Raw genomic sequence first — 70072 nt, forward strand, 5'->3', positions numbered from 1 at the left:
CATTAATTTTCCTTATAATGAGAACTTTAACGAAAAGCACATGGTACTGTTCACTTTAACGAAAAACCACATTTTTACACTAAAAAGTCAATCCTGGTACTATTCACTTTACCATTTATTTTTTCCTTATCATTAAAACTCAAAGTTTCCAAACTCTTTTCATTAATTTTCCTTAAAAAATATCGGTCAAAACAGTAAATTTATTAACCGTAGAGAAAAAGGAGACCCACGTACAGGCAATTTATTTCAGGATAAAAATGTAAGGTATTTACGTGCGTAATAAATAGATGTCATAAAATTGAGACAGTGAAAGTGAGTGCAAAACAAAGGAAAACAGAGGAGGTTAAAAACAAAACTAAAAAGTTAATAAATATTTGTGTGGGGTTTTCTCAGGTGTGGTGTGCAATGGCAGCCGTCCCGTCACGACTTTGACAGAATATTTTCCGCGACAATCATCATCGTCGTCAACAACCACACCCCCACACCAGCTAATTTTACACAGAAAAAAAGATAAAATAGTACCCAATAAGGCAATAAAGAAAAACAGAGCTTTTTTTGGTCGGGTTTTGAACTTTTTATTGTAGCTGGAGCTTCATTGGCCACTCCAACCGCCTCATCTGGGTCCCCTTAAACCTTGATCCAAAAGGGTGTGCAGAAGTTTAATTTATCTGGGGTTTGATAGATTTTTTCTGGGTTTTGGTTTTTTTTTTTTAGAAGGGGTGGGTGTTCTGAGTGCTGGTTGAGGGCCATTTTTGTTGGTTTGGGGCAATTGCTTTTGTGTTTTTGTGAAAGTGCTTTTGGGGATTGGAATGTGGAGGGACGCCGGAATTCCTGCTGATTCTTTCTATGAAGTCCGCCCTGAGTGTACAGATGTGCCCAAAACCCGCTTCAAGATCAAGGTTTCTCCTTCTGTTCTTTGTTTGATTGTTGGAATTGGATATAAAGATTGATTTTTTGGGTATCCATTATCTTAATTTTGATCTGTTTCCCATTTGAAAACTAAGATATTGCCTAATGCATCAGATTTGATAATTGGTGGTGATTAATTTTGGTTAAGATCATGAATTGTGTTCATATGGATCACAAAATGTTGTGCATTTTCCAATTTTATAGAATTTTTGGAAGGAAGAATGTTGGGGACTGCGTTAATGTTAACATTAATTGGTCAGCTTGTTGAATTTTGTAAGGAGAATGTAGGATAGATATAGGGATTATTCGGGCGATAAAAATCTGAGTTATCAGGATCTTGTTGGTTCTCAATATGGATCCGAGAGTCAATATGCTCCTACTCGGTAACGCCCACCCAATATGTTGGGAATGGTCTGGTGGTGGTTATGCACAACTTTAAATAAATTCTGAATGCATAAACGCTTACGTACACGAACATGAAAAAGATAAATTGTGAGCATTTAAGGGAAATATACCTATATCTGCACAAAATTTTTCCTCAAACTCCATCATGTCAGGATCTTTTATTTGAAAGTTTTCTGAAGTTTGGACATTTTATCTCTTTCTCCTTCTCCATTTATCAAGATATGTTTGTAATGCCAATTTTTGCTGGATACCAAAGTACTATGGATCTGAACATTGATCTAGATTATGGTTCATAGGGGTTAGCTCTTATAAGAATATGATTTGATTATATTAAGGCTTGGAAACATTGAGAAACTGATAAAGACTCATTGTGTATTCTATAAAATGTGTTTGCAATTATCTTATTACTTCATAATGATTTCAATGTCTCATTACCATGATGTGCTTCTTCCAATTTCAACGCCTTATTTCTATTTGCTCATGCAGGCAGGTAAAACTCTTAGTGTAAGGAAATGGCAGGCTGCATTTAGTCCTGAAGGCCAACTGGATATAGGCAAGACTTTAAGTCGAATTTATCGCGGGGTGAGTGAATCTTCATAATTCATAGCTGCGCCCCTTAGTATGCTAGAATTTTCGTTATATTTATAAAAATCAGTTTTTCATCCTGTGTAGCTATCAGAGTGTCTCAACAATGAATTTTCGTTATATTTATAAAAATCAGTTTTTCATCCTGTGTAGCTATCAGAGTGTCTCAACAATCCTATCAATACTCGTCTTTATGGAATCACTTTTTTCTGTTTTTGTTGTTTTTTTAATTCTAAAATCAAATGAAAAGCCTACCCTTAGCCTGCTTACATGATGGGAAATATTTATGAAATCAGAGCCATCGGTTTAGTGAAAAAATCAGATTAACTATTACTTAATTTTATTTAAGTAGTATTTGCCCATGAAATAACATAGATGCTTCATTGTTTGACCTTCCAGCTGTTGTTAGCCTGGTACTAGTTCTTCATTTTGTGGATATCTTTAACTTATTCTTTTAAATAGTTTTCCTCATGAAATAATCAATTTACAAGGCTAGTAGTCAGCTTCAATCCATAATTATATTATATTTGGCAATCAGGGAATTCATCCATCAATTAGAGGAGAAGTTTGGGAATTTCTACTAGGTTGTTATGATCCTAAGAGCACATTTGACGAAAGAGAGCAGATTCGGCAAAGTCGAAGGTATATCTTGTTTCCTGCCTTACTTGGGTTACTTGAAATTTATTTATTCACTTGCCTTTTTTCTTTCTCTTTATCTAATGAAGTTTCGTAATGGTAGTACACTTGCAAATGATGATAACAGTCTAAGGAGAAATTTATTTCTGGTTCATGTATCTTTTAGTACTGCAGTCCAATATGTTTTGTAATTCAAAGATGATCTTTTGGGAAATGAATGGTCAATACCATGAGTTGAGTTTTATAACTTGCAATGTACCCGAGTAAATAAATTTAGTTGACAGCAATGTTGAAACTTGCTAGCAAAAGACTAAGGGTTTCCTCTTCATACGATAGTGATCCAGACTCCAGCATCTCTATTTTGTGTGGGCTGTGTATATTCCCAAACTTACAGGCTCTACATAATGTTATCTTGTCAGATTCCAACATGTTATGCTTCACCTGTCCCGTTATTCGGTTTTATTTATGAAGTATCATGTTTTGCCATTTTCAGAGTGCAATATGCTAGGTGGAAGGAAGATTGCCGCCAAATGTTTCCTGTTGTTGGGAGTGGTAGGTTTATCACTGCCCCCGTAATCACTGAAAATGGTCAACCCATTCAGGATCCCATAGTACTTTCACAAATAAATCCAGACAAGGGTTCTCAGGATAATGGTTCAAGCACAAACCGTAATAATGCTATGGAACCAGTAATGGACAAAAAAGTAATCCAGTGGATGCTTACTCTACACCAAATAGGTTTGTGATATATTTATGTGTTCATATTTTAATATGCATCCTATGGTTATTTTGGAGGAACATGTTTTTCTTATGGTCCGGCATTTTTTCTTTTTGTTGTTGGATGTACAACTTAGACTTTTTTATTGTTCAATTCTCTGTTTTCGTCACATCTTTACATAACCTACCTACAAGATGTGAAAAGTACTGAACATGATGGATTGCAGAATTTTTCATGTTTTATCCTGATAGGGTAGATAACTTTTCTGTTTGTCTTTATTTGTATGCCAGGTCTTGACGTGATTCGTACTGACAGGACACTGGTATTTTATGAGAAGCAAGAGAACTTATCAAAACTTTGGGATATTCTAGCTGTTTATGCCTGGATAGATACAGATGTTGGCTATTGTCAAGGTTGGTAACATAAGAATGATCATTTTAGTACTGATTGCATCCCTTTCCTACACTTTGGGAAGGGACAATATTTTCATATTTGATTTTTTCAAACGAAAAAGAAAATTATGTTTCTAAACTCCGCAATTCATGACGTGATGATCAGGAATGAGTGATCTTTGCTCCCCCATGATTATCCTTCTAGATGATGAAGCAGATGCATTTTGGTGCTTTGAACGATTGATGCGCAGACTGGTAAAACTTTGAGCTAAATCTTCGACTTTGTTTTTCATTCTGGTGTTGCATCAAATCAATGCCTATCGTGTGTGTCTAAAAACTAGGGTTGCTAAGCTCTTCTTTCCAGAAATTAACAGAGGAGATGTGCAATCTTAAATCCATGTATTAATGAGATTCTTTAGAAGTTTTTGTTGATATCCTTCTGTTTTTGAAAAAATGCTACAATATTTTTTTTTTCATTTGAAGTTACATGCTGTTTCTTTAAAGCTACAAAGTTATTTGGTGACGGTTAATTTGGATTCCAGTTTCTTATGACTTGTTCTTATTTGAAATTTAAAGCGAGGAAATTTCAGATGTACCGATAGCTCTGTTGGGGTGGAGGTGCAACTAAGTAATCTGGCTTCAATTACTCAAGTCATTGATCCAAAACTTCATGAGCACTTAGGTATTGTCTTTTTAATTTGTTGTTTACAATTTATGTCCATTTACTTGTCAAACATAGAGAAAATATATGTTTCTTTATCAAAAAATTTGGAGACATCATATGCGATTTTCATCATATTTAATTATTCATAATCTTCTTCTCAGAAATGATCATGAAAATACATGTTCGCCAACCGTTTGGAAGATATTTGATACATTTATTTAAGGAAAAAAAATGTACCGTTTATTAGGATTTGAATATCAAATTGGCTATGTTTGTGTCATGTTTCTCTTACATCGCTCAACATATTGCTCAAAAATGAGGGAGATAGTAACAGATATGCTTAATTCGGAGTGCAGAGACACTAGGTGGAGGTGACTATTTATTTGCTTTCCGGATGCTTATGGTTTTGTTCCGTCGAGAATTCTCTTTTTGTGATTCTTTATACCTTTGGGAGGTGAGAATAAGTTACTGTTAGTAACTTTTTGATATTTTTCTATTCTCCCTTTTGGATTTTTTTTATTATATCTAATTATTGCATGTATAAATACTTTTACAGAATCCTTGAAACTATTTCTGGGAACCCACTTCATTCTTTCCTAAGTAATCAAAATTTTCTCCATAATTCCACTTATATATAGTTCCTTGAATTTTAATACATGCAGAAATTTTTGTATTAGACCTTATTTCTTCCGACTAAAAGTTGGCAAGCTAATACTTACTTGACAAGTACTTTTTGAACATAGGTTTTAAGAACTATTGCACGCATTTGATATTAAAGACCAATACCCCAGAGCATTTGTTTGTGTGATTGGGATATATGTGTTCCTGATTGAATAGTATCTATGCACTTCTGCTCTATAATGAAGAAAGGGCGTCGTGCGCAGTAAATTTCTGTAGCTATATAGATATTGCTTTTTCTTTTTTCGTTTTTTGCCCAAATATATCCTTGTTATTTGTGTGTAAGTATATATGGTTATGTATATTTTTATAATAACTATTGCACATTTCTTATGGTGCATCCCGAACTTAAAAGAACTTATTTATATTGGTAAGAATTGATCTCATTTAAACTTTGACAGATGATGTGGGCCCTTGAATACGACCCTGACTTGTTCAATGTGTACAAAGAATCTGATCCTGATACTGAGAAGGCTGAGGGGCCTAAAGGGAAACCAAAGTCAACACGTCAGTGTGGGAAGTATGAGAGGGAAAACATGAAAAGTGGAGCAAAGAATTCAGAAGCACCGCTCCCAATTTCAGTTTTCCTTGTTGCCAGTGTCCTGAAAGATAAGAGCTCAAAGCTACTTACAGAAGCTCGGGGTCTCGATGATGTTGTTAAGGTTAGCATTATCAGTTGACAATTTGCAATTCTTAGAACCGATTGACTTTCGGATTATATTGAGAATGATATTACATGACTTAAGCAGAAAACATGTCCATGTGGGGACAGCCTAGTGATAAATTCATCTAAAACAATAAACAAGAATTACTCATAGTAAGAATCCGCTGGCCTTGGCCAAACTAGGGTCCAGGATGTTGCGTGGATTTGGGATATATAGTAATTTACTCTGAAATGTGAAATGAAGTATGAAAAAAATAGGAATAGGAGACTGGAGCGGCGACATTTATCAGCCAACCCTATTAAATCTTTCCTTGAAAAAGTGGATTCAGCTATGGTAGTCAAACATGGTTCGGAGAAGAATATGTTGCTATCGTTTTGTTCTTTCACAAATGATTACATATAAATTCTAAAAGCCAAATGAAACTGTTCCAATGTTATTATCTTGGGTTTCCAATTTTTTCTGTGTAGTTTTACAGCTTACATTAGGTTGCAATCAAGATCAAAACCCTAAAAAATGATCACATCTTCATGTTGTTTTGTAAGGGATTGGACCATGAATTTGACATGGTTTTACCTCAACGGTTCTTAAAAATTTCAAATGCGTTGTCTAATCCCTAAAAGAAAACATTAAAAGTGATCATTTTAAGGATTTTTGGCTTGATTGCAACCTAATGTTAACTACGAGGATGTAGTTAGGAGTTTTTCAGGACGAAATTGGAAGCCCTAGCAAACTGCATGGACTAAAATTGTCTTTAGGCCATTTCTAACGCCCTAAGGGAGAAGTTCAAAATAATTCTCTAGAGTCGTTAGGGACTGGTGAAGAATCTTTGATCCGTTTGATAAACAAATACTCGAGCTATCAATTTTTCATTTAAATGAGTTGGATCTTAATTTTTGTACAACTTTTACCCGTTTACCTCACTCATTCTCTCTGCCAGATATTGAATGACATAACTGGAAATTTAGATGCCAAAAAAGCTTGCACTGGGGCATTGAAACTCCACAAGAAATATCTGAAAAAGGTACTTCAATTTATTTTTTAGCAGTGTAGAATGTTGCTATTCAATTTTCATGTCTATATTTGTGCATTTCTTGTGCGTGTGCGTGCGCTCATTTCAAATGTTCTTATATTAATCACTCAAAGTTGCAACATCATTCGTTGATTTGTTACTGCAGGCGCCCAAGAAGACATAGCATCACTTTACACACGATTTTTTAGCCACCCGAAAAAAGTAAGACGATGTTGCTTACATTGTTTTTTACCTGATTTGGCAAGAGATTATAATTTACTTGCACATGATCTTGGCTTAGAGTTGAGAGAGCTGCACAGTTGGTCCACTGTGCAAAATATTCCCAATAGAAATTGTTGTTTGTGAGATTAGTCCAAATTAATTGTACATTACAAACATTCTTTATAGGCCTATATTTTGTACAACCATAACCGAACCGAGGCCTATATTTTGTATAACGATACGTTGTTCGTAATGATATTATGAGGGCTGGAAAATGCTGAAGGAAAATGCTGAAGCTTATGCAGTGCTCCAACCCTAAGACATGAAATTAACTTGCAGTTTTCTTTCTGAAAATGTCTTCTTGTATTTCCTTCCTCTCATAACCATATGCAGTTAGTGCAGGCACTTAATTTTTTTCATTCAGTAATTATATGGGAACTTTAACGAAAAGCACCCGGTACTGTTCACTTTAACGAAAAACCATATTTTTACACTAAAAAGTCAATCCTGGTACTATTCACTTTACCCTTTATTTTGTCCTTATCATTAAAACTCAAAATTTTCAAGTTCTTTTCATTAGTTTTCCTTAATTATATTGGGAAAAGATGTGGGTAGTTCTCCTAGTGTGTCTGTGTTTAGAAAGAAGTGAAAATGCAATAGGTATAACCTACACAAAAGTTCATTGCAACATAAACACAACAAAAGAATTAGAAATGAAAAGATTGGCCACAAGTTGGCAAATTTAGGGCTCGTTTATAAGAAATAATTATGTTTGTAAGTGCTTTTGTTCGAAATACTTTTATTATAAATATGCAGAAGTTTTCTTTTTGTTGAAAATCCAAGTGCTTTCTGGAAGCATGTCTACAATCAAGAAAAGCACGTTTAAGTTTTTCGGCCAAAGATGGTTAAAATCATTTTTTATTGTCATAACGTATTCTAGTCTTTTTAGAAGCAATCCTAATACATGCCTTTTCAAGAGTGCAAGATATGACTTTTATTTTTTAATTTTTTATAATAAGTGAGCATTTAACAAGTTAAATAATAGGCCAGGTACTTATTCAAACTGAGTCTTGTCACTTATCTTCTATCGTTGTATAAAGAGTCATTCATTACATAACCATGTAATATTATTTTATTATTCCAAAATTATATAAAAATCATTTCTAAAAAACTTTTTAACTTGGAAATTGTTTAGCCATGATGAATGAATTGATGATTCGTTGTATAAAGAGTCATTCATTACATAATCACGTTATATATAAATGACCAAACGGTCTCCAAGCTTAATGAATTCTCTAGATATAAGATTTAAATGATAAAGAAAATGAAAATTTTAAATTATAATGCTTGTACTCTAAAATGTTGTCATATAAGAAATAGATCTCTTTCACCAAGACCACCGGATTAAGTGATCTGGATCCTTAAAATTTAATCTAACGGCTAAAGTTATTATAACTTTTAAAGGAAACTTTTGTTTTTAGCCGTTGAATCAAATTTCAAAGATAACAATCACTTAATCCAATGATCTTAGTAAAAGAGATCAGGTGAGAATCTCTTTCCTCTTGCATGAATGATCCACACTGACTGAACCTTAGGGGTGGGTTCGGTACGGTTACCGTACCAAAACCCTCGTACCAATTACCATACCAAATTTTCGGTTTGATAAAATTTATTACCATTACCATACCAAACTTTCGGTATACCGAAGTTCGGTATTGCCAAATGTTCGGTTGGCATGGTATGGCAATGGTAATTGCCACTTTATTTTGAGACAAAATCTGTTTTTGCTTTGTTCAACATTTCATATTTTGTGCCTCTGTAATAAGACAAAGATATATAAACCAAATGTATAGACGGAAGAAAATTCTCATAACAAGTGCCCAAATGAATTTTGGATTTCCACCTTCAAATGGATTTACAGCCACATGAAATGTTGATGAATTACTTGAAAATTATAAGCCTAAAACAAAGAATGGAAACATAAAGCAGTAATTTAAATTGTAGCCTAAATTCATCTATTATTCATCATTCATAATTCACACACACAATAATTCAAATTATGCATCAAAATGAAAATTAAGCTTACAATCCAAATAGAAGTTACAAACCAAAACAAATAGAAGTTAACAATCCAAATAGAAGTTAAAGTTTCAAACCAAAGGAAAATTGAAACTAAACTTCAAAAGGTAAAATTCATTGATCAATTCTTTAAGTTTAAGATGTCGAAGCTTTTGGAGGAGGCATTGAACTTGTAGAAGATTGAGTTTGTGTCAAGCCTATATTACAAACGAAGAAAACATATTAGTAGCAAGAAGAATTAAAGTTGAAAACCATTTAACAAACAAAGAAAATATATTATAATTTATAAATATGTGTTATATTATAATTATATATTATATAATTTATATAAATTATATATTATATTATATTTTCGGTACGGTATGGTAATACCGTGGTAATGGTATCCATTACCAATACCGTACCACGAACTTTCGGTACGGTACAATACCGTACCATTACCGTTGGCACAAAAAATTTGACACAAAATCGGTATGGCACGGTTGGCAATTCGGTTGGTATGGCAATTTGGCAAAAAAATCCACCCCTACTGAACCTACTCTAGTGTAGGCAATATGAACCATGCTGACTAAACCTATTTTCAAAAGTCAGGATAGTTTGTGTCGGTAAAGGTTGTGTTCTTTCTTTTTCATTTCTTATCCTCTCACTCATCATCCTTCTTCATCCCTCATTTCCTGAATATACGTTTTTCATTTTACAAGCATAAAAAAAAAAAAAAAAGGAATGTAATAGTTATCAAACAGACTCTTAGATTGTTGTATATTGAGAGGAGTCATGGATAAATGTCAGTTATGGTATAGTCCCATATTAACTTATCATAAACAAGGAAAGAAGGACCACTGGAGAATTTGACGTTAGCTTAAATGTGTAGTATAGTCTTCACTAGTACTGCTGTTTAGTGTAAAGTTTTATGTACAACTCCAAGGAATGACAAGTTCGATATTTATTTATGGTTGACCCGTTATTTGACTAGCCCACATCTCTTCCTCCAATATAGTTGTGTTAAAAAAGAAAGTAAAAAAATGGTATATAGTTATTTCTAGTTATACACAACATTCAATAAGGAATTCTAGGAGGAGCTCCTCACCCCAGGTAACAACATCATAATAGTTTAGAGAATGTTTTGCTTATGTATGGGCCACATTATTACAACTTCTAAGAAATTATAAATTGAAATCTTACGAAACAGATCCATGCACCCCTTAATTAACTTCCTCAAAGAGGTTACCATCAGAGGCAGGATCTTTCTGCTCTTACAGATAGAGCATCTGGTTAGGAAAAACCAGCATCTAAGGACAGTTTCAATTCGAAGTAAAATGCTCGAAATCTGCATGTTTCGGGGAAGTGGTATTGCAGAGGGAAACTTGCTGCCACCAATATCGAGTTTGAAAATGCCACGATGAGGGGGAGACCAACCCGAAAGAACTCCTCAAACAAGCTGCCATCTTAATTTCTCTACCAGGACATTAACAAGTATTTTCATGAACTAATTAGATTAGTGCCAAATCCTTAAAAGTGGATTTGTACTATACTAATTAATGACCATAGTCCTATGATACAAATTTAGGTTCATCATCCTTTCCACAGACCAGCTAATAGAGATGATCATTTAGCGATTGAATTATTATTATGATTATTTCAGTGTTCATTGGAAATTAACACACATGTTCATCTATATGTGTGCGTATGTATCAATCTGGCTTGTCTTAAAAATCGATGTTTGTATTGTAATATGTTATCTTGAATTTTCTAGTTACCCTGTTCCAACATTTGGAACTGCTACAAACATTAGAGACTGCATCGATCCTAGATACACACAAAAAAATGCTAGGAAAACAAAAAGACCACGCGAATCCATCCTCATGATTTGTATATAATAGCTACGCACATAAATCTTATTCAAATTATCATAACGTTTGTTTTGTGACTCGTTACAATCTCTTCATCATCTGCTTTATGTGTCTCGAGTTCGAGTATGCATGGACGGGCCTCGGAATCATGGTAGCATCGTCACTCATACATAGTTCTTTATCAGCCTTGAGTGCATAAACACCGGTCTTCTTGCAGCTGACGTCAGACAACACCCATCATATGAGGATGACAAAACAAATAAATCCGTCATTAATCATGAATTCTCAGAAATATTAAAACTAATTAATTAATTTTCTAGCTAGTGAAAGCTAGATATATCAATAATCTTTAACTAGCTACTGAAACTAACTCAAAAAGACTATCTTTTGTAACTGGTGGTCATCACTGTTTGGTGTAGCGTCACTCAGTCTCTACTTTATTTGAAAAGCGACATAGGGTTCAAATCTACGTAGGGCCTAAATAGAAAAACAAAAGCTAGCCCTAATTGACGTTATAATTAACATTTCATTTTGTTTATATTTCCACTTTGAACCTCATTTATTCATATAATCCAATGACAATTGCGATTGATGAACATAATTAATTAGATATTTATATACAATTAACTACTAATTACCTGCAGATAGAACTAGCCTTGCTGATGGTTAGTGGAAGCGATTTGTCATGAAAAGGAAAGACATGATGGCTATACATAGGACCAAAAGAGCATTAGACTTGAGATGTCCTGCATTGTTCTTGGGGAACACTTTAGGAAGAGCACACTCTTCTCCATTGAACAACACTCTCGTTGGGAACCCTTGACCCGCTTTGATATCGATATTATGATAGTGCTTCTTCTTGAACGAAATCACCGATTGCTGCTTCCCGGGGATCATCGGATTCTTTTTCGGATCCGTCCCGTTTTTTATCGCCACCAAGTAGTTCAAACCCTTGAGCCCTGTGAACAAGATTGTGTTGTTGACTTCCTTTTCCATCCTCGTACCGTTGAAGGAGTAGACGTTTTCGTAGTCCTGGTAGGCCTTGTTCATCTTCACCGCGGTGTACCAATCTTGAAACTGGTCGGTTCCCCAGTTGAAGAGAGTGAGCCTGGCGGTCCACCCGTTGCTGTAATCAGAGTCGATGTGCCAGTTCAAGCTGACACCGCAGTTGTCAGGGCACGGAAGCTTTTTAGGCACGTCGTAGTGCTTGATTTTGGCCCATGCTTTTGCCTTCTCGGTTCTGTTTGCGAATGGCACGAGGAGAGCTTCGGCAGGCAAAAGCATGGCGGAAGCCTTAGGGTTACATTTGTTCGTCTCAGATGTTTTGCACCCGCACGCGCACGTGCTGCATGGAATCACAGAGGTGCTGTAATAAGCCGAAAACGAGACGCAGCATCTGGGGACCGGGGTTTTGGTGATGTTGCACACCACTTGCCAGCTGGCAATGGCGTCTGACGTGGCCTGGAGCCCACTTGGGTCGGGGAACTGAGTAGGGTCAACCCTAATAGGGGGCCCGCATCTGTAAGTAGGGTTCAGAACGCCACTGATTTTCCACTGCTGAGGTGGAGTTATGGCAGTTCTGTTGTCGTCGGGTGGGATCTTAAACACTTGCAGCTGGAAAATGGACTGGGACTGTGCCTTGTCCATGAGGCTCGGCAAGATGGTCCCGTTGCGGCAGCAGCTGGGCAGTTTGCCGACCTTGGGATCATCCTTTCGCTCGGCTGGGAGGTCGGTGATGACGGGCTTCTTTTCACAGTTCATGACCTGAGAGAAGTCCAAGTCCTTGTAGAATTTTCCGGCTTGGCCGTAGAGGCATGCACTTGTGTCCTTCTTGTGAGTGTAGGCTCCTCTCATGGTGTTGATGAACTCTCCCCTCATCCATTCCCAGGTTAAGTTCCAGTGGTCGAGGCGGCCGAGCGGGTGGACGTTGTCGATGGTGACCTGAGCCAGGTAGTTCATTGTGTAGGTTTGCATTACATCGTATGTGATTGAGAGATCCCCGTTCTGACGTGGCATGAATTTGGTTTTCTCGACTTTCTTCGCCTTGAATTTTGGGTCCTTTTTACAGCACACAGACATTGCAGTCTTCCCTGCATGAGGAAAACAAAAAGGATATGCGTCAATGCATGCATTTGAACCCTTTCAAGGTTCATATATTAGTATGTTCTTTTTGCCAAAATATTTGATTTGTTATCTTGTCAGATAGTGAATTGGAATAGTGTTAATTCGACATATGATATTGACATTATTATTCACACGATATACACAGGTAAAGCTCACATGTATTAAAGAGCGTGTTGATGTCAGTTTTATATATATAGTTAGAAAGTTGACCGTATACAATATGACAAGGAAAATAGTAACTAACACATATTTACATAATACAAGTATGAAGAGATTTATGGAATTGAGATCACGGTTTGACAACAGAGTCATTGGAAGAATTAGGAACTGAATTGATACTCTTTTCAAGTTTTATATGTCTACTTAATAGCATTATTATATCTTGGACTAAAAACCATATACATTTCTTGATGTTCAATCTAATCGATCGTCCTAAAAGATGTAAAGCCCAGAAATAAGAACACCAATTTGATCGAAATCAAAATATTCAATCTGAATCTCATAAAATCTTATGTTCTGCAAACATATTTCTCAAAACCTCACATGTAATGTAATGCATGTTAAACATTATCATTAATAACACAAACAACCTTATAATTAATTAACTAATTACCTTTAAATTTAGCAGCAGGGCACTTGAAGCCATCATTGACAATGGAGATGGTCTTGGGCATCGGAGTAGACTTCTCTCCCATCCCAAACTGCGTCCCTTTGAACGCAATCTTAGCCTGAATCTGGGTATAATCTCCGGCGGTATCAATCATAGTTTTCAAATCTGTCATTGGATACCCGGCAAAGTATGCCCCTTTGGTTCCAACATCGACGGGCAAATCACCACCGTCAACCATCTGAGCTCCTTCCGCGGCCACCAAGATCTCCCGATGCTGAAACCCTATGTACATCTTCCACGCCTTGAGCTCGGTCGACCCGGCGTTCAAGATCGTCGCCTCCGACTTGAACGCCCAAGCCTGTGCCGACATATTTTTCGTGTGCGGCAACTCCTTCTCCCTGGAGGTAAACGTGTACGACAAGAAAATGCCATCACAGTCTTCTTGCTCGGGAGGAGGAGCTGCCACAACAGCATCTTCGTCTTGTCCGTAACAAATCTCAACCCTAAAACATGAAAACACCAAAAACACCACGAGCATTGCATGAAGAAAGGACGCGCGGGACGTCCAGGGTATTCTCATGCCCATATTACTTGTTTCCATCATTGCTTTTTACAATAATGTGGAGCGAGCTTTGAGGTTTCAAGTCTTTTCTTTTTGTTTTTGTCTATTTTTCGAGGTTGAGGGTTGTTTCGTGTGTCGCTTGGGAGAGAGACAGAGAGAAAGAGAGAGAGAGAGATCTATTGAACGGTAGGCGGCCGCGCGAGGACGCGGCGAGTGAGAGATGCTATGAGGCCCTGGGAGGTCTGTGTAAACCCCAGGGTAGAGAGAGATGGCTAGGTAAAAGAAGAGGAGCGACATTAAAAGACTGGGTCAAGCTCTATTTTCTTCCGCTAGTTTTAGCGGCAGGTTCGGAACGTTGTCCATGCAACCGATACTGTTTGATTTCTGGTAGACATTGTACGGAAATATATCTGATACACACGCTGTAAATAGATTTCGGTATCGAAAACTATGCCGTTTCTGAGTTTTTCTTTTCTCTTCTTGTTTTCGGACCGAAACCACCGAAACGGTTGCTGTGATCACCTTCTAATTAACTGTTTTGAGCTGGCAAAAACTGCATGTCACATAACTTGCATTGGACTAGTTTGCTCACCTCAGATTGCCGACATGGCACTTCGAACCAATCATTTTTTTTATTTTTAGTAATCACAAAGTTCAAGTACTAAAATAAATAAAAATTGGCATGAAAATGTGAAAGAGTCGAATCTGTGTTGGATATCACTATGCGATGTGCTGCACAAAAGGGATGGGCATGAAAAATCAGTAGCTATGGGGATCCTAGCTAGGTTTATTTTGTTCTAGATTTTTAGCCAAAATGTTTTCTGAGATTAAGTGGTTCTTAATTTTGTCTACTCTACATCATTTTCGTCATTCAATGAAAAATACGTTCAATATTCTTGTTAAGTGGAGATGTTGGTTTGACAAAAATACTCTTTGGAAAGGTGAACACGTAATCGTTTACGTGACAATTTAACAAAGATATTGACAACTTTTTTCACAAAATGACCAAATTGATTTACGATGAACAAACTCAGATACTGCTTTTATCAATTATCATTGTCAAAGACCAAAGTAAGGAGATCCAATCTCAGAGACAATTTTTGCTAAAAAGTTGGTTCTATCTTCTTTCTTACTTTTTCAGTATTTTAATTACCCTTTATTAATTCTATAATGCATATAATTGCGTGAATGACTTGTAGCTCAAGTAGTTTAAAGTGCTCACTTTCAATAAAGAGTACCCCTATATTTTCATATAATTTTAATTGAATTGCTTTCTTCCACGCCTATCCGCAGCACAGTCATTATTTGTTCAAGAAGTTAGCTCCTCGTTAATACTTGGGAACTAGGGATCCAGTTAGTACAATAAACAAGGCAACACAGCTATAACCGAAGATAATATCAAAACGCTAATTAAGAAACCTACCCCTACGATCTCTTATAGTTACATATCCTGTTAATTCAGTGTGCACGATTTTCATTACTTTAACCAAATCAAGCGACAGTTATCTCCGTCCCGCCGCTGATTTCTTCAACGAACTGCGCTTTTGGCTCCAAGTCTATGAACTGGTTGGACTTGCTAGCAAGATGCGAAATGCTTACCCTTCCCTGACGCTTAATGTAGTCTGCTACAGCTTGCATCTCCTCTTGGGAGATGTATATGTATTTCCCTCTGTCATCCATGACGCCAGAAAGTCGCCCTAACACAGACAAATACAACATTTTCATTCTCAACGAAAAGGTATTTTACCTTCTGAAGCAAAGGAATGAATTATTCATTAGGTACCACAAGTCACTGAGGAAATAGCTCTGCACATACCCATACTCTCGAGATTGGTAATTCGATTGATGCATTCCTGCATGAACCATCAGTTGCATTGAAAAATTAGTAAGCCAAATCTGGCAAATTAAGTTGACTAATCACTTTCAGAAAATATACTTCCATATGCCTTACTAAATTTCAAATTAAAACTTCATCTATTAATGCACTTTGAGGCACGAAGAAGACATGAAAATTGCTGATTTATGTGTTACTTCAGGATAAATATAAGTTACCTGAGTCCTTAACTTAGATTCAGCAGCAAGATCTTCCAGAGGAATGCATTTATGTTTCTGCAATGTCAAAATTAACAGTAGTATTAATAACAAAATCACAACTCAACTTGAAAGCCTCATGTCTCGAATAGAAACAAAACGACACAAACAGTTAAAAGATTAATAAACTCTAAACTGGATTGGATAAGTTAGAAACTACAACCCAACCTTAAACCCCCAAAACTTAGAAGCTCCTTTTCATCCCTAGTTTTTGTGCAACCCGATGGCGATGGAGATATTAGGGAGCTAGAGTATAGAACAATATCTTTGAATGAATTAACTGAACTCTACCTTTATGTATTCCACAAAATCAGAAAGCAAATCCTGACGTCCATCCTGCACTTCATTCTCGGTCGTACCTTCAGCATCTATTGAAAACTCGCCTTTCCACTTCTCAAACTCTAAAGCAGCAGCTTCCTCCTCCCTAGCCTTTTGAGCTTTGGCTTCTTCCTCCTACAAAACAGTGGCCAAATCTTCAGGCAGTAACTTAATGACACAAAAATACACTCCTCATTTTCCAAAACAGAAACAAAAGAGAGACGTCAACGCACCAGCTGACGCTCCTGTGCTTCACGCTCCTCATCTTTCCTCCTTCGCATTTCAGCATAGCGGTCTTGTTTTGTTACCCTTGATTCACGTGCAGCTTGTTCAGCCTTCAAATAAAGAATGGACTCAAATAAATAATTAGTTGTGCTTCGATTGAAGGGAAAAGGGAATAAAATAATATAAAAGCAGGTCAAGTAAACCATAATCAAGGATCCTCCGAGAACATAAGCATAAACTCAATTGAATGTTTCAGTTACTTCCACCATTTCGGTAATTTAAATCGATTGAATGATGTAGTAATCAAACTTCTAACATGTCCTACACCTCAGTGACTACATAGAAGTGGTTTCTGTCTTTATTACTCAATGTACGTAGTCAGATAATTAGAAACTCGCTAAAATTTAAGGCCTGTTGGGTATTCAGGACAGGACAGGACACATTAACTAGAAATTTTAATCAGGACTGGAGAGGGGGAGAGAGAGTATGTGCAATCGTTCAAATCAAGAAGTAAAAGAAAGAAAGAATACTTGTCGTTGTGCTTCCCGCTCTTGGCGCTTCTTTTCCCTCTTCTTGGATGCTTTAGCATCATACTCGCCCTCAACATCTTCCTCATCACTTCCCTCAACGGATTCTGTATTTAAAAATACATACTATGAGTTCATTTGACAGAATAACACATTTTTAAACTTATTTAATATCATTAGCACTTAAACTAGCTAGCTAGTGCAAAAGCTCACATACAAAATGTGCAGCTATACAAGTCCAAATTTGCACTTCATACGCAGGGTACATTTTCCATACAGAATACCTAATACATCCTTTACTTCCTCAATTTTTGTGCCCTCCTCATGAATCCATAAACCTCATGACTCCATCTCTGGAAATAATCGGCAGTCTACCCCAACAGATCAAACCGTGTAAACCATCATCCCCCAAATCCCAATTTGATCAGACCTTTATCTCTCACAGATACGGTTGCTTATATTTTCGTTCCTGATTATCTCGCCACTGCTTACCAATTGATATCTATTTCAATCACAATTCAATCAATTACAATCGCTTCTCGAATCAAAGAGAAACGAACATCACAAAACCGCAGAGAGTCACAATTACTCATGAACTTAATCCAGTCTCTTACTAATATAAAATCAAATTTAGTCACTTCAAAGTAAAACACAAACCTTCTATACCTGGTGCAGCAGCAGCTGATGTGCTTGCTCCAGAAGCCGGCCTCCTACGCATCCGGCTATCGCCAGGCGCACGCACCACCGCCTCCCTCTGAGCAACCTAGATCAATATGAACAATCCAGAAAAAATCTATATAACAAATAAAGAAAATCATATAACTAAAAACAATTACGCTGCAGCCCAATTAGAGCTCAAAGAATCAAACCTGAGGTTCTTCTTCGTGTTCATGCGAAGATCGAGAATCTTGACGGCGTTTCCATAGAAATAGTGGAATTAATCCCAAAACAAGAAGCATAGAAAGAAAAATTGCCAACATTTCCTCCATATTTTCTCAATTTCAGGCCCTGTTGATGTTCCTTTTCTTTCTCTCAATTCTATTTTCTTAGGAATTCTCGGAAACCAAACAAAGAGTTAGGGTAAGGGGAATACCTTGAGAGCGGTTAAGCTTCGTACAATCAATGGAGCCTGGAACGATTTGAATAGTGATTATAGGACCTAAATGTAATTAGCATGAATTGGGGATCATTAAACTTACATTATGTTTGGATGACAAAATTGAAAGATTATTACACTATGGAGAAATTTAAGATTATTAATAAATTTTAAAATGATTTAAATTGAAATAACGGAGTTTTATTTTTCAGAATTTGTGAATTTTATTATTTGGTTAACCTAAAAAAATAATGAAATTAAATACAGAATTTGTTATTGTTAAACTTTCAATTGTTGAAAATTAGAAATACACCTATTTAATTTACATGGAATTTAAATTTGAAAATTAGAGGTCCCAAATTCCAAGTTTTTTTTCACTCGGAAATTATAAATTTCTATTTATGAATCCAAACAAGGGAATTTGTGCATGTCAATTTATAAATTCTGACTTTTACCTAAATCCCAAATTTATTTTTCTCATCCAAACATGGTGTTAGAGATTAGATTTCTTCTGTTGTATAAATCATTTTATTTCTATAGAAATTTTTTTGTGTTCGGAACAAAGACGTGTCATTATACAAGTAATGAGATTCTTGTATTAAAAATTAACAACTTAAACCATAAAACAATAAAACATCCCTCCACTTATATAATGACATAGAATATATTATTCATGTTACTCGCACAATGAAAGATTCTCGTTTTTCTCTATACATAAATATTCACACAATTATCACTTTTTCAAAATTTAAATATTTTAAAGTCAAAATATTTATAAAAATGAATATGATTTTTAGTTTAATTTTATATAAATATCCTTTAATAATATGTGACTTGAATTTCAAGGCATAAGAAGGAAAAAAATTTGTTTCCGACATATGACTTAAAATTGTCTAGGTTAAATTTTTAAATTTTAACTAAGACTGTTGCATATGGTCTATCATAAAGTAGCTAAATGAAAACAAAGTTTCACGTTCAATTTTGAATTAAAGACGTTAAAAATAATGAATCAACGTCGACTATAATCCCTTGCCTTCCAAGCTACCGATGCGAATTCGAATCTCAAAACTAACGAGCTTGCAACCATTATATCAAACATCCATCTATGTCCCCTAATATTCTATTTATACTCTTCGTTCATCCACGAAAACTCGATAATTGCTTGGCACGCTGTCTGTCATTATCGTGCTTAGCAAATAACACATCTTGTGCGAATTGAGAGACTTGTATCTTGAAGTTGTAGTCGACCATAATAACTTACATTACATGCATGAAAATACCATGACTTTAGGATCGCAACTACGTGCCTCTCTGCAACCGCGCACCAGCACCCATCAATTCCCTCTCCCCCAATTCCCATAAATTGCCCACATCCCTCGAACCCACAACCTCGACTCACTCCCCTACCCCAAGACTTCATCAGCGAATACCCCAAAAAACCCATAAATTTTTTTAAAACGGTAATACTAAAGAGACTAAATTTTTAAATTAAATTTGCAAATACATAACTAAGAATCAAATGATGTGATGCTACCATTTCATTTCCAACGAGTCCGAGCCATACATCCAACGCACACAGAGAATCCATCCATCCACATTATTATCAAAACTCACATAAGTCCCAAACCACATCAAATATCTACAACAGCCATCACTTAGCCACCATAAAAAATCGCTCACTCCTCAACCGCGCTATTATTTTCGGCTTGAAACTGGTTTTTCCCTTGTTTATTAACATATAACGTCTGGAACTGGTTTTTCCCTTGTTTATTAACATATAACGTGACAATTAAGCCTCGGCGATCTCAGCGGATTCTGCAGCAGCTAGGATCAGCTCCGGCTGGATGCCTCCGACGTATGATTCATCCAATGCGTTGGGGAGTCCCAGTGCCTTCAATGCCAAGTGAGCTGCCTTTTGCCCTGAGATCATCATGGCTCCGAATGTAGGTCCCTGCATCCCCAATAATGTTACAAATTATATTATTAGGACTACGTTGATATCGACGCATACCAAACCCACAATGTTTATATCAAGTGGGAATCTTATTAGGACCACATAAAGATCTAGTAATGGTACTATTCCAAACATAAAAGAACAGGAAAAGAATGGAAGAGCTTTTGGACCCACGTTCTTTCGAAATCACTATGCATGGATTGAGGCTTAAGTAATTCTACGGTCCTAAGGTGTTTTTGTTTCGTAATTAAACGCCGAGGGGAGAGGCCACTGTCTATCTACGCTGTGCATTTACATGTCAAAATTCGAAGCTTAAAACTAGGACGTTATGCTTGATAAATCAAATATTCTAATCCTTAATGTTTTATCTAAATCGTCTAAGCCCACCACCGATCACCATTTTGACTAAATGTGATCGCGATGGCTTGAAGCGGTTGGATAAAATCAGCCAAGCACAGTAATGGCTATACCAAAAAGTAAAACAGTAAATAAATCAAGAACAAATGGAATGAGTCAGAAATGTACCATTCTTGGGGATCCATCAATCTCGGCAACTTCCATGCCGGTGACGATCATTCCTGGCACAATTTCCCTTGTGAGCTTCACGATAGCATCCTCAGCTGCGTTCATGTCCAAGGCCTTCATCCCGGGCACGCTCTCAATCATCCCAACGCTCCTCAGCCTCTTTACGCCGGTGGCTCCCATGGGTCCGTCGTGACCACATGAGCTCACCACAACCTTGGCCTCCATGACGTTGGGGTCCATGCACGACTGTGTGTCGTGGTTCATTGAGACCAAGGCCCAGTTGGTGACCACCCCACCAACTCTGCCACCCTTAATGATCAAGTCCTCGGCGGCCACAGCGTTGAAGAGCTTCACGTTGGGCCGGGCAAGGAGCTTGCTCATGATGGTGGAGGTGAATAGGGCGGCGTGCTTGATGACAACGTAGTTGTCTTGCTCATCGTAGTCAATGCCGAGCTCGTTAAGGAAGAGATGGGCGGGTTTGCGCACAACCTATATATGTCAACATATAAATTAAATCTTAAGTACTACAAAATATAAGACAAAATATTTTCAAAATTTTCAAGTTAGAACATTGAAATATTTTCGAAATTTATATTGCTTTCCAAAATTGTACTTTTAATTTTCATAGCATTCATTTCTCACTAGAACATTTAACCAAATATAAGGCCAACCCATTTAACGGAATATAAGACTTGGTTGCAATTGTTGTAATGTTAACTAAATAGCGGGATTATCTCGCTTCCATAAATTCACCATAATCAAGCAATCTAATTGTGATTCATTAGTGCATAGATGAAATCTATATATATTGTATATTTGGAATTAATTAATAAGGAATTACTTTTCTACAAAATATACAAAATTTGTTTGATTTACGAATGAAAATACAACAATATCAAACTATTTAATTAATTACAAAAATGGAAATAAAGAAATAAATTACAAAAAATAAATTAACGAATATTTATGCAAATAAAAACAGACATGCATAACGATACAGGTCAAATTATCCAAACAAGATGGGGCATGCGCGACACGTGTCACAGTCAAACGTTTCATTCATTTTACCGACAAACATGAGTTTCAAATTAACAAACAATTTCCCAGAAAAAAGGCCAAAAATTAAGCACCCGGAAACCTTAAACGACCAAAAATGATAATTAAACTACAACAAATCATTAATTAAAAGTTTCAATAACTTTCCAAAAATATTAAAATTAATCATAAATGACAGTAATTACCATGGCAGAGAAGAGCTGGCCACCGAGCCATGCACCTCCACCGGGGCTGACGGACTGCTCGATGATGGCGACCTGAACGTCGGGGTTCTTGCTGAGTTCGTAGGCGCAGGATAGCCCGGCGGAGCCAGCACCGACGACAACGACGTCGGTGTCGGCGTAGGTGATCATGTCAGTCATGTAGCGCCTTGTCATCTCCCGGGAGACGATGGATTCCTTGATGGGGTCGAACTTGAAAGCGCTCAAGTCGTAGGAGGGGGTCAAGCCGTTGGCTGACATGGAGACGGAGAGGCCGCCGTTGTTGGCGGGGGCCGCCTTGGCCAGCTGAAGGCGGACCATGGGAGCGCCATGGAAGGAGGAGTCGAGGAGGGAGGACTTCTGGAGCTTGGCGGTGAGGGAGGAGGAGGTGAGGGTGGAAGCCATGGTTGCCATTGATTGATGCGAGAGAAGGAGAGAGAGGGAGAGAGAGAGAAGATGATAAGATGGGGTGATTTGGGGGTTTAGCGTTTGCAAGTCAGAAGATGGAAGTGAAGAGAGTGGTTATTTAAGGAGGAGGGTGACGTATATGTAAAATTGAAGATGGACACGTGGGAAGAGGATAGGATATGAAGGGTCTAGAACCTCTTGGGAGGTACAAGTGGCAAGCATGAACCAGTCCACGGTGTGTGTTTGAGTGTGAGGAGAGTGAATAGAGAGGGAAATGTTAGATGACAAAGTTTATAAGGGAATTGCTAAGGCTATTATCTTGAATGTGATTTTCTACGAACTTTCTGCCATTTTATGTTGTTGATACAATTCTTATGTTAATGTTATAAAATTTTGTGCCAAGAATATGAGGTGATAGAGAGTTCATAGGAAGTCTTACTTTGAAACAGTCTCCTTAGTATTTCTCAATTTGTAAACCAAATGATTAGATTGTTGATGATCATTTTATTACTCAAGTGTTGATTAATGTGTTTAATTTCTACTGAAAATATGACTTTAGCTCTTGAAACTCAAGTTTCTTTACATAAAACCTGACATAGTCTTTTTATCTAAATAAAACCTAATGACTAGGCTCCACATAAGCAAAGTCATTAATTCTATTTGCCTTTACACATTTTGCATTTTTTTAGATGCCTAAAACACCCCTAATTAAAGTTTTAATGTATACATTAAATTCTATGCATATTTGAAGGGAGGGATTAATGAAAAAAAAATGCATTAATGTTTAAAATCATTGCATATTAATATATCATAACAAATTGTATGTTAATGCTTCTTGGAACAAAAAAAAAAGCACTAATGTTATACTTTCCTTAAGATTTTGTAATTGTTTTTCAAATTTGCATAAAATTTGACAGTTTTAATTTGATCTTGTCATTTTCTTACCCAAATTGTGACATCCCACATCGCCCAGGGGAGTAATCCTTAAATGTATATTCTCATCCCTACTTAGCACGAGACCTTTTGGGAGCTCATTGGCTTCGGGTTTCGTAGGAACTCCGAAGTTAAACACTCCCAGGATGGGTGACCCACTAGGAAGTTGCTCGTGAGTTCCCAAAAACAAAACCGTGAGGGAATGGTAAGCCCAAAGCGGACAATATCATGCTACGGTGGTGGAACGGGCTTGAGATGTGGTGGATCCGGGCCGGGATGTGACAAATGGTATTAGAGCCAATCCCTGGCCGGAAGTGTGATGACGAGGACGTCGGGCCCCTAAGGGGGGTGGATTGTGACATCCCACATCGCCCATGAGAGTGATCCTTAAATGTATATTCTCATCCCTACCTAGCACGAGGCCTTTTGGGAGCTCATTGGCTTCTGGTTCCGTAGGAACTCCGAAGTTAAGCGAGAAGGAGGCCAGAGCACTCCCAGGATGGGTGACCCACTGGGAAGTTGCTCGTGAGTTTCCAAAAACAAAACCGTGAGGGAATGGTAAGCCCAAAACGGACAATATCGTGCTACGGTGGTGGAACGGGCCCGGGATGTGGTGGACCCGGGCCGGGATGTGACACATATGAAAATCTGAAAGGGCACTATAAAATTTATCCAGTAATAATACATGCAAAATAATTTACTTATAAAATTAAAGAAATGTTATTTGATTCAAAAGAAATTTATCTATATTTTATATAATAATATAGGTGAATCATTGAACAAATATATATTAGGAAAAAAATGTGCCCAATATATATATAATGCATACAAATAATTCACCTACTAATAAAGGAAATTTGGTTAAAAATAATATATTTACTACTTTCAATTTTCCTATTTTTTTTTTTTTACAAACATAATGTACCTACAATATAATTTACCTATTGTTTAATCAAATAAAAACATAAGGTATCTATTGTTTCATTTTAATGGTGATAATTTGTCTTGGTTTAGTTTTTACGAAATAATTTAGGCACTGTTTAACTTGACCAAAATAATGTAACTACCATTTTAATTTACCTAGAAAATAAATGCTATTTGATTCTGTTTGGACCCAATTTTACGCCATCGGCCCAAGCAATCGAGGCCGTTGAGTAAACATGATTCTTAATCGTCGGATAAGAAAGTTAAGATAATTTGCTATTGTTAAGAGATAATATGATGGTTTTTAATCATAATAATTATCTTTTAATAAATTATCTTAGTTTTCTTGTACAAAATAAATTAGAGAGATTCTTGGACTCTTAACTTGGCCTAACATGGATCTGCAAGCCGAAGATAATGGTGGATAGGACCTAACCGGGCTAGGATGTTGTCAGATGATGGAAGACTTGCATGCCGTGTGAAAAGCTACAAGTTATATATATATATGTAGGCTGTATAGTTTGCATGCCCATCAACCTATGTCGTGCAAAAATCTCCCAGACTATATAGTTATATATATATATATATAGAGAGATAATGGTGGTTATTTTGATGGGATTAAGCTTTGATTGATGTGATAAGGTCTATGGCGTGAATGTAGGTGCATAAAAGATAAAGTGGTTAGAGTTTCATTTATTATGATTATGCATGGGATAAATGAGTGGTCAGCAGCAACAGTTAGAGAGTTGAAGTCACGAACTACAATATGAGGATATGCTTGTCTTTAGACGCGGATCAACTTCAGGAATTAGAGTTGCAATTAAACTCTACAATATTATCAGACCTTGCCAAGCAGAAAAATGAATACTATAAATACAAGACTCGGTGCAACATTCAAAGGACCTCCAATTCAACACACAAAACTGCCATGCACAAACCCTCTCAACAACTTTGAGATTTTTTATTTTCTTTTTCACCGGCACATCTTCAGTTGGCATAAATAGCATTGTGGAGACAACCGGTGATATCTTCAGTTGGCATAAACAGCACTGTTGCCGTAGAATCAGCCGATCTCGCAGCATCTTCAGTTGGCATAAATAGCACTGTGTCGAGGCCGACTGGTTACCTATCCAAGTCTCGGTCGAGAAGGATTTTCGAATCCTTGTTGGTCTAGGTCATCTCATCAGCCTTCTCGGCGAAGTGAGGTGTTACAAGTTACTACATTCGGCACATTGGAAGCCGAATTTGATATTGAACTTCGCTAAGTTAGCAGCCTTGTCTTCAGGCTCTAGAACCCAAAGGCCGAGACAAGTTTCTTCCTCGACCGCAATCGCAAGACACAGAAGTCAACTGCGCACCCGACGCAACATTAACATATTTTACTCTTCAACCGAGCTCGGCCGACGAGTTGGCACACCCCGTACACAACCAAATGACGTAGTTAGCTTATAGATTACTTGGCATGCGTGCCACGTAGGTTTGGTAGATTTTAGGGTCAACATTTTGGCACGCCCAGTGGGACCCAGTGCTAAAACTACAAAGTTCACATGATATATCAAGATCACGATCGGGATGAGATTTAGCGCCTATTCAAGGAAATTGTCGAGCAACAAAAACGCCTTGGCCAGATCATTGAAGCAAATGAAGAAAGGCGAAAATCTTTCTCTCAAATGATAAAGGTGAAGGTTCATCACAGCTTACAAGATCAATGGTTAAATGAAGATAGAGCTCGATATTATGAATGGAACGATAAGAAAATGCTTATTAGGTTCAAATCAATTCCATTTGAAGAATGGTTGGATCAAAAAGTCGGGGGGCAAATTTCCGCTCCGGCCACAATCAAAATTCGGCCTCAGAACATTGTCGAGACGGCCGAAGAAAAACCTAGGCCATCTATTGTCTCGATCGAGATTGAAAGTGTGGTAGGCCTAGAAGAAAAAATTTAAGTTTATGAGCCACAAATCTACTTAGAAAATGATTCGTCAAATGAGTGCTCCAATGACGAACAAGGCCGAGACATAGGCTTAGCCAGAAAAACCGCGCCAATTGATATGATTATTGGTGATAAAGCCGATAAGGAGAAATCTCATTCGGCCAAGTTATTTGAATTAAAAGCCGAAATTATGCCTGGGGGCATAATAATTGTTCAACACATTTGGTGGCCGAAAATGAAAAATATTTCACCAAGTCAGAAATATTTGGAGATGATCTTTTATTCAGCTTTGGAAAATGTCAAAGTGAAAATTTTGATGTAAAAAGATCTTGGCTTGGAATAAAATATCGTTGGCCTCCTCCTCTTGATAGCTCGGCCACTTTTGTTTTCTTTTATTAAGAAAAGGAATAAATTATTTTCTTAATCATCTGGCTAATTAAGCCGATGCATAAGAAAATAAGGGGGCAATGTCCAAAGGGAATAGATTTTGGCTGTCTAAGCCGAGGCAGTCTAGGCCGAGGCAGATTCAGGTAATCGACTGTTTAGGCCGAGGTAATCTTTTTTGCCGAGCTCGGCGAAATTGGATGTGTGCATGCGAATTTTTTCCTAATGATGGTAGACTTATTCAACAAAAGTGGATATTTAATTAGATATAGGCTTTAGCCTATGGATGTGGCTAATGGGGAATTGTCAGAATACCATTGGAAAGACAAATATATATATTTTATATAAGTAAGACTCAGCCATGAGGTTTTATAGTCGAAGTTGGGTTGTCAAATCCAAGAGTTAGGATATTTAATGAGCTTCGGCCTTGGATCAGTATATATATATATATATATAGGCGCTGCCAAGAAAAATTCTTCTAGACCTTGGTTTAGGTTTTCTCGGCCTCAGCCTGTTTTACCCTTTACCCCAATTCTTTTCTACCCCTTCCCGAATTCTTCTCGACCTTCTGGAGAGTTGCCGAGCCTGGTATGGAGTTGTAGCAGTCGAGGAAGGCCGTGGCGTTGGCAGAACATACATGTTATTTCCGAGGAACAAAATTTGTTTCGGCAATACAACGAAATGTTGTCGGCTACGAACAGTTAATTTCCTTAACCATTCGGTTTACGAGCCGAAGCTCAAGGAAACTGGGAGGCAATGTTTGGACCCGATTTTACGCCATCAGCCCAAGCAATCGAGGTCGTTGAGTAAACATGGTTCTTAATCGTCGGATAAGAAAGTTAAGATAATTTGCTATTGTTAAGAGATAATATGATGGTTTTTAATCATAATAATTATCTTTTAATAAATTATCTTAGTTTTCTTGTACAAAATAAATTATAGAGATTCTTGGACTCTTCACTTAGCCTAACATGGATCTGCAAGCCGAAGATAATGGTGGATAGGACCTAAGCGGGCTAGGATGTTATCAGATGATGGAAGACTTGCATGCCGTGTGAAAAGCTATAAGTTATATATATATGTAGGCTGTATAGTCTGCATGCCATCAGCCTATGCCGTGCAAAAATCTCCCAAACTATATAGTTATATATATATATATATATATATATATATATATATATATATAATGGTGGTTATTTTGATAGGATTAAGCTTTGATTGATGTGATAAGGTCTAAGGCGTGACTGTAGGTGCATAAAAGATAAAGTGGTCAGAGTTTCATTTATTATGATTATGCATGGGATATATGAGTGGTCAGTAGCAACAGTTAGAGAGTTGAAGTCACGAATTACAATATGAGGAAATGCTTGGCTTTTGACGCGGATCAACTTCAGGAATTAGAGTTGCAATTAAACTCTACAATATTATCAGACCTTGCCAAGCTGAAAAATGAATACTATAAATACAAGACTCGGTGCAACATTCAAGGGACCTCCAATTCAACACACAAAACTGCCCTGCGCAAACCCTCTCAACAACTTTGAGATTTTTTATTTTCTTTTTCGTCGACACATCTTCAGTTGGCATAAACAGCACTGTAAAGGCAACCGGTGATATCTTCAGTTGGCATAAACAGCACTGTCATCGTAGAATCAACTGATTTCGCAACATCTTCAGTTGGCATAAACAACACTGCGTCGAGGCCGACTGGTTATCTATCCAAGTCTTGGTCGAGAAGGATTTCCGAATCCTTGTTGGTCGAGGTCATCTCATAAGCCTTCTTGGCGAAGTAAGGTGTTACGAGTTACTACATTCGGCACATTGGAAGCCGAATTTGATATTGAACTTCGCTAAGTTAGCAGCCTTGTCTTCAGGCTCTAGAACCCGAAAGCTGAGACAAGTTCCTTCCTCGGCCACAATCGCAAGACGCAGAAGTCAGCCGCGCACCCAACGCAACATCAACATATTTTACTCCTCGGTCGACGAGTTGGCACGCCCCGCACACAATCGAAGGACGTAGTTAGCTCATAGATTACTCGGCCTGCGCGCCACATAGGCTTAGTAGAATTTAGGGTCAACAGATTCAAAATTAATTTACTTATATTTTACATATAAATATAGATAAATTATTTTTAACATGCATATATAATAACAAATAAAAAATGTCTAATCTATGTAAAATAATTTACCTACAACATAAAGAACATTAATTGGTTTTATTTTTTATTTTTTATCAAACAATATTATTTGATGCAAAATAACTGATTATACAAAGGATTTTCATTTTTCATACGAAAAATGTGCCCATAATTGTTTATGAATATGGATAAATTAGTGTATATATATACATGTTACTAATATTTATGATACAAGAAAGGTAAATTTCCATATGGGGTTAATTGCTAATCATAATTAGGGTGAGTAATAATATTTATTGACATAATTAGGGTTTTGTGGCATAAGTTGTAAATATGTTGTAATAATTGGTTACATATTTGTCTACATGGTAGTCTATTTGAATTTTGGGTTTTATTTGAATATTTATTACTGGGTGGGTTTTTGTTTGGAAAATAGGAGTTTCAAGGGCCTTTATCTAAAGAACTGACACACCTCGATCCTAGAATCAAGGTGTGCTGGCCGTCACGTAAGCGTGACGTAACCAAAAGAGCGATACGGAAGTAAAAGATAAAAGAAATACGAAGGAATAAAAACCAACTACTAGCAATAATATCCAACTAACATGCTAGAGTGAGTTTAAGTGTGAAACACACATATTCAGAGCATAAGTACTAAGTGCAGTCAAGTAGAACCATTACTAAATTACAACACCCGAAGGTGAGTCCTACATTTAAGTGGTCTATCATAACGCCATGGGAATCCTCGTGAGCCACCAACATTGCTAACTAGAACCTGGAGGGGGGCAAAACAAGATTGAGTGGGTCAGTAAAACAAATCTTTTTCAAAAACATTATCTTTTTTCAAAGGTTCTAACCCCTCGCCGTAAAACCTATAACTTTCCCAGGAATATAAAAATATAATTACTTATCTCAAAACCAACTCAGAAATAGTGATATGTAAAGTATATGCCATGTTAAATATATTTCATCATATCATAAGTATATCAGTGAAGTTCATCATAAATAATAACATGTCAACCGAGTGATTAGCCCGGCTGAAACTATAGCTCATAATCAATCTCATCAATCAATCTAGCCGGAGTCACCACAAGTGACCTGTACGGCACTACACTGCACATAAATCGGAACTACCTGAAGTAGTCTATACGACAAGAATGGTGTAAGAATACGCTCTAGTGCTTCTCTCATCAACAGCTGTATAATAATTTAAAGTCACCTACAAGTCGGAACCACCTTTAATGGTCTGTACGACATGTCAGAACCACCTCTAATGGTCTGTATGACATGCCCCTACTTGGATCCAAGGTGAACGTGTGGTGTGGGGTGAATAATATAAGCACTAACACCAAGGGTGCAGGTTATGAGCTCTCAACACAATTTACATCATCAACAGTCTCATAATTTTAATTTATGAACTTACCTGGCACTTACCTGTGCGTCTGTATCACCAATCATGCATGTATGCAATTACTAACGCATAAATAAAATAGATATATATTTTGCATGGCATTTCATAACGCATTTCATATCACATTTCACTTAAATTGATTTTCTGGGAAAAATCTCATTTATATAGGTATATACAGAAAATAAAACTGCCCACTCACCTGGAGTTCACCCTACAACTCCCTAGCACAGCACATCAAGGCGTCATGACGATCGGCGCCTAGAATAATCATCAAGACATGTCTCAGAAATCATATCGATAGAACATAACTTATATAAAACACGTCACTATGTAGATCGATCCGGAAAATCTGCAACTCAGATTTCTGATCTGAAACTTCCAGAGATCTACCTCTAGGACAACATCCTAAAATTTCATTACCATCCAACGATCGGATCTCCGTCAATTGCCAAAACCAAGTGACGGTTAACATTTTATAATATGAACTTACAACTCCAATTCCGAAAGATCCGTAAATCGGATTCCCAATCCGTAAGTTCCTATAATCCTCAAATATTACGTATTACAAGGTATCAAAGTTTGGTGACGATCCAACAGTCAGATCGTCAATTCACATTTTCACCTAACCACGATCGAAACGAACTTAGGTTCAATTACTCAATTTACGTCAATCAATTATCAAAATTGAACCTAGAACATTAAACACATGCTAAGAATGACATTGACAGGCCACTGGCTACGAGCCGCCGCACTGGCTCGCCGGTAAATCCAACTATCTCAAAAAATTACCAAAATTTACAGAAATGAAGATCTCAATGAATAGAGTAAACTTTATACCTGTGGCCAAGACCAATTTGGCCTGGAAAGGCTCCAATTTCATCAAACCCGTGAAGAACCCTAGAAATGGGTGTTTTCAATTCGACCTCCAAAACCACTCCGATGCTCCAACTAATGCTTGGGCTTTGTTCTAGGTCCTAAGGGAATGCTAATGGTGTTAGTAATTGAAAGAAAACGCTTCAAGATTTGAAGAATTAGTAAACTAAGCCACCGCACACACCATACGGTTTCATCCAATTTCAAGGCCAAATTCTTTGATTTTTGGGGTGTAATAGGAAGAGGGAAGATCATAGACGGTTTTCCAAGTGATGGTTTGAAGTAACTCACTGGAAAAATGAAGAAATTTTGACGGAAACGGGTGGAAAACCCACCGGGTCGCCCGGGTCATGGGTTGAAAACCCATTTCTGTTCTTCTTCCTCCGTTTCTCGCCCTCTCTCCTTTCCTCCTTTTCCCTTCTCTGATTGGCCAGAAACTTCTCTCTCCTTTCCCCATTCGCCCAGCTTCTTTCCCGAAACTTTCCTGGAGCTGTCTTCTTCTTCCTTCTGGTTGGGCAGTTTTGCCCAACCCTCTTTCTTCTTTTCTCCACCAGTCACGCGCACACACACATACACAAAACTTTCCTTCATCTTTTTATTTATTTTTTATTTCCTTTCCCTTACATCCAAGCCATCCATTTCAGATTTCCTTTAATCTGGGCCATCCAAATGGCACACCAAAATTTTATAATAAAATTCATAAAATGCCCAAACTTCAAACTTTAAAATCGTTTTCGTTATAACTCCAAATCACAAACCATCTGCGCCCACGCTTCCATAGTGACGAATACTACAAGGATATGTCAATAAAACAAATCTTGGATGGCATGACACAACAATTAACCTCGAATAATGTGCGTGCCTCAAAGGGCATTTTTGTAAAATCATTTATTAAAACTTTAAAAACTCTTAAAATCAGGGACGGGCTGTCACAAGAACCCTATTTTCTATTGATTGTAAACTTGGTTTAAAAATGGTCTCTCTGAACAAATATTCATATCAGAAATGAATATATTGGGGGAAAGGGATCCTCTTCGGATCCCTTCCACTTAATCATCCTCATCAAACAATTCAGGCCTTGAAATTTGATCAAACGACTAAATGATAGGAGATACAAGTGGCAAGCATGAACCAGTCCACAATGTGTGTTTGTGTGTGAGGAGAGAGAATAGAGATGGAAATGTTAGAGAGACCAAATTTGTAAGGAAAATGACAAGAAGATTATCTTAAATGTGACTTTCTATGAACTTTCCACTATTTTATGTTTTTGATACAATTTTTGTGTCAACGTTATAAAATTTTGTGCCAAGAATATGGAATGACAAAGAGTCCATGAAGAGTCTTACTTTGAGCAAGATAGTCTCCTTAGCATTTCTTAATTTGTAAACTAAATCTCGTAAACCAAACGATGAAATTGTTGATGATTAGTTTATTACTCAAGTGTTGATTAACGTGATTATTTTCTATTGATTGTAAACTTAATTTAAAAATGGTTTAACTGAATAGATATTCATATTCGAAATGAATAAATTGGGCTCTCACGGTTGACTGTTTAGCCAAATAAAGTTGGCAACATTTAAAGAAAATCAACATTCTTACCTAAAGAGAGTGGTATGAGAAATATTTGGTTGTCGCTGCTTGTGAGATCTTTTTCACATGTGGATGGGGGGAGGGGGGTGCATTTGATACTATAATGAAGTTTTTGTCATTGTCATTGAGACGGAAAGACGTAATATCTTTACCTTTCCTGTTTGGGCGAAACAACTTTTTTAATTGCATGTTTTTCTGGGACCAAGCCAACTGCAAATATCGTGAAATATCTAAAGTAAGCGTCTTGTTTGGACCTTTTTTTTTTGGAACTTTAACGAAAAACACCTGGTATTGTTCACTTTAACGAAAAATCATATTTTTATACTAAAAAGTCAATCCTGGTACTATTCACTCTACCCTTTATTTTGTTCTTATCATTAAAACTCAAAGTTTTCAAATTCTTTTCATTAGTCTTTTTTTTTTTTTTAGTGTTATACTTTCTTATTAGAGTGTTTATTTCTAGGTTTAGGGTTTTGTTTGTGAAGAAAATTGAGGTTCCAATATAGAATTTATTCTCAACAGTTTGGACTCGAATTTCTTATATTATCGGCTCGTATGTTTGGAGCTGCTAAGTTGAAAGAAGATCAAGAAAATTTTCAATCATTTTTTTAGATACTATTGTGGTTTTAATAGTCATGGTATTGTCTGAAAATTATTGGCAATTATCTTGAAAATGCAAGGATATTTAAAGAGCCTGGGAGATTGAAATGTCATGGGGTTTTAAGAATATGAGGGTCAAACTTGACTAGCCATGGGGAAATTATCTTGATAGTTTGATAACAAACTGTCAAGATAATGTGATTAGCTTGTAGGCTTGTACGTCGATGTCATAGCAAATTGCATTAAGATAATTTTAAAAGTTGAATTGGCTAATCAAAGATGTGATAAAAGATGGCAAAATAATGATCACATCACTTCCTTGGTGATTTTACACGCTGCTTGTTCCAATAGCATCAATTGCGTGCTGCTAGTAATTGTTGGATTTTTAGATCGTCAGCTCTGTTTCACTCTAACGATATCGATATTGTCCTCATCTTTACCACCTGCCCAATTTGTCAAGTGTGGGTTGGATTTTTAGATCGTCGGCTCCGTTCCACTTTAACGACACCGATACTGTCCCCACTTGCCCAATCCGTTGTTCCAATAGCATCAATTGCATGCTGCTTGTAATTGTTGGATTTTTAGATCGTCAGCTCTGTTTCACTCTAACGATATCGATACTGTCCTCATCTTTACCACCTGCCCAATTTGTCAAGTGTGGGGTTGGATTTTTAGATCGTCGGCTCCGTTCCACTTTAACGACACCGATACTGTCCCCATTTGCCCAATCCGTTGTTCCAATAGCATCAATTGCATGCTGCTTGTAATTGTTGGATTTTTGGATCGTCGGATTTGTTTCACTCTAACGACACCGATACTGTCCCCATCTTTACCACCTGCCCAATCCGTCAGGTGTGCCATCTTTACCACAAAATGCCTCTGTATTAGTTAGAGTAGGTTAATAATACTATTTAAACCTATTGTGGAGATCCATAGCTTATCTGATATGGGATTCTTAATACTTCTTCTCATGTGTAACCTCATTTAGTGGTTCACATGTGGAGATTCACGTCGGTAATTGCAAGGGCCCGAAACCGTGAGCTCTGATATCATGTTGGAATTTTAGATCACCAAGCCCGCCTCACTCTAACGACACCGATATTGTCCCCATCTTTACCACATGCCCAATCCATCAAGTGTGGGGTTGAATTTTTAGATCATTGGCTCCGTTCCACTTTAACGACACTGATACTGTCCCCACTTGCCCAATTCGTTGTTCCAATATCATCAATTGCGTGCTACTTGTAATTGTTGGATTTTTAGATCGTCGGTTCCGTTCCACTCTAACGACACCGATATTGTCCCCATCTTTACCATCTGCCCAATCCGTCAGGTATGGGGTTGGATTTTTAGATCGTCGGATCTGTTCCACTCTAACGACACCGATATTGTCCCCATCTTTACCACATGCCCAATCTGTTAGGTGTACCATCTTTACCCCATCTTTACCACCTGTCAAATCTATCAGATGTGCCATCTTTACCACAAAATGTTTCTGTATTAGTTAGAGTAGGGTAATAATACTATTTAAACCCATTGTGGAGATCTACAGCTCATCCGATGTGGGATTCTTAATACTCCTCCTCATGTGTAACCTCATTTAATGGTTCACATGTGGAGATTCACGTCAGTAATTGCAAGGGCCCGAAACCGTGGGCTCTGATACCATGTTGGATTTTTAGATTGACAGGCCCGCCTCGCTTTAACGACACCGATACTGTCCCCATCTTTACCACATGCTCAATCGGTCAGGTGTGAGGTTTTACCACAAAAAACCTTGGTATTAATTAGAGTAGGGTAATACTATTTAAACCCATTGTGGCACTTTATCCCCACCGATGTGGGATTCTTAACAGTAATTATCATGTGGTATGAAGTTTTAGGAAGCATGGTGCAGTCGAAATTGCTTGTATAGTTTATCATCCAAGGCATACATGTCTCTATAATATACCGCACAACGTGAAAAGGACTTTCAATTCAACCATCAATGCTCTGTGAAACCCTTCACAATCCTGCGTGAAAAATACAAACGGATTTACTATCAGTCAAACACATATAGCGTTTGGTTAAACAAATTTGAGTTGGCAGCCGATGCAAATTCAGTCTGGTTAGATATGTTTGGGTTGGCAACCAGCAAATATGACAGTTTGGTTAAACAGCACCAGAGTTGTAGAATCTATCCAGTTTAGGAGTCTTGACAGTTTGATTAAACAAAAAGTTTCCTAAGTTCGACTGGCTATCTAACCCAAATCTTTGCCGACGAACACATTGGTCATGGAGGAGGTGCTTCGTTGTAGAAACTGCGCTAATTCGGGAAAGAGAGGAATCCGTAGGATGAGAACAGTGGCGGATCCAGGAAATAATGTTTGGGGGGTCAATAAGGATAGCGCGCAGTGCGTAAATTTTTTTTAACAGAAACGGCATGCATATCGTCATTTCATCGAGTCTTGGTAGGATAACGCGACCAGCTACTCCAAAATCCTTGTTCAAAGGTCCTAAACGTTCAAACCTGGAGGAAGAGATTGCTTCAACTTGTCGGCCTTCTCGGAATCAAACACACAAAGTGTGTAAAGGTACTTGGAGCACCGAACCTTGAACTCGACAGCATCCTTGGTCCTCTTGATTTTGACATTGCGGGCATCCTTCCTTTTTGCAGTTAGAAGGAAATCCTTGATCTCATGGATCTGCTTCGGCATTTTGCTTGTTGCTCGGTCGAGACCGGAGGCTGCGTGTTCTCTCTCAAAGTCCGCTTATCTCTATTTTGATGTTTCCTGGTATGAACTACCAGTACACTCTGATTTCAAATAGTTCTGAAAACAGAAGTACTTCTGGTGGAAGTGATAATTCCAATCCCACAAGTTCCTTGAATATAAAGAGATTTTGTTCTGTACTCTCAAGAGAAGTGCGAAATCATGCATTTGATCTCAAATACTCAAGTCGTTGCTCTCCTGCCAAGAACTGCACTCCTTTGTTCGCATCTGATTTGGCTCGTGTTGTTTCGTTGAAGCCTATCGAGTGTCTGAAAGATGCGAAAAGGTTGAGATTTCTGGTGGAATTTGTAGACAGCAACAACGTCTGGTATCGAAGGCCATTCGATCCCAATACAACTTTGATTGGAGAAGGCTCATGGGATGCAGAGACAAATCAGCTGTCTTGTGTTGCATGTCGATTCTTGGATGCAGCAGGTTCTTGGAACAATACTCGTGTTGGTGATTGTTCAACAAGAATTACCTTGAGGTTTCCTGCTTATGGACAATCGGGAAGACAAGTAGCATGGCAGGGGAGATTTGGAGCAACAAAAATGTCACAGAGTTGGGTTACTTTGAAAAGATCATGTTAGAAAGTCCTTAGGATGACATCGGAAGGGTTCTGATTCCTGGTGTGAAGTATGAGTACACCAAAACCTAACAAGTAAGCAATTTGTCTTCAACCACCCCAGCCGAGGAGTTCTTTCAGACCTTTCGTCGAACACTTGATGTGCAGCCAAGGGGTCTCACCAGCAGCTCCAAGGGTCGCACCAGCAGCTCCAAGAGGTCTCTAAGGTTGTTTCCATGGCTTCCAAGGGGTCGTGTAACCCCATTGACCCCATTGACCCCATTGTGGATCCGCCACTGGATGAGAAGGAGGCGGAGGTTAAAGGGACCAAGGAGAGGAAAGGAACGGAGAAAGGATATGCGGTGGAGATGTAAGGCCCAAATCGATTTTTTAATTTTATAATATTTTTTATTTGGTTTAAAATAACTAACAATTTTTTATTAATTTTTTGTCTAAGTGGTTAAAATTTGGATCCTCCTGACCAAGACCAAATCCAACGGTTACAAACAAGAAGGTCGTTTTAAAATTATGATAATTATAATCTTTAGATGAAAATTCAACGGCCCTGTCTTGATCAAGAGAATCATTTCCTTGGGCTCAGGGGAGGATCCAAATTTCTTCTAATCCAAATTTGACATCCATATCAAAATATGACTCTACATTTGCCACGTCATCATTTAACAATCAAATTAACAGAAAATTGAACGAGGATTGGACAAAATGCTGTGTTTTGCCTGTTTCTAGAATTGATTTAATTTTATTTTGGCCCTCGATAAAGAGTTTGCAAGTGAAATCTAGGTAAAAGCGTAATATTTTCATAGACATCGAAATTAAGACAGCCACATCACACAGTTTATAGAAACTTAATAGACACCGGAAACACAATCCACATAGCAGACTGGCTTATAGATGACAAAATATTCAGATAACAAACTTCTCAACTGAGGGTTCAGAACTTCAGAGAGACGCATTCTGCAGAGGTCGATGTTGCTGCAGGTTGCAACGACTCAGAAACCGTGAATTTTGATATTGTCTTTCTTCACAATCCCAGCCTGTATAAAACAAAATTGTGAATCAGGACCAGACTCCTCCAAATTGGCTCTGTAAGACCATCTAATGGAATAATCAAGGAAGCAACTTTGACGGTTTTATAATACATGTAGAACATTTAACGTCATCAAACCATTCTGTGAACTACCTGGACTAGAAAGGTAGATACGTTCTTTCGCTGATCACCTTGAAGCTGAATGACCTACGGACAAACAACAATACAACAATTAGGGGGTGTGTATTAGAAACTATATTATAGATTTTACTGTTAAGCACGCACCTGTCCTAGTTCTGGGTCCTGGACAACGGTACCATTGCAGCAAAATTCCTTCTTAAGGTCTTTGAGTATCTTGTTGTAGCTAAACTCTTTCTTCAATCCCTGCACAGTAGTCAGGCTTTTCCTGCCATTGCGTTGCTGTACACGGATGTGTACATACTCTTTTGTCCCAGCACCCGAGTCCTCAGCAGTTGCCTCGGCAAAGGGATCTGAACCCAAGAAACAGCAATTCAATTAGATAAATGGAGGGACGCACAAGAAAGGATGAAAGACAAGCAAGGCAACGATAGATGCTCACATCTCATAAGATCATAAAAAATTTAAAGCACTAATCCAATGTTCAAATAGTGAAAACAAAAACCTAATGTGAGGATGTCATGAAAAATAGCCTTTCATACTCCAGCCCCCTCATGCAAAATTAGACTAACAAGCAGCAGATATTTTTTTCCACGGTCTTAACCAAATATTCTATACTCTCGTTTCGCACTTTGAAGGATCAATAAATCAGATTTTTTTACTTGCCAACTATGTATAAGCACAGAAAAACTCATCAGCAATCAAGAGAACTGAGGGGAAAATAAAGGGGGTAGCCTTCTACAAGCGTATAAACTTATCATTTTTATCACTTACGCACAAGGCGGTGAAATTTTTTAGTTTTGAGCATAACTCAGATTCCTAAGAATGGTATGCTCTCCCACTTTACGTACAATTATTTAGAAAATATCAAACAACTAGACACAAATCTATATACCTTACAGTAAAAAGCCCACTAAATTATAATGGAGTAGCCTAGCTCCATCACTTTTCATAAGTTTTTAGGAAAAGAGATGTAATCTATCCTAGTGAATGTGGATTTGATGCACAAGATCGTCTCTGCTGTGCTTATATTATATAAAAGTGAAAATGACTTCCGATCGTCCCTGCTCTGCTGTGCTCAGTAGATAAGAAGCTAAGAAGCAACAGTAACCCATAACTTTAATGCCTACAGTTCAAATCCCCACACTCACAACCCTATATTTTGACCAGTACATATTAAATCAGATCGTATAGACCACGTTCCAAGCAATTGAACCAATGCCTTCAGAAAGAATTGTAGCCAAATCAAACCATGTAGGTTATCAAAAATGTCCAGATAAGCAGTTTAGCTTGGTTTCTTGAGTAAATCAGGTTGTCAGATTGCTGAATTACTCTAGTTGACACTATCTCTTGATAAACAACAACAAACCAATTTCTCAAACTCCATGTCTACTAAATTACAACAGTATTGAATATCGGTGACTAAAAATGCTCTCGAGCATATAGGTGCCCAGTTTTTCAACCAATCAAACGTCCTGGAGCTATTATCCAACTTATCCAATTGGATTCGAATACAGGCGCACACAAGCATGCGTTCAAGCACATAAACACACACAAATGAGTTACGAATCAGCCCTAAACATACCAAAGGCAGTGGGAAGCTGTACGTCGATGTCAGACATGAAAATTAGCTGATTCAACTAAGCGACCCTGCTAACCGGAATGCTCAGACCTGGATCACATTAAACAAAAAATATAAATCTTCATGTCCTCCATCACATATAATCAAGATAATAACACAAAAAGAACAGATCACATAATCGAAAAGAATTTTCGCAACTCTTCCGGAATAATCAACTGCGTAATCACAAGGGAGTAAACAAAATCTATATCGAATCAATTGCAATCCCACCCTCGGAAAAAACTAATTGACACCGAAAAACAAAGAGGGTTCGAAAAAAGCACCAAACTTTTCGGCTTCATCTAATCAAACATGAAAATAATATATTTTTCAAGTACTTTACTGGAAAAATTAAAAATCAGAACACCAAAAAGAACTTAATTCCCAGTTTTTTTTTTCCAGAGCGTCCTGTAAATAATAAAAATTAATGTAATTCCACCTCTCAGAATAATATCAATTTAAAAAAATTAAAAAATTAAAAAACTTCCAATTTATACAAAACCCCTAAAATTCGGACCAGATATTAAACCATCAAAAACCCTAGAACAAAGACGAACAGAAATCGGTAAGGGGATCGAAGAACGAATTACCTGATCTGATAATTAGGGTTTTGGAATTGGCGAGTCGGATCGAGAAAAAACCCTAACCCCAAATATCAGATGAGCCTGAGCGAGCTCTCTCGACCGCGTTTAGTAGATTGCTGTTTGGGAAGACGGAAAAAGTGAACAGAAAATTGGGGCTTTGAGATAGATATTTATTGAATAAACAAATAAACAAATAATAATTAAATAAACTTAAAAATATGTGCAAGGGGGAGAGTGGTTTTGGTCATTTGCACGCGCAGGGGTTTCATTAGATAGTCCACGCGCTGATGAGAGCACTAGTTTTGGGTTTGGTTTATTTGAGTGACAGCTGTGGGTAGCTGGGAGCGAGTAGAAGTTGAAACAGAAAAACAATGTCTGGCTTTCTGAGTTGGTAAGTCGGTCTAATGACCTTGTCCATTCTGGGCAATAAACCGCACCGTCTCTTGCCGGGCAATTGAAGTCCGCGTGAAGGGCAAAATAGATGAGTCTTCCTAAAAATCTAACTCTGATCTAAGTTAGTATTACAGTTTTGTAATATTTCTGTTTACTTAAAAATAGAAAGTCTCATATTTGACACATCAAAAATACATATAGAAGTTGAATACCCATTTCTTAGACTAGAATATCTCAATTCTCGTAGAGTAAAATATCGTTATAGAAAGAAAAAATCACACTTGTATTTATTTTTTTATTGTTTCCACCCCCTGAGAATTTACAATTTAAGGTAAACTCCTTCAAAGTCAAAACTATCTTCAAAGCTACTTAATATAATTTGGGTGCGGTTGTTGCACCAGACTGTCTCGGACTGAACTAGCTTCAGAGACTAAGCTGGACTGGCTTAAACTAGACTAAGCTAAACTATATTAATGAAGCATTTGGTGCAGTGTCGGATTAAAAAGAAGGATAATGAAAATCAATGAAAAATAAACCTATTTGAACAATCACAACAAAAGAATTCGATAATACGACATCATAAACTAACCAACCTAGATTCATTATAGAAGGAAAATTGAAATTAACTAAATCCACTTTTCTCTACCTACCCAATTCAAACCAAAACAAAACAATTTCTCATAATTAAAACATAATAATAAATTTCTCACAAAGCTACCCAATAAAATAAAAAATTGGGTAAAAAATTGTATTTTAATCCTTTTGTCCATCGCTATATGAGGTTCTAAAATGTGAGCCCAGAAATTGTGTTGCTCCTTAAATTGAACGACATCGTCGCCACAACCACAAATCAACAAATCCAATTGATGGCACTACAGATCCATCTTCGTCACCTTCGTGCAGTTGTGGTCGACCCTAGCCTTAGGCTGTCGGTCTTCGAACTCAGTCTTCAAACCCAGCCTTCGAATGTCTCATCGTTCGGGCCACTGTTGTAGACCCCCAGCCCTCAATCGATCACGATAATCAAATAAACATTCCCTTTTCTAATTGATCCACCACCCAAGGAGTGTTCTGTCACCTCGGCGAAGAGGAGTGGGTGGTGCTGACATCGATCCGAGTCTAGGTTGTCGGTGCAAAGAGATAGAGGAAGGGAGAGAGAGGATGCAAAGTGCAGGAACAGACGTGAGAAGACGAAGGTCTTAGCAATCCCATGGTTTTGCGGGGGTCTCGCTAAGAACTTCTAGTGAGGCCCTTAGTCGACGCGTATCCCGGCTAGTACCATTAAAGTTAATCTGCGCGAGTAACAAACACGGTACTGGACAAATCTTTAATCATGTCTAGTCCAACAAAGGCTAACGAGTGCAAACAAACGCACCCTTTAGGGTAAACTCCACATTAGTAAAACTGTTCGTCAACCAAAAACTAATAAAATTATTACTATACCCTTTAATACAAAACTGAAAGAAGATATTAGAAAATAAAACAATTTGGGCATTAAAGTAATTTTGTACAAATAAGTTTTTTCTAAGTACATCGATATTTTTACACTAGGGGGAGGGGAAGTTCGGCTAAGCCACACAATGGGCAACCTTATTTGGTATCGAATTCGCCTATTAGGGAGAATGACAAGTCATCAAATGTAGTTACTGTTAAATAGTTTGTTAAAGCTAAATGTAATCAGTTTTGTTAGTAACTGTAGTTAGTCAAGGTAGTTAAGGGTATTCTTGTAATTAGCCTAAGGCAGCTAAGGCTATATATATTCACATCTGTACAACTGAATTATTGATTCAATACAATCAAGAAAACTTACTGTTGAAGTTTTCTGTTTCTATATGGTATCACGCCATCCTGCTTTACAGCACCGACCTTCTTTTCCGCTCGACCTCTCGATCGATTCCTGATCGATTCTTGCTTTCTTCTTTCTGATTCTTCAGCTTTTCATTCCCGATCTCTCTTGAATCTTGATCGCTGCAAGCTATGGTTGCTCAATCTGCATCGCAACCTATTAGGTATTCTTCTCCGATCATCTCTCATTCGGTCCAAAACCCTAATTCCTCTTCTAATCCGAGTCCTCTGAATTCGTATACTTCTCTTACGATTCACAACATCGGCAGTATGGTTCCAATCAAGCTGAAAAGTTCCAACTATCTGCCATGGCGAGCACTGTTTGCTCCAAATTTCCGGCGATACAAGCTTCTTGGTATCATTGATGGCATTGAGATTTGTCCTTCACCATTTTTGCCCGATCGCTCAATGAATCCTGCCTTCGAGGATTGGTATGAAAAAGATCAAAACCTATTGATCTGGCTCAATTCTACCCTATCAGAAGAACTCATTCCGTTCACAGTTGGTGTTTCTTCTTCTCGAGAACTCTGGGTAAAGCTTGAACAAAGTTTTGGTGGAATTTCAGAGGCTCATATTCACCAATTACGATCAAGACTTCAATCAATTCAGAAAGGATCTCAGTCCATTTCTGCGTATCTTCAACAAATCAAGGAAATTGCTGATTCCTTGCACATTGCTGGTGCTTCGGTGTCTGATCGTGACCTAATTGCTGCCACTCTATATGGATTACCTGATGAATTCGAGTCTTTTATTGACTTCATCATGCTGCGGCTCTCTTCTACATCTCTTGATGAACTCCATGGCCTCTTACTCACCAAGGAGTTGTCTATGGCTCGTCGCAAGGCTGCTATTTCCTCATCTGCAACTGAACCTTTTCAGGCCTTCTCAGTGCAATCTCAGCCTCCCTTGCTTTCTACTCCATCTGTTTTTTCTACTCAGTATCAACCATTTCACTCTGCTTTCCGATTTAACTCAAATCGTGGTAAGCCAGCTCGAGGTAATTTCTCATCCAATCGCAGCAATCGCTATTTTCATAATAATAGGGGCACTTTCACCAACAATCGTGGCAATCGCAATTATCAAGGTTCTTCCACTTTCAAAGTTCCTTGTCAAATTTGTGGTTCTACCAGTCATGAGGCAATTGACTGCTTTGATCGTATGAATCCGGATATCTGCGGTCGAATTCCTTCAGCCAAACTTGCTGCAATGTGTGTGCATCATTCAGCAAAATCTGCTCAGCCTTGGTTAATTGATTCTGGCACCACCTCCCACATCACCAATGATGTAGCCAATATTTCTTCTCTAACTCCTTACACTGGAGAGGACAAAGTGTACATTGGAGATGGTAAAGGATTATCTATCCATCATATTGGTTCCTTATCTCTGCACACTCCTCATTATTCCTTTAAACTGAGCAATGTTTTACATGTTCTTTTCATGAAACATAATCTCTTATCTGTTTATCAGTTTCTTAAGGATAATAACTGTTCATTGACTCTTGACCCTTATGGATCCACTGTCAAGGATCGCATTTCGGGGAAGATGCTTTTGCAAGGACCTGTTAGGGATGGTTTCTATCCTCTCAACAATTCCACCAGTTCTTCTTCTTCACCTTCAGCGTTTTTCAGCATTCAAGCACCAGTCACTGTATGGCACAAGTGCCTCGGACATCCTTCCTCCTCAATTTTTTGAAGAGTCATATCTACCAATAATCTTGCACTGCAAGGCAAGAAAATTGTTGATTTTTTCTGCTTAGATTGTGCACTTGCTAAGAACCACAAGCTTCCTTTTGGAGTGGCTTCTTCATCAACAACTCACAGTCTCTAACTTCTGCATTGTGATCTGTGGGGACCTGCCTCTATAACATCTAATAATGGCTTCAAGTATTATTTACTTCTTGTTGATGATTTTAGCAAGTACAGTTGGTTTTTTCCATTGAAGTCTAAGTCCGATGTATTTTCTACATTTGTTACTTTCAAAACCTATGTAGAAAACTTCACTGGCAATAAAATCAAGATTCTGCGTTCAGATTCAGGGGGTGAATTTACTAGTCACTCTCTTACTTCATTTCTTCGTGATCATGGTATATTGCATCAATTTAGTTGTCCACATACGCCTGAACAAAATGGCTGTGCAAAGAGAAAGCACAGACATCTTGTTGAGACAGCTCACACATTACTTGTAGCTTTTCAAGTTCCTCAGGTTTTTGGGTTAAAGCCTTCTCCACTGTAATATATCTTATAAATCGACTTCGTATTTCTGGTCTTACAAAGTCACCGTGGGAACTTCTTTTCCACCATCATCCAGATTACTCTAAACTGAAAGTATTTGACTGTCAATGTTATCCCTGGCTTAAACCGTACATTCACAGCAAATTGGATGCTAAGAGTAAAAGTTGTGTGTTTTTGGGCTATAGTCTTCAACATAAAGGCTATAGATGTCTTGATCCTGTCACTAATAGAATCTACATATCAAGACATGTTGTCTTTGATGAAACAACTTATCCTTTTACATCATCGCCGCCCAACAGTCCCACTTCAGAGATTTCATTTTCTACACCTTCTCCATCCTTTGACCTTAAATTCAGCAAACATTTTTCCAGTTCTCCTCCAGTCAGTACCTCTTCAGCACCACAGTGTTCTTCTGTACCTCATCCTATCAATCGGATTACATCTTCCAATGAAACTTCTTTCTGTAATCAGTCAGTGGATAATTCTCACACTTCTTCCAGCTCTGCCTCTTTCAATGACTCATCTTTCTTACCTATTCAGCCTAGTAATCCACCTATTTATGGGAATACACATCCTATGATTACAAGATCTAAGGCTGGAATATACAAGTCTAGAGCTTATGCAGCAATAAAACATCAACTTCCAGTTGATCTTGACTTTGTTCCTAGTACTTATTTACAAGCATCAAAGCATGCTCACTGGCGAGTTGCAATGCAGGCTCACTGGCGAGCTGCAATGCAGGCTGAATATAATGCCTTAATAACCACAGGCACTTGGTCTTTTATTCCCTCTCATCCTTCTCAGAATGTTGTTGGATGTAAATGGGTGTTCCGGGTCAAGAAAAATCCTGATGGAACCATTGACAGATACAAAGCACGCTTGGTGGCAAAGGGCTTTCATCAGCAAGAATGAGTTGACTTTCAAGAAACCTTCAATCCTGTTGCTAAACCAGTCACCATTCAGATTCTTCGTACACTTGCTGTCCAAGATAATTGGTTCTTGAATCAATTAGACATTAGTAATGCATTCCTCCATGGTGATTTAAAGGATGATGTTTACATGCAACAACCTCCTGGTTTTATTGATCCTAACTCTCCCCATTCTGTTTGCAAGCTGAAGAAATCCTTATATGGCCTCAAACAAGCTCATCGAGCTTGGTTTGATAAATTGTTTCAAGCTCTTCGAACACTCGGCTTTCATCAATCTCAATCTGATGCCTCTTTGTGTTGTCTTTAATGGACCTTAGTTGGTTATTGTCCTTGTTTATGTAAATGACATCTTAGTTACTGGACCCAACTCTCAACTCTGTCAATAGTTTATCCAACAACTTAGTACTCAATTTCCAGTAAAAGATCTTGGTCCTTTACACTATTTCTTAGGGTTGGAAGTCCACAGATCCAACAAAGGCATATTTCTTCATCAGACCAAGTATTTACTTGATCTTCTTAAGAAAACAAATATGGAGGGTGCCAAACCTTGTTCGACTCCTCTTGGTTCTTAGAAACTGGATCACAGTGGGCCTCTCTTGTCAAATCCCACTGAATATCGCTCTATAGTTGGTGGTTTACAATATCTCACTTGGACTCGACCTGAACTTGCCTTTGCTATTAATCAGATATGTCAATTTATGCATGCTCCCCGAGAACAACATCTTCAAGCAGCAAAACGGGTTCTCAGATTTCTTAAATGCTCTATTTCTCATGGTTTATGGTTCACCACAGGTCCTATTAACCTTTCAGCATACTCTGATGTTGATTGGGCTGGCTGCACCTTTGATAAGCCGTCCACCAGTGGATATTGTGTATTTCTTGGTCCAAATCTTATCAGTTGGAGTGCAAAGAAACAAAGTACTGTTGCTCGTTCCTCCACATAAGCTGAATATCGTTCCTTAGCACATTCTGCTGCAAAACTAACTTGGGTTTGCAAAATCCTCAAAGATCTTCATTCTCCTCTCCCTACACTGCCTACCCTATGGTGTGATAATATTTCAGCAATCTCTTTGGCATCTAATCCTATTTTTCGTGCTCGCACCAAGCATATTGAGATTGACTATCACTACATCCGGGAGTTGGTTCTCGCAAATCTCATCAAAGTCTACTATGTTTGCAGTGAAGACCAATTGGCTGATCTTCACACCAAATCTTTGTTTAAAAGCAGATTATCTTATTTGTGTTCCAAGCTTCCAATTGGAATCCTATCTGATTCCTCTTTTAGCTTGAGGGGTGTATTAGGGAGAATGACAAGTCATCAAATATAGTTACTGTTAAATAGTTTGTTAAAGCTAAATGTAATCAGTTTTGTTAGTAACTGTAGTTAGTCAAGGTAGTTGAGGGTATTCTTGTAAGGCAACTAAGGCTATATATATTCATATCTGTACAACTAAATTATTGATTCAATACAATCAAGAAAACTTACTGTTGAAGTTTTCTGTTTCTATATCGCCATCCACGAAATTCGAACCTAAGACCTCTCACTTCTAAGCGAAGATGAATACTACCAGACCGTAGTACTAAGTGGTTATACAAACAAGTTTTTACTGTTTTTTTTTCTAAACTCCACAACTATGTCACTTTACTAAGGAGCAGGGGAGTGGGCTTAGTCTCACAACGGGCTAGCAATAATGTGATTCAAATTCACATTTGACGAGAATCGAACCTGAGACCTCTCATTTATAAGTAAAGATTAATAACATTAGATCATAGTACTAAATGACCTAAATGAGGCATCTAACATGTGTGTTTCAAAAGTTCTTTTCTTTCTTTTTCTATATGACTGTACGTCTTGTAACTATGCAGCCAGTCAGAAATACATTTTATTGTAAAAAAAATTAAAAAAAAAAGAGTAATTTTAGCCAATTTCAGAAACAGTTGGTATCCTAAAAACTCAAAAGTATGGTTCAACCAGTCTTCTATCTCTTTCCAAGATTCAAAATCTTCCAAACAAATTGTTTGTAAATTTGAAATCTAGCATCCGTGATTTTCTAAAATTTGGATTCTATTTTTTGATAAGTGCTAATAATATCCTATTAAAACTTGGCGTGCATGCCAAGGAAAATAATTAATCCTTATGCGTGGCATAGACTTGTGGCTTTTAATGCATTAAGTCGGCATTCGATCCTATAAATTAAGGCTCTTCGATGCCAAATCATTCATCGTTGAAAGCAAAGGCATATAGAAGTTCTGTGTAGCTGGCTCTCGTTCTCTCTCAAGGTTTGTACATATTTTCCATCATATTCTGCAGTTAACGTTCTTCAGTATGTTTTTAGGGTTTGATTAATTGTTTGATTCAATCAGTTATTTCCTAGAATTATTTTTTATCTTTCATTTTTTTATGAACGCCTGAGAACATTGGAAATTTAGAACACAAATTTGATTAAAATTTTATATATTCGTTTGATTTGATTAGTTACTTTGCTACAATAAATTTTGTATAAATTACAGGAAAATATTGGAGGTTGTTTTGTATTCAATTTGAAAAATAAATTTTAGTTTTAACAAAATTTTAGTTTTAACAAGTGATGAATGTAAGGAGTCTTTTGTTTCGAAAACAAAGAAACTGATACCAAACGGGATCTTAAGTAATTAAGGGCATTGATTTACGATTTTTTTCTTCTCTAAACAGATGCAGATCTTTGTGAAAACCCTAACCGGAAAGACCATCACCCTCGAGGTTGAAAGCTCCGACACCATTGACAATGTCAAAGCCAAGATCCAAGACAAGGAAGGTATTCCCCCAGACCAGCAAAGGCTGATATTTGCCGGCAAGCAGCTCGAGGACGGCCGCACCCTCGCCGACTACAACATCCAGAAGGAGTCCACCCTCCACCTAGTTCTCCGTCTCCGTGGTGGTATGCAAATCTTCGTCAAGACCCTTACCGGGAAGACCATTACTTTGGAAGTGGAAAGCTCCGACACTATTGACAATGTTAAGGCTAAAATCCAGGACAAGGAGGGCATCCCTCCGGACCAGCAGAGGTTGATCTTTGCAGGCAAGCAGCTCGAGGACGGAAGGACCCTTGCCGACTACAACATCCAGAAGGAGTCCACCCTTCATCTTGTACTCCGCCTCCGCGGTGGTTTTTGAATTCGAGCTCATTGATGCTTGTCCCAGCCTCCTGGTCTGAGGAGTAGAAGTGAATCTAATGTTTTCTTTTGTGGCTGTGTATTGCCAGTAATTTGGGTTATTAATACTGCTTTCGTATGTGCTTTATGCTGTTGCAATTTCTATTATTTTGGTACTCCTGCATTCATTTGTTTAAATTGTGTGTTGAGAATATTTAAACTAGCATTTGTATGTTGAGGGATAACTTATACCTTACGTGCATGTATGTATATTGGTGTGTTACGAAAAATTCTGTTAACAATGTCACTAATTCATTATCTAGAAAAATGTACTGAATTTGCATGTGCATCAGTATTGTATTGATTTTGTTGAAAATATATCGATACTTTGTCGGTACATTCTGTTGGTCACAGTAAATATTGGTGAAATATATCATGTACTCATGGTCTAGCCTAACTGTTCATTTGCAATGCAAATAACACCTCATAGCAAAATTGGTAGCCTACTTTTCCAATGACCAGTGTAACTCTAAAAGTGACTCCCCCAACTTCATGATCTGTGCATGACCAGTTTTGGGTTGGAAGTCACAAATAAGCGAAGTACATACACTACAAGAAAAAAGGCTAATTGTCACAGAGCAAGTGCGGTCGTTGCTAGGAAAAAGGCCAATTGCCACAGAGCAAATGCGGTTGTTGCTAGGGTTGTTATTGCTAAAAGTGTGACAATTGCTATGCTAACAACGCCCCCCCCCCTCTCTCTTGCTGCTTCTCGCAGTGATAACTACATATGATATGAGTCAACTATGAAGTACCTCATCAGCGATGTAAACTAGCTATGATTGACTTACATTGCTAGCTAGACCTAACTGTGCAACACCATTTTAATTCCAAAATTGATCTTGGGAGTTTCTTCAAGATCTATCCATGACCAGTTGCTAGGAGTGTAGTTACCAATGGCAAGTACTCGTCCATGTTCTTTCCAGCTGACGGTTGTATAATTAGTTGAATAGTTATTCAACTTCTAATCATGAGATTGTGCTAAAAGTGGGAATGGCGTTTTTGAATGGGCAATGCTAGGAATATCAAATATTAGATAAATTTTGTAGACCATATAATGTGATTGTTGATTAACGTGTTTATTGTTTATGATGACACATCACATGATTTGCAAATATGGTCTAAAAATTTGGTCTACGCATTGCTCATTTTGCATTGAGGAGTTCTTACTGTTCTTCTGTTGTATAATTTAGACCCATTGGGCCAACACTGAAAGGCCCAGTACCATCACGACCTCACCCCGCTCATACCCCCCCCCCCCTTCCCTCTCTCTCTCTGATCTCACCCTCCTCTCCTTCCTCACGCGGGAATTGTGGACTCTCACTGTAATTGCAATTTGTCGTTTAAAAGGTACGAAAAATTTCTGTATACAATTGAATTTTAAAAGTGATTTGATATATTTGTTTGGGTTTCTTTAGGGGTCTGTCACTGTCAGTAAACTGGTTTTGCTTGTGATTTCTCGATAATTTGCTGAGATTTGCACTGAGATTTGGTTGTTAATGATATTTTTTGTATGGGATTTGGTTATGTGCACTGATTCCTCATGGCATTAATGAATTTTGTTTCAATTTTTTTGGGAATTGGGATATTTTCGTAGTAGGTCGATGTATGGAGAGAATTTGGCGATTAGGGTTTAGAAAAATGTTTGATGACTGAAGCTCTTGGTGTCTGCTTCTAATCAACACGGCTATGGCCGAAAGGATCTTGGGTAATTTGATTTATGTTGAGAGGGGTTGAAAGTTGACACATTTGGATGTGTTGACTATGGCCATAAGGAGCTTACTGACCTGCACTCAAGCTCTGTACCTTGAGTCCTTCACCTGTGTGAGCTCCCTTGATTTATCACCGTTGGCAAACATTAAACGTCTAGATATCCGTTAATATTTGTTGTGCTAAAGGAGTTATAGTTTGTTTTTCCGTATTGTACTGTGTGCGCGTTTGGATGGGGGACTTTGAAAGTTTTATAGAACTTAGGCTAAATAGTTATGAAGGCACTACAAAAATCATGTGGATCGACTGTGAAATTGACGTGATGCTATACATTTGCAGTGCATTTGTAGTGTTCTAGTGTAGGTGCTATACATTTGTAGATTTTAGTGTTCTAGAGTAGCGTTGAAGCGTTTGAGTAGTTCAGTAGTCTCTTGTAGTGCTGTTTTAAGAATAGAGTTCGATGTTCTTTGGGACTTTGAAAGTCCCTCATCTAAACATTGCATAAGGAATCGATAAATGCATTTGGTCAGATCCATCTTCAAAAAGAAAACTTATATAAGAAAGCTCTTCCTTTAAGAAACAAGACCTTAGACTACTCTGTACACAAAGTGGAGTGATAAACTACTATCCATGGTATCTAATCTACATGTCCTATATTCAAAATAACAATAAGGTATGTCAATATGTCATGGAGTTACCATAACATTGATAGTTACTTGAAGGTAATTAAAAGTGTGTAAAAGCTGCTTTTGAAAAACAATGTCCAGAGAGAATGGCTTGTTGGCTTATAAGATTGGTGGATTGAGTTTTTATGGGAAAATGATCGGGGTTCTGTTCACTCTTGGGGTGTTTTGCTTTTATGTTATTGGAATGTTATAGCGAAGGTGTATGGATTTATATTGATTTGTGTTATTTGTTCTTACTATAGAAATTGATGTATGTTGTTATATTAAAATTCTACTGTGTTTTCTTTCTTTTTAATTTGTTCTTACGTTTATAGTTGTGTATAGTTTGTTTAGTTGTGTGAAAAACATATATTACTAATTTACTAGCCACGTAAAACAATTACGAGAAAAGAAATCATCTTTAGTGGGTATTTAGTTTCTTTTTGATAATAACCAAAAGAAAAAACTGTAACAGTTGCCAAACAAGCTTTATGTTATTAGTGTTTTTCAAATGAAAACTAAAATCTAATATTCAAAAACAGTGAACTGAAAACAAAATGGTTATCAAACAAGGCCTAAAAGTTGAGTATTTTTTTGTAATTTTGTAGAGAAACCTTCAAACCTCTCGCTCTTATCTTAGATCACCATGCCTCCAGTTGGCCCTCGATCTGGTGATGCAATCTTCGCCAACGTGGAACGTGTGGTAAGTGAAACCCCAAGTCGCCTTAATGTTTTCTTTATCCTCATAATTTGGAAATTGAATTGGTTTCAGAATGCGGAGTTGTTTACATTGACGTACGGTGCGATTGTGCGCCAGCTGCTTACGGATCTTGAGGAAGTTGAAGAGGTTAACAAGCAGCTTGATCAAATGTAATTTTTTTTGCTTTACTTTAATTCTCTATACTCAAGTTTGATGTTGCATTTCTTTCTTTTTTTCTCTGAGAATTATGCCTTTCTTAGAAGTTTAGTTCTAGCTTTTACATTATATGGAAGTGTGTGCTTGCATGCATCGACAATTATCTTGTTTTCTTCATTTTTTTGTTGTTGTAGGATTCTGTTTATGGCTGTTAATTTATGTCAATCTTTGTTTTGAGCTATAAATGTGTTGCAAGGAGGACAACTTTTATTTCGTGACATGCAATGTTTGATGACCAGTAACCGTAACTTTGATAAAAATATAGTTAATTTTCAGTTTAGCTGATTACGTGACAATTTAATTGCATCTCAGGGGCTATAATATTGGCATTCGATTAATTGATGAGTTTCTAGCAAAGTCTAATGTATCTAGATGTGTTGACTTCAAAGAGACAGCTGAAGTAATTGCAAAGGTTTGTTGCCACCATCCGTTTCCTTTCAAATTTGAATATTCTGTGGATCTTAATTGTTCTGAAACCTGGTAAACTGTTTCTTCTGTGCTGAACTTTGGTACCTGTTGCATGGAAGTTATTGAATCTTCTATTACTTCCCATGGTCTTTTCAACTGTTTGGTACAAATATCTTTCAGTAAATGTTGGTGGAAATTTAATTCACTTGTCCAATCTTTGCCTTTCTTGAGGATGACAGCGGAGGTTTGTTAGTGAAAACCAAGATTTGAATCATGGTTAATGGCTAATATATCTGATTGATACATGTCAAAATGCTAAATGCTGAATCCTGTCCACTGACTGTGCAACAAAGCATATTAGTAGGCCTAAACATATTGAATTTAGAATCATTAAGTGGAATTACGGTTAGTCTATCAGTTTGTTTGGGTTTGAGGCTCTATCTTGCGATGGAAAAATGGTAATGGGCCAGGATTGTAATATCTGTAAGACAGTTCCTCTAGTGTTTGGTGCAATCTTTTCATGCGTCGCTAGATCTAAACTGTTCATTTTTTGCTGTGTTTTTATTTTTTCAATTTCCACAAGCTTCCAGGTGAAGATATGAAGTAGTTTTTTGTTTGTCATAATGGCTCCATCAATATTTTTTTCTACAGGTTGGTTTCAAAATGTTCTTGGGGGTCACTGCATCTGTTACAAATTGGGATGCTGATGGAACATGTTGCAGTATTGTTCTGGAGGACAATCCTCTGGTAGACTTTGTTGAGCTTCCAGATACGTGCCAAGGTCTTTACTATTGCAATATCTTAAGTGGAGTTGTAAGAGGCGCCTTAGAAATGGTGAGTTGTACTTGTGATCTCATGTACTGCACTTGCCTTGACATGTGCCCCCTCTATGTGATGTATGGTTTTCCCTTTTTGCACTGGTCGCTATATAACAGAATACAACTTCTTACTCTTATACACGTCTCATTGGTATTGGCTTTTATTTTGACTTACATAGAGAACACCGTAACTTTCTACTTGTAGTTTCAATTTTATTCTTCCATTTAAAATATTAGTTACGGAAGTTGTAGCTAAAAAAGCCAGCTCGCTGCTAGTAACATCATTATCTATCTATTTATATATATTTTTTCAAACTTGGGGGAGTTTTATTCCTTACATAATTCTATTGTGCTTTGACTCAGCTTCAGTCGTAGTTTAGTTTTATTGATTCCTTTCTAATATGTATTGGTAGAAAGTTTTCCATTTTTTCTCCTACCGAATGATTTCGATTTTCTATTCCCCATGCACTTTTACTTATAGTATCTAAGAAAACTTGTATTACCTGCTTGAGGGGATTCAGCTGATTCGCAAGGCTAAAAGCACTTTCTGATGGGAATATGGGTCTTGAAGGTTCTATTAAAACCTAAAAAAATGAAGGGTGGTAGAGATTCTGTTTTGACGTCATATATGAGTTTTCTCCGTCTCTTTATTTTCTCTCTTGCCTCACAGTTACGTTGTTTCCATGGTCAGGTATCAATGAAGACTGAAATTAGTTGGATCCGTGATATGCTTCGAGGTGATGATGCATTCGAGTTGCAAGTTAAACTCCTGAAGCAAATTCCAGAAGAGTACCCGTACAAAGATGATGAGTAAAATGCTTGCACTAGCCTGATACATAAACAGTTTTATTTCTGCTTCCACCTTTTCCTTGAAGTCAAATGTTAGCAGCAGCTTGTTATGTCTTTAGCACGCGTTCGCGGACACAATGGATAACGGTGTTTTTATTTACTCGCCGTTTAGTTTTTGCCATTCCGATGAATCATTTTAACGGCTTAAATGTGCAATTTGCATGTTCTGCGACTCTCATCTTATTTTTCATGGAACGGGTGGTAAGAACAATAATCAAATCTACATGTGTTCAAGAAAGTGTAGTTATTTTACTTGGAATTATTATAGCTAAATTATTAATGTAGTTATATAAATTGTTGTGGGTTGTAACACGAAGAGCTATCTTTTTTTTTCTTCGCTTTTTAATACATTCGATATTATCTGTACTAAAGCCAACTTCAATAGTTGCACTAAAACCAACTTCAATAGTTGGATTAAAACTAAGAACAGTTTAAGTTTTAAACTCTCCCAAAATTGCTCCAATCATTGGGCATAAAAGCAAATTTGGGTTAAAACCTATTCTTGGGCCATATTCTGCCCAAAATGCCAGTTAATCCTAAAATTCTGGCCACCGTTGCGGGTGCGCGCACATGAAAAAGAAACACTCGGTGCACTGACGTGCCCTATGTCCCACGCTCGACAAAGCAGTTAGTGGTTAGTCGTGAATAATCTCTGCAATTGAGGATTGAGTACTCAACTTCCCGAAAGAGCGAGATTGACATGACAGAAGTTCATCAATGATTTTCAAACTTATGGTAAGAGGATGCCCATGAGATACTTTGACGATATGGTGCATCACATCTCTTTCTGAATGTCCTAAACAGTTGTACCAAAGCAAGGAAACACTCTGAAACCCGGGCTCCTTGACGGCCACATGGTTGGTGCGGCTCGAATAGTTGTAACATATACGCCATTTGGGAGGCATTCCATCTTCTCATAAATATGCTTATGGCCATATTTGTATGAAGTGATACAAAGATATTCCAAACAATTCTCTTTAGTGGTTTCTGCATGGTAATTATTCACTCGAATATCCTTAAATCTCAACAATGTTCTTCCAGGATGGAGTGAGTAAAGGGCATCTTTAGTGGTTAATTCAGTGCCATTGGACAACAATCAACGACCGGGATCATTCAATACGACGGTATGAACACAATACCAAGGTAAACCCATGGAAATACTCCTTTATCAATGAAAAATAGACACAATGTAATGTTATGAATTGTAATCTAAACATAGCTCGCCCCCTGTCATGATAAATGCTGCAATGTATTGGTGATGAATATATAATCCAGCTTGAGTAGTAAAGTCTTGTGCTATAAACGCATAAGCAGGTACAAAGGGGGGGGGGGAATGATTAGAATTATAGATTGATAGAAAAGAAAGGACATGAGCTCGTGTGAGTAGGAAACAAAAAATATCTATTCTAATTCTATTATTAGCTATGGGTTCTATTTGTACCATACTTGACCAATCCCGAAACTACTGAGCACCGGTCAATGTTATACCGTCAAGGATCCAGAAGAGTTTCCCTCCAACCACGAGGCCAATCACAGCGCGACACGTGTCGACATCAGAAGCCAATCATAGCGCGACACGTGTCGACATCAGAAGTCAATCACAATACGACATGTGTCAATGTCAGAATGAAACTAGAAACTCTCTTCTATAAATAGAGATCATTCTCTCACAATATTTCCTAATGTCATTTGTACTAAATCATTCACTAGTACTCACTAAAGGAGAGCTTGAACCTATGTACTTGTGTAAGCCCTTCACAATTAATGAGAACTCTTCTACTCCGTGGATGTAGCTAATCTGGGTGAACCACGTACATCTTGTGTTTGCTTCCCTGTCTCTATCCATTTACATACTTATCCACACTAGTGACCGGAGCAATCTAACAAATGTCACAAACTTAACAATTTTTGTTGTACCAAAGTCATTGCTGATTTTGTGCATCAACATTTGGCGCCATCTGTGAGAACGACACTTATTCCCACTCTCTTCAGCTTTGTTAAGATGGATTCCACCATTCGTACACTCTCTTTTGACCAGGCATCCCTTTCTAACATGGAGAGCGAAGGAAGCCACATCACACAGAATGACACCCTTCTTGCACCTGGTGCGAATCAACAAAAGAAGTTTGCTCTTCAGGCTAAAGTCGATGAGCTAGAGGCTCAGAACAACAAGATAGCGATGAAGAATGAGATCCTCCAAGAGCAGTATGAGAAGGTCTTCGAGATGCTCTACGAGGCTAGATATACTAAAGCACATGAGCTCATCACCCCTGTAGAAGTCAACCATCAACTGGGTGCCCCCTAACACGGAGGGTCATTTGTCCTCGACATGGGTTTTCTCGTTGAGGAGCGAGCTACTCATCGAAATGGCGACCAACATGAGACTTCTCTCAACCCAGCTGCTTCAACCGGAAGTAGGAGGAGTGGAGGAAGACACCTCCTTACAGAAGGAGTGGAAGGATCGAAAGCCGTCTTTCGCAACTGTTGAGACTTCCTAAAGCAAAGTTGAGACAATCCCATCCATGTAAGCTCGAAGATCAATGACCCAAAGGTCTCTGAAAGACTCGGTCCCCTCCCATGTCCCAGGCCAGCTACCAATTTGGGGAAGGGGCAACAAGTCCTAGAGAAACACGAAGGTATAAGGGACTCAAAGATGTTCCGACAGACATACATTGGAAGTCAGTATGGCGAGTCCAGGGAAAAATTACATGCTTTTGATCAAACCTTCCTACTTCCAAGAGGAGATGGAGATTTACGAAAGAAAGCTCCTGTGGTACATGACTCCACTCAGGACCCTCTTGTCCTACAGCTCCTTAAGGAAGTAAACAAGTTGAAGGCCGAACGACAAGCTGAGATACCTAATTGGAACCAACCTAGGCCTGACCCTCTTACAAGGAGGATCCTCGACACCCCATCCAAGCAAAGACAAAGCAGAAGTTTGGCTTGCAACTCTATACTGGAAATGAGGACCCGATTGAACACCTTAACCTCTTTGAGTCCAACATGGCATACCGGATGCACACCGATGAAAAGCGATGTCTTATCTTCCCTTCCACCTCTATAGTGGAGCTCTAAACTGGTATTGTCGTCTTCCATCTGAGATAGTAGACTCATTTGAGGAATTGAGGAAACAGTTTGTTTCTCAACACATTTTCCAGACCGATCGCTTGCATTCTGCGGATGACTTGTACACTATTCGCCAGAAGTCAGACGAGTCATTACGTATGTATGCTGGCCGCTTCAGCCATGAGTATTCCCGTTGTGCCAAGGCAGACGACAAAACTGCCTTCAAAGCCTTCACGGCATGCCTACGTGATTGTTTATTCAAGTACATGATCAATGCCAACACTTGAAAGACTTACTCTGAGGTGATGTCACATGCTTACAACTATGCCTCAGCCGAGGCAATGACATATCAAGGGAAACCCCCCACAACCACCCCTTATCAGCAAGTAGGGAGTGGAAGCCAAATCCAACTAAATGAAAAGACCTCAACATTCCAAACGGCAACGGTGCATCCCCCTGCCTTACTTAATACTTCGCCAAGTCAACAGACATATCAACCTTAGGGCAAAAGGAAAGATTTCCATCTTCACTAGTCTTATTTTAGTAAAAGGAGTAAAGGACACTATTGCGATAACCAAGGGTATCGCCACGATAATGCCTGCCCCCAGATAGTCAACACAGTGGGCCAAGCACGTGTCAGGACAGGCCCTACCTCGAGGTATGAGACATACACACCTTTGAATGCCACATGCGTGGCCATTTACCCTAGCATAGCACACCTAATACCGATGCCAATGCCTAGGCAGTCTGGTTACAAGCCCATGAAGAACATGGGCATGTTTTGCTGATACCATGAGCATAACGGCCATGACAGCGAAAAGTGTATCACCATTCGTGATCATATTGAAACTTTGGTGCGTGAAGGAAAAATTGATCAATTCATCCTTCATCATTCAATGGATAACTATAACCAACGCCAAGTGAATGTGATTTATTCCATAAGCGGTGGCACACCCATATCTGAATCTTCCAACACAGCCATGAAAAACAGGGAACGAGCTTTAATGCCTGGTCACCAAGTGTTTCACGTGGAAGACATTAGGGGAGGCAAGTATCAAAAGCCTAAATGGGATCCAATATGTTTCTACCCTGAGGAAGAAAGAGGTATCATCTACCCTTACAATGACCCACTGATCGTGGAAGCTCACATAGCCAACTTTGAAGTACTACGAATCCTGGTAAACACGGGGGCTTCGGTCAATATCATGTTTGCTGAAGCTTTCAGGGCACTTAATATAGCTGAACACTTGCTTGATCGCTCGATTTCTCCTCTGATAAGTTTCTCCGATGATATCGTGCAACCTTTAGGGAGCATACACTTACCTTTCACCATTGGTATATGCCCTTACATAACTACCATTACCACTAACTTCTTGGTGGTTGATTGCCCAACGGCATACAATGTCATCTTTGGACGCACAGGCATCAATGATCTCAAGGCCATGGTATCTACACATATGTTGTTGATGAAATTTCCAATCCTCTATGGCAATGGTTACATCAGAGAAGATCAACTTAGTGCACGGTCATGTTTCACACTTTAGTCAAACAACATCACCTACCTATGCCCAAGGAAACCCTTTCTATACATGACCAAGTCATAAATACTAGCCCGAACGAAGCCAACTTAGATATTCACGATGACAACAGTCAACCTGACGATCCTCAAGACGACTATTTCACCCAACAAGCAAAACCCGCTGAAGAGTTAGAGAAGGTTTCTATCTCAAAAGATTATTCAGATCGCATGGTGAAGATTGGCACCACCTTGTCACCATCTATTTGGTTGTCATTGATTTCTTTTTTGCAAGAGAACACTGAGGTCTTCACCTGGTCATACGAAGACATACCAGACATCTCTCCCAATATCATATGTCATCACTTGAGTATTGACCCCAAGACCAAGCCGGTGAGACAGAAGCGAATATCTTATGACGCTGAACGATACGAAGCAATGAAGGCAGAAGTTGAAAAACTCAAAGGTATAGGCTTCGTCCGCGAAGTCAATTGCCCAACATAGGTAGAAAATGTGGTCCTTGTTAAGAAAAATCAAACCAAAGAAAGTCTCCTGCTCCAAAAGGTCTTGTGGAGAATGTGTGTTGATTACACCGACCTAGACAAAGGATGTCCGAAGGATAACTTTCCTCTTCCTCTCATAGACAGACCTATAGACTCTATGGTAGGGTGTGAACTCCTCAGCTTCATAGATGTTTACTCAAGATACAACCAAATCCTCATGAACCCTCCGGACCAAGAACACACAGCCTTCATTATTGACATGGGACTATATTGCTATAAAGTCATGCCCTTCGGCCTAAAGAATGCAGGGGCGACTTATCAGAGACTGGTCAATTCAATGTTCGTCGAACAGATTGGGAAGAGCATGGAAGTTTACGTTGATGATATGCTAGTCAAGAGGAAACATGCTGACCAACACATCACCAACCTATCTGAAACTTTCACCATTCTGAAGAGGTATCGAATGAGGTTGAACCCCAACAAATGTGCCTTCGGCGTAGACTCTGGCAAAGTCTTAGGCTTCATGATAAGCCAACAAGGTATTGAGGCTAATCTCGAGAAGATCAAAGCAATCATCGACATGAAGGAACTGGTAACTTCAAAAGACATTCAGAGCCTTACTGGCAATGTGGCAGCCTTAACTAGGTTCATCTCTAAGGCCACAGACAGATGTGCTCCTTTCTTCAAAGCACTTAAGGGAAGTAAGAAGTACATTGCATGGACTGATGAATGTGTCGAGGCATTCAAGAACCTCAAAGACTACATGAGTAAAGCCCTTTTGCTTTCCAAACCTGAGGTTAGTGACACTCTCATTATCTATCTGTCGGTATCAGCTTCAGCAGTATGTTCTGTTCTTATTCGAAAAGATGGTAATGTCGAACGGCCTGTCTATTACGCTAGCAAGGCCTTACAAGATGCGGAGACACGATACTCCAACATTGAGAAATTGGCTCTAGCATTGGTCATGTCTGCTTAAAAACTTCGCCCTTACTTCAAAGCACACTTCATCATCGTGTTTACTAATCATCCTCTTCGACAGATACTCCAAAGTCTTGACACTTCTAGGCGAATGATCAAATGGGCGATATCATTGGGTGAGTTTGACATCTCCTACCAACCAAAGCCAGCTGAGAAGGGCCAAGCAATGGAAGACTTCATCGCTGACTTCACATATCCTGTTGACATTGTTTCTACGCCTAAAGAAATGGTTTCATTACCCTCAGAAGCTCAGAAAATAGAACCAACAGCCCCAACATGGAGTCTATATGTTGATGGCTCGTCTAACCAACAGGGTTGTGGAGCAAGACTAGTCTTTACGACCCCTAACAAAGTGGCGATGGAGTATGCTCTTCGTTTCAAATTCAAGGCGTCGAACAATAAGGCCAAATATGAAGCTCTCATAGCAGGCTTACATTTGGCCAAACACCTTGGGTTAAACGAATTGATATCTTCAGTGACTCCCAATTGGTGGTTAATTAGGTCACCAACAACTTTGACGCTAAGGATAGCTCCATGGCAGCATATTTAGCACAAACACAATTGTTGCTCAAGCACTTCTACTACCAGATCACCCAAATTCCTCGAGCGGTAAATAGTTATGCAGATGCTTTGGCTCGCCTCGCCTCAGCGATGGAAGACAAGATTGGGAGAAAAATTCAGGTTGAATTATTGGCAGCACCAAGCACCATGGCTACGAAAGTGTGCAACTTACAACATGAGGATAGTTGGATTACCCCAATTTATAGATTCCTGGCTCATGACACCCTTCTAAATGACAAAGTCCAAGCTAAGCAGATTTGATACAACGCTACCTGTTACTTGATCATTAATGACCAACTCTATAAGCGGGGTTTTAACCTACCATACCTAAGATGCCCTACGCCCGCAGAGGTGGAAATTGTTCGTCAGGAAATATATGAAGGAGTCTGCGGAGATCATGCTGGATCTCGATCCTTAGCACACAAGGCTTTTCGCCAAAGATATTACGGGCCAACACTCTACCAAGATGCTATCAGAATATTTCGCTCATGTGATAAGTGTCAATGCTACGCAACTATTCCTCACTCCCCTCCCGAGCCGCCCACTCCTATGATCAGCCTTTGGCCCTTGGCCCAATGGGGACTTTATTTGATCGGCCCAATGCTTGCAGGGAAGGGTAAGGTCTGCTATGCAATCGTTGCAGTTGACTACTTCACAAAATGGGCTGAAGTAGAATCCTTGGCAACCATTACTGAGGCAAAAATAGAAGATTTCGTATGGAAGAACATCCTTTGTAGATTCGGCATTCCCAATGCTATAGTCACTGACAACGGGTGACAGTTCGATAACAATAAGTTCAGGATGTTCTGCTATAAGTTAAACATTAACTTATATTTTGCCTCCCTAGCTCATCCCCAGTCTAATGGACAAGTTGAAGCCATCAACAAAATAATCAAGCGAACTTTGAAAACCAGCTTGGATAAGGCTAAAGGTTGTTGGCCAGAATTTGTACCCCAAATTCTTTGGTTATATCGCAGTTTGTATCAACATCAACAGGAGAAACCCCATTCTCACTTGCCTTTGGTACGGAGGCAGTTGTTCCAGTTGAGCTTGAGCAAGCAACGTTCTGAGTCCAGAACTACGTGCAAAGCAAAAATGACAAACAACTTACCCTCAACTTAGATCTAGTCGAGGAACACATAAACCAGGCTCACTTGAGGAATGTCGCCTACAAGCAGCGCATCTCCAACTACTATGACTCAAGGGTCAAACCTTGTTCTTTCAAAGTAGGGGACTGGGTATTGAAGAAAAGATTACTCTACGACAGAGTCTCGAGTAAAGGAACACTTAGTCCAAACTGGGATAGATTGTTTGAAGTTGTTGACATTTGTCGCCCTGGCTCCTACAAGCTTATAAGCTCCGATGACAAAACCCTTGGCCATCCATGGAACGCTGATCACTTGAAGTACTATTTCAAGTAAACTCACATTGTACAAGTGTTAAGCTTTAGCCGTTCGGTATCCTATGTAACGAAGACTATTTGGCATGAATTCAATAAAGATGTGATTTAGACAACTCGGTCCTAATCCTCTTACATTCTTTGCAATGAAACACTCAGGTTCAAAGCTTCAACATGAATGCTTCCAACATGAAACAAAGTCTATGTCAACAAGACTATGCAAATAAACGAACAGCTTCACAGTATATTCGTTCAATCATACATTCCAACACATTCATACATAAGCCAACTGTGCTTCGAAAGGGTTCAACTTACTTTGTGTCATTCGACACTTGCTACAATGTGCCTCGACACCTTGCCCTTATTCTCACTAACCAGGTGATGAAATGTAAAGAATGAACTCATCTTCATGCCACCAACCAGGTGATGAAATGTACAACCTGTACTCTCCTTCATGCCACCAACCATGCCACCAACCAGGTGATGAAATGTACAACCCGTACTCTCATTCATGCCACCAACCAGGTGATGAAATGTACAACCCGTACTTTAATATCATTAGGCAATTTGCCACTCATGCCACCAACCAGGTGAAGAATGAACTTATCTTCATGCCACCAACTAGGTGATGAAATGTACAACCCATACTCTCCTTCATGCCACCAACCAGGTGATGAAATGTACAACCCGTACTCTAATATCATTTGGTAACTTGCCATTCATGCCACCAACCAGGTGAAGAAGGAATTCATTCTCGTGCCACCAACCAGGTGATGAAATGTGATGAAAGGTGATGAAGGAACTCACCTTCGTACCACCAACCAAGTGATGAAAGCAACTCACCATTCATTCCACCTACCAGAAGATGAGTGGTACAACTTGTACATGTGAACTCCTAGCATTCACAAATAATAAAAAACCCTCAAGCTTAACAACTCAACTAGGGGAGTACTTATGCCCATTAAGAGTTATAGTCACCAACAAAGTCTTATTGCAAGCCAACAACAATTTCAGTGTATGGCATGCGAAGATCAAGCTATTCAGCTCTCTTGCATTTGTTTCAGACATTTCCCCTCTGTAACAATGCAAACACTACAACTCGTAGAAAGCTTCACACACTTTTGATCAAGACAACAAAACCAATTTATGGTGCCAACAAGAGCTTCATCAATTGAGGGCAACCACAATTCTCAAAAGCTTCACACATTCTTGATCAAGACAATGTGAAGCAAAACCAATTTATGATGTCAACAAGAGCTTCATCAATGGAGGGCAACCACAATTCTCAAAAGCTTCACACACTCTTGATGAAGATAGTGTGAAGCAAAACCAATTTATGGTGCCAATAAGAGCTTCATCAAAGGAGGGCAACCACAATTCTCAAAAGCTTCACACACTCTTGATCAAGACAGTGTGAAGCAAAACCAATTTATGGTGCCAACAAAAGCTTCATCAATGAAGGGCAACTACAACTCGTAGAAAGCTTCACACACTCTTGATCAAGACTGTTCGAAGCAAATTCAATTTATATGGTTCATCCAAACCTTTGACTACTACAAGGTGTGGCTTTCATCACAATCTCTTGCTTAACAGTGTGGAAGCAAAATTTGTATATGTTGTCTCTCCCATATTTTCAAATTTCTAGTTTCCCAAAAAAAACAAAAAGGGAAATTCAACAAAGCTTCATCAATGGAGGACAACTACAAATTATCAAAAGCTTCACACTATCTTGATTAAGATAGTGTGAAGCAAAATCAATTCATGGTACCCAACAAAGCTTTACCACAAAAGCTTCACCAACAAAAGCTTCATCAATGGAGGACAACTACAAATTCTCAAAAGCTTCACACTATCTTGATCAAGATAGTGTGAAGCAAAATCAATTCATGGTACCCAACAAAAGCTTCAACTCCAAAGCTTCACTTACAAAGCTTTAAATCCAAAGCTTCACCTACAAAAGCTTCAACACAAAAGCTTCACCTACAAAGCTTCAACTCCAAAGCTTCACCTATAAAGCTTCAACCCAAAAGCTTCACCCACAAAAGCTTCACCTACAAAGCTTCAACTCCAAAGCTTCATCTACAAAGCTTCAACACAAAAGCTTCACCCACAAAAGCTTCACCAACAAAAGCTTCACCCGCAAAAGCTTCATCACCCACAAAAGCTTCACCCACAAAAGCTTCACCCACTACAAAAGCTTCACCTACAAAAGCTTCACACTATCATGATCAAGATAGTGTGAAGCAAAATCAATTCATGGTACCCAACAAAGCTTTAACCTTAAAACTTCACCTATAAAGCTTCAACACCAAAGCTTCACCTACAAAGCTTATTTTTTTTCTTTCGGAAATTCGAAAATTTGAAAGAAAAAAAAAATTCAAAATTCAAAAAAAAAAATTTGCATAGGCCTCATCTTTTTTGGGCCTAACAACTTTCATAAGGAGTTTTGGGCTACCATTTAGAAAGGAAATGCCTCATTCGTCAACTCCCTCGACCAGAGACTTGGGGGACTCCTACCATATGCTACTGCACCTTGATACTCGGAAGTCTCACGACCACTCAGTGACTTGGATTTTTCAAGTCTCCAGCCAAGAAGTTTTCCTCACTCAGGAAATTAAGGGAGAACTACTTCAACATGCAAGCTTCAACAAAAGAAAAAACTCAAAGATCTTAGTGAAGAAGGCCTTGGTGTATTTAACACAATATGTTGAAATGAAGCAAAGCTTGTTTATTGATATCTCCGCTAAGTTACAAATATGTACATATACATGAATCAAAATAAACAAACAAGAGGGAGCCTTCACAAAGGTTGCTCAGAAAAAGTCTCAGCAGTCTGCAGAGCCCTAGAAAGAGGAGGCACCAGAGGATGATTATTCGGAGCCTCAGTACTAGGCAGAACCCTAGAAGGAGGAGGCACCGAAGGTTAATCATTTGGAGCTTCATTACGTGGTACAGGCCCAAAAGACGAAGGCAATAAATGCTTTTGGAACAAACCCACAAACCTCTGATGATCAAGTAAAATCTGACCATCAGATTCCTGCAGTTAGTCGAGCTTCCTCTTCATGTTTGTAGCATAGTCATGTGCGAGCCTGTGCAACTGTGTATTCTCATGCTTGAGCCCTTTGATCTCCTGTTTGAGACTTATCACTTCAGCCGCCAATGATTCAACTTGGCGGGTTCAAGCAAATAGGCATTGGGCCATATTAGACACAGAACCTGCTGAACATTGAGAGCCAGAGAATCCTTAACAGCTAACTCATCAGACCGTTTGGAAAGTAGTCTGTTATCTTTGGGAGTGAGAAGGTTCTTGGCCACCATCGCAACTGTCATATCATTCTTCATCACAGAGTCCCCAATGATAAGAGGACCAGTAGGGGATAAGAAGGATGGGCGCCATATGTTGTCTTGAGAGGGCATGGCTGCCTCTTCACCAAAGTTCAAGTCAAAACGATGGTTGGATGGGCCATACATTCTCAGAAATGATGAAGGAGAAATAAGGTGCAATAAATCTCTGAAGTACAAAAATAAGGGGAAAATTCCTACAAGTAATAACTCTCTGAACGTACTTCTTGCACACAATTGGTGCCTCTATAAAAGAAAGGGCAACAAGGCCGTTGGTTCCAAAATCGAAGATGCACCACTCTTCGGATTTCGAGAAGCAGATTTTCCTGAGTAAAATATGTCGACAATCCCCACACGCAACATCAGCTTCTTAGGTACCACAGATAACTTTGCCAAAGATCTCTGACAAAGTTTAGACACATAAATTTTGAAGGTACAGCTACCCTACTATTACCCACAAGGGTAAAAGAACAACACCACTACTTGATAACTGGAAAGTCCCTATGTGTGTCAACCTCCGTGCTCCGTGGCAAGGCAGACTGGCAAAAATGCCCAACCTTTACTCACATTCGAGAAAACACTCCCAACAAGATTGCTTGCTCAAAAATCGAAAAGGCACAGCTCTCCGAATTTCGAGAGTCAGACTCCCACCAGGATTACTTGCTCAAAAATCGAAGAGGCACCGCCTTCCAAATCTCGAGAGCCAGACTCCCAATAGGATTACTTGCTAAAAAATCGAAGAGGCACATCTCTCTGAATCTCGAGAGCCAGACTTCCAACAGGATTACTTGCTCAAAAATCGAAGAAGCACTGCTCTCCGAATCTCAAGAGCCAAACTCCCAACAGGATTGCTTTCTCAAAAATCGAAGAGGCACCGTTCTCCGAATCTCGAGAGCTAGATCCCCGACAGGATTACTTGTTCGAAAACCAAAGAGGCACCGCTCTTTGAACTTCGAGAGCTAGATTTCCTTGGATAAATCTTGTCTGCAATCTTCACACGCAACATCAGCTTTCCAGATACCACATACCACTTTTTCAAAGTGCTCTGACAAAGTTATAACACATGAATCTTGCAACTTCCACTACATTGCTATGACCGATAAGGGTAAAGGAAGAGCATTACCACTTGCTGTTGGGACAATTCCTATATATGCCGACCTTCATCCTCCACAACTAGGCAGACCTGCAAATAAAAAAAAATGCTCAACTTTTCTTCACATCCGAGAGGGCACTCTTAGTAGAGTCTCTCGAAATACTCAGCTTCTTTTCCCCCCGATAATACCTCTGCAAACAAGCCACACCAGAGTAAGAGTATCTCATATCATTAGGGTTCAAAACAAGAGAATCCCATATCATGCTTTTTCCCTGTCTTTTCCTTTGACCTTGTTTTTACCTGCAAGACAAGGAAAAAGAGAGCAATCAGTCAGCACTTGGAATCAAGCTTCCAGTCAGGAACTAACTACCTGGAACCCCTTGCCTGATTACTTACCTGTCATTGCTTTTGAGTACTCATCTTTAACATCTTATGCTTCTAGAGAAGATACCACACCTGCCTGAGGAACAGATAGGGTACGTGAGAATGATATAACACGTAATAGAACAGATAGGGTATGTGGAGACAAGCGTAATAGAACACGTGCCGATACATCCACTACTTTGTTAACAGCAAAAGTATCCCATATCATAGGGTCGAATGTACTCTAGATTTGATGGACTTGTTTTGACCCTCAAATTCTTAAGTCGGTCTTATACTCTGGAGGAAACTAGAAAACCCTCCAGCCCAGTTCAAGAATAAGCCTGTGGAAAGTTACTTCTTTAAAAGCAAAAGTATCTTATATCATCTATTCTCCATTTGCTTCTCATTGTCCTTGTTGCTGTTTATGACACAAAGAGAAGAAGAACAATCAACCGAAAACCGAAGTCGAACCTCTGATCCAGGTTGCTTGCTTGGAAGTCTGATTGCTTACCTTGTCTGTTACCTCTTTCGGCAAATCTCCTAGCTCGGCGACTTGGGGGACTCCTACTATAGGGTTTGTATCGCACTTGACCAAGCCTGAAACTACAAGTAAGCTTCAAGTGAAATTGATACATTTCCTTGTACATCTTCATCGGTTAAAGATACCACCCCTGGATAGAGGAAAAGTACTTCCAGAGAAGATGCCACATCTACATATGAGACAGATAAGGCAAGTGAAAATGATACCACACTTCGGTACTTAAAAGTTTCGTGATTACTCAATGGCTTGGATCTTGCAAGTCCCCAACCGAGGAGCTTCCTTTACTCGGGAACTTAGAGGAGCACTGTTTGTACCATACTTGACCAATCCTGAAACTACTGAGCACCGGTCAACGTTATACTGTAAAGGACCCAGAAGAGTTTCCCTCCAACCAGGAGGCTAATCACAGTGCGACACATGTCGACATCAGAAGCCAATCATAGTGCGACACGTGTCAACATCAGAAGTCAATCACAACACGACACGTGTCAATGTCAGAATGAAACTAGAAACTCTCTTCTATAAATAGAGATCATTCTCTTACAATATTTCCTAATGTCATTTGTACTAAATCATTCACTAGTACTCACTAAAGGAGAGCTTGAACCTATATACTTGTGTAAACCCTTCACAATTAATAAGAACTCCTTTACTTCGTAAACGTAGCCATTATGGGTGAACCACGTACATCTTGTGTTTGCTTCCCTATCTCTATCTATTTACATACTTATCCACACTAGTGGCCGGAGCAATCTAGCGAATGACACAAACTTAACAATTTCTGTTGTACCAAAGTCCTTGCTGATTTTGTGCATCAATAGGTTCAAATATAAGAGAAATTCTCTATCAACAATATCTTTATTCGCACTTCAAATATGAATATTACTGCCAGAGTTTTATGATGTATCAAAAAAATCAAAGCTCCTTATCAAATTTGAACCAATGACTTACGCATTACCATGACGTTACTCTACCACTGAGTTAAAAGAGCTTGTTTGATCCAATTCCTAATCACTTTGATATTGATAATGACTCCTTAACCAATTTTTCCATTGATTCATTCTAGAATTGCGAAGATTCTTAGGTCTTAATTCGGAATCAAATAGTTCTTGTCTTACAACAACCAAAAAAAAAAAAAAAAATCCTTTATTTCATTTTTAAGAAAAAAGGGTTCCACATTATATTGAAGTACGGATTTCAATTCCTATAAAAGGTACTTCAAATTGTGAATTCATTGCCAAAGATGGCTTAGAATCAATAGTTTATTATCTAATGAATTTTTTTGTTGAATCCTGATTGGTTTGAGCTTTGTCCTTAGTCTTGAAGTTAAAAGCCTTAGGAGTCAGGGAATCACGCTCCAGGGCTGAATTTTTCCCTTTGATGGGCCTCTACTCTGTTAACCTTAGGCCTGTGGCTGGGGGGCCTTTTGCCACGGCCATGACCCCTCTTGCGTCCTTTGTATCCTCGAGAAGTGGTAGAATGCGTTTTAGGTACAGCGTTCGAGCTAGTAAGTCTAGCTTGATATATCTTCATCAAAAGTTAATTGTGCTTTTCAGCAAGTAGTAAGAGAGATATATCAAATTCAAAAACTTAATGAATTCTATGCCCTATTGGATGACAATATTGCTGGCATGAAAAGTTGAATACGTCTTCTTTAGGAGATCCTGTTTAGTCAAGCCCTCATTACAAAACTTGAGAAGTGATTGGATTCGACAAATTTCAGAATTGTACTCATTTACAAACTTGAAGTCTTGGAGGCATAAGTGCTACTAGTCATGTCTTGCTTCAAGTAATAAGATATTATTCTGGCGATTAAAACGATCTGCAAGAGCTAGCTAGAGAGTGCATGGATCCTCTTTTGTGTGGTATTTGGTTTGCAGTACATCATGCATATGTCTTCAGATGAATTGTTAATTTACGAAATTGGGTTGCTGGCCATAAATTTGTGCAGGAAAATAGAAAGTGGCCTAGCAGCAGGGCGGGTCGAGAAATAGGGACCCATCAAGGTAGCTGCAGGCTATAGAGAGAAGCACAGAAACCTTTGGGCTTGAGCTCGGTGTGCGACAAGAGGCCCAACACATGAGCCGCAAACAAATGCCAAAACGCAGTCGTTTGGAGCAGGGGCTGCAAGCTTGGCTCGAATTCGCCAAGTGGCGCAGTGCAGCTTAGCTTCTAGCCATGCCAGGCTCGGCTTTCGGCACAGCTAAGCCGCGCTGTATCATTTTTACCATCGGTTTTAGGGTTTTCAAAATCCTAGTTCGTGATTCTATTTTCTTGTTTTTTTTTTTTTTTTTTTTAACTCACATATCAACATAGCAATGTAGCATAATATATGGTAATTTGCATGATGGAAATATTAATTGTTTATGCATGAACATGCTATATATATATTGAACAATGTATGCAATATACAATTATAAAATATAAGCAAAACGGGGGATTCATGCATCATGGTGAATGTTTTCATGCTAACAGTGGCATATAAAATATGTATTAATTGAAAGGCAAGGATTTTCTCTTCCTTACTACTATAAATAAAAGCAAAATGTTAACACACACATTAGAATTCACCAATTCTTATAAAAGATACTATAGAAACTCATAAGGAGTTACATAATCACATTTCTAACTAAATTGGAACTGCAACACAGAATTTTATTTTTTTTATACAAAGTAATAGAAATGCTGTAAAATCAAAGTAATAGAAATGCTGTAAAATCACTAGATGTTCAAGTCTTGAACTTTTTAAGGACGATCATAATA

General features: G+C 38.4%; 8 protein-coding genes across 12 annotated transcripts; 3 read left to right on the forward strand and 5 right to left on the reverse strand.

The window, feature by feature from the left end:
• The first annotated feature begins 365 nt into the window (after nt 1-365).
• LOC103429199 (rab GTPase-activating protein 22-like) lies at nt 366-7171 on the forward strand. The gene is made up of 11 exons (XM_008367345.4): nt 366-899; nt 1801-1896; nt 2438-2541; nt 3029-3273; nt 3544-3666; nt 3812-3900; nt 4222-4327; nt 4666-4763; nt 5389-5649; nt 6590-6673; nt 6828-7171. The coding sequence occupies exons 1-11, from the start codon at nt 810-812 to the stop codon at nt 6843-6845; spliced, it is 1314 nt and encodes a 437-aa protein (XP_008365567.3). The 5' UTR covers nt 366-809; the 3' UTR covers nt 6846-7171.
• Nucleotides 7172-10663: 3492 nt separating this feature from the next.
• LOC103429207 (COBRA-like protein 10) lies at nt 10664-14389 on the reverse strand. The gene is made up of 3 exons (XM_008367356.4): nt 13550-14389; nt 11451-12902; nt 10664-11029 (listed from the first exon to the last, which is right to left on the reverse strand). Exons 1-2 carry the CDS (start codon nt 14148-14150, stop codon nt 11479-11481), a joined length of 2025 nt encoding a protein of 674 aa, XP_008365578.3. The 5' UTR covers nt 14151-14389; the 3' UTR covers nt 10664-11029; nt 11451-11478.
• A 941-nt stretch (nt 14390-15330) lies between these two features.
• LOC103429217 (DDRGK domain-containing protein 1) lies at nt 15331-18423 on the reverse strand. 5 transcript variants are annotated; one of them, XM_008367383.4, is made up of 8 exons: nt 18139-18423; nt 17927-18032; nt 17273-17376; nt 16751-16852; nt 16491-16652; nt 16161-16217; nt 15925-15961; nt 15331-15805 (listed from the first exon to the last, which is right to left on the reverse strand). In XM_008367383.4, exons 1-8 carry the CDS (start codon nt 18256-18258, stop codon nt 15600-15602), a joined length of 894 nt encoding a protein of 297 aa, XP_008365605.3. In that variant the 5' UTR covers nt 18259-18423; the 3' UTR covers nt 15331-15599. The 5 variants fall into 5 exon arrangements, with proteins under 5 accessions (XP_008365605.3, XP_008365586.3, XP_070674533.1 ...); XM_008367364.4 differs by having other exon boundaries at nt 15892-15961; nt 18139-18405; XM_070818432.1 differs by having other exon boundaries at nt 17936-18032; nt 18139-18397.
• Nucleotides 18424-19874: 1451 nt separating this feature from the next.
• LOC103429668 (thiamine thiazole synthase, chloroplastic) lies at nt 19875-22794 on the reverse strand. The gene is made up of 3 exons (XM_008367804.4): nt 22086-22794; nt 20845-21333; nt 19875-20316 (listed from the first exon to the last, which is right to left on the reverse strand). Exons 1-3 carry the CDS (start codon nt 22512-22514, stop codon nt 20155-20157), a joined length of 1080 nt encoding a protein of 359 aa, XP_008366026.3. The 5' UTR covers nt 22515-22794; the 3' UTR covers nt 19875-20154.
• Nucleotides 22795-35745: 12951 nt separating this feature from the next.
• On the reverse strand, nt 35746-36146 carry LOC103429248 (large ribosomal subunit protein eL38z/eL38y-like). The gene has a single exon (XM_008367399.3). It carries the CDS (start codon nt 35985-35987, stop codon nt 35787-35789), a length of 201 nt encoding a protein of 66 aa, XP_008365621.3. The 5' UTR covers nt 35988-36146; the 3' UTR covers nt 35746-35786.
• Nucleotides 36147-37401: 1255 nt separating this feature from the next.
• On the reverse strand, nt 37402-40419 carry LOC103429260 (protein translation factor SUI1 homolog 2). The gene is made up of 5 exons (XM_008367409.4): nt 40001-40419; nt 39375-39461; nt 37937-38142; nt 37805-37858; nt 37402-37658 (listed from the first exon to the last, which is right to left on the reverse strand). Exons 2-5 carry the CDS (start codon nt 39409-39411, stop codon nt 37614-37616), a joined length of 342 nt encoding a protein of 113 aa, XP_008365631.1. The 5' UTR covers nt 39412-39461; nt 40001-40419; the 3' UTR covers nt 37402-37613.
• A 7115-nt stretch (nt 40420-47534) lies between these two features.
• On the forward strand, nt 47535-48921 carry LOC103407961 (polyubiquitin). The gene is made up of 2 exons (XM_008346835.4): nt 47535-47672; nt 48085-48921. The coding sequence occupies exon 2, from the start codon at nt 48085-48087 to the stop codon at nt 48544-48546; it is 462 nt and encodes a 153-aa protein (XP_008345057.1). The 5' UTR covers nt 47535-47672; the 3' UTR covers nt 48547-48921.
• Nucleotides 48922-49776: 855 nt separating this feature from the next.
• On the forward strand, nt 49777-54185 carry LOC103407962 (uncharacterized). Its single transcript, XM_008346836.4, has 6 exons — nt 49777-49931; nt 51565-51659; nt 51729-51826; nt 52185-52284; nt 52932-53114; nt 53790-54185. The coding sequence occupies exons 2-6, from the start codon at nt 51603-51605 to the stop codon at nt 53910-53912; spliced, it is 561 nt and encodes a 186-aa protein (XP_008345058.1). The 5' UTR covers nt 49777-49931; nt 51565-51602; the 3' UTR covers nt 53913-54185.
• The last annotated feature ends 15887 nt before the right edge of the window (nt 54186-70072 follow it).

The sequence above is a fragment of the Malus domestica genome, chromosome 03, assembly GCF_042453785.1.
Source record: "Malus domestica chromosome 03, GDT2T_hap1".
Taxonomy (NCBI): domain Eukaryota; kingdom Viridiplantae; phylum Streptophyta; class Magnoliopsida; order Rosales; family Rosaceae; genus Malus; species Malus domestica.

Coding starts and splice junctions, on each gene's coding strand:
- LOC103429199 (XM_008367345.4), top strand. CDS start 810: ATGTGGAGGGACGCCGGAATTCCTGCTGATTCTTTCTATGAAGTCCGC. Junction 3,901..4,221: donor AACGATTGATGCGCAGACTG/GTAAAACTTTGA, acceptor TGAAATTTAAAG/CGAGGAAATTTCAGATGTAC. Junction 4,764..5,388: donor ATTCTTTATACCTTTGGGAG/GTGAGAATAAGT, acceptor AAACTTTGACAG/ATGATGTGGGCCCTTGAATA.
- LOC103429207 (XM_008367356.4), bottom strand. CDS start 14,150: ATGATGGAAACAAGTAATATGGGCATGAGAATACCCTGGACGTCCCGC. Junction 12,903..13,549: donor CCCTGCTGCTAAATTTAAAG/GTAATTAGTTAA, acceptor TTCCTCATGCAG/GGAAGACTGCAATGTCTGTG.
- LOC103429217 (XM_008367364.4), bottom strand. CDS start 18,258: ATGGAGGAAATGTTGGCAATTTTTCTTTCTATGCTTCTTGTTTTGGGA. Junction 18,033..18,138: donor AACACGAAGAAGAACCTCAG/GTTTGATTCTTT, acceptor ATATTGATCTAG/GTTGCTCAGAGGGAGGCGGT. Junction 15,806..15,891: donor TATTTCCTCAGTGACTTGTG/GTACCTAATGAA, acceptor TGTCTGTGTTAG/GGCGACTTTCTGGCGTCATG.
- LOC103429668 (XM_008367804.4), bottom strand. CDS start 22,514: ATGGCAACCATGGCTTCCACCCTCACCTCCTCCTCCCTCACCGCCAAG. Junction 21,334..22,085: donor GCCAGCTCTTCTCTGCCATG/GTAATTACTGTC, acceptor TGACATATATAG/GTTGTGCGCAAACCCGCCCA. Junction 20,317..20,844: donor TTGATGGATCCCCAAGAATG/GTACATTTCTGA, acceptor TTGGGGATGCAG/GGACCTACATTCGGAGCCAT.
- LOC103429248 (XM_008367399.3), bottom strand. CDS start 35,987: ATGCCGAAGCAGATCCATGAGATCAAGGATTTCCTTCTAACTGCAAAA.
- LOC103429260 (XM_008367409.4), bottom strand. CDS start 39,411: ATGTCTGACATCGACGTACAGCTTCCCACTGCCTTTG. Junction 37,859..37,936: donor AGGACCCAGAACTAGGACAG/GTGCGTGCTTAA, acceptor GTTTGTCCGTAG/GTCATTCAGCTTCAAGGTGA. Junction 37,659..37,804: donor TATCTACCTTTCTAGTCCAG/GTAGTTCACAGA, acceptor TGTTTTATACAG/GCTGGGATTGTGAAGAAAGA.
- LOC103407961 (XM_008346835.4), top strand. CDS start 48,085: ATGCAGATCTTTGTGAAAACCCTAACCGGAAAGACCATCACCCTCGAG.
- LOC103407962 (XM_008346836.4), top strand. CDS start 51,603: ATGCCTCCAGTTGGCCCTCGATCTGGTGATGCAATCTTCGCCAACGTG. Junction 51,660..51,728: donor TCGCCAACGTGGAACGTGTG/GTAAGTGAAACC, acceptor AATTGGTTTCAG/AATGCGGAGTTGTTTACATT. Junction 51,827..52,184: donor AACAAGCAGCTTGATCAAAT/GTAATTTTTTTT, acceptor ATTGCATCTCAG/GGGCTATAATATTGGCATTC.